Source organism: Rhinoderma darwinii, chromosome 7 (genome assembly GCF_050947455.1).
Source record: "Rhinoderma darwinii isolate aRhiDar2 chromosome 7, aRhiDar2.hap1, whole genome shotgun sequence".
NCBI lineage: Eukaryota > Metazoa > Chordata > Amphibia > Anura > Rhinodermatidae > Rhinoderma > Rhinoderma darwinii.
Genome location: NC_134693.1, coordinates 41,459,926 through 41,532,014, shown reverse-complemented (window position 1 = coordinate 41,532,014; position 72,089 = coordinate 41,459,926). Strand labels below are relative to the sequence as shown.

At 42.1% G+C, this 72,089-nt stretch overlaps 1 protein-coding gene across 1 annotated transcript; it reads left to right on the top strand.

Moving 5' to 3' along the window:
- Window positions 1-12,865: 12,865 nt before the first annotated feature.
- LRRC8D (leucine rich repeat containing 8 VRAC subunit D) lies at window positions 12,866-67,207 on the top strand. Its single transcript, XM_075833244.1, has 2 exons — window positions 12,866-13,240; window positions 64,192-67,207. The coding sequence occupies exon 2, from the start codon at window positions 64,194-64,196 to the stop codon at window positions 66,759-66,761; it is 2,568 nt and encodes an 855-aa protein (XP_075689359.1). The 5' UTR covers window positions 12,866-13,240; window positions 64,192-64,193; the 3' UTR covers window positions 66,762-67,207.
- The last annotated feature ends 4,882 nt before the right edge of the window (window positions 67,208-72,089 follow it).

The following is a 72,089-nucleotide window of genomic DNA, read 5'->3' as shown; positions in this document are numbered from 1 at the left end:
GATACAGGAACAGGCTATGGAACCATAGCAAACTAACACAAGGTTAACAACAACATTGCTCAGGAACTGTGGAAAGGGCCAGGGTCACTTATATGGGCCAGGGTGCGTAGGGATAGGCTGGGACAATATAACAGGTGCGCATGCTGGCCCTTTAATAATTGGCATAAGCGGGACAGACAGGGAGAGGAAGCAGAGGGCAGAGCGCGCCGGTGTCCCTGGGAAGGGAGACGCCGGCGAACAGACATAGTCCTACGGTTGTGGCTGCCGGTAAGAGGGAGATACCGGCAGTCCGCGGCATCTCACAATGTCTTATTACATGAGGGTTTAACAGTGAATCAATGTATTCAGCTAAATAATAAAAAGACATAGTATATGCTTCATATAGCAAGTGATGCCGTATTGTATCCTGGTTAGGAATGGGCACTGTAATAAATATGTAATACATATGTGATGTCATATAATGGTAAGTTACAAATATGTATTATTTATTATTTGCTAACTCTAACATCTAGTACAAATTAATACTATTCTGGACAATAAGTCAAATCTTGTATACTTGCCAACAATCAATAGGCTCTTTATTATAAACTGGGACAGACACTGCAATGAGTAAACAGTAAATGGGGCAAATATTGCAGTGAGAATGGCAATTGGGGTTTGCTGCAAAAGAGATGGGGTAGAAGACTATCTCAACTTTACATAAATTCACGCTGAGCAAATCTCACTGTGCATCTACTGGTGCCAATGCAAAAACAATGGCTATAGTCAAACTTGTTACAGGAGATGCTGGAAGTTGGCCAAAAGCGCTTCTAGACACATATTTACCAATTTAATTTTGTTGTCAAAAACATACAATAATTCAGAGAGATATTGTAGATGTAAGTTGTTATTGTTTGCTTTAATTCAAGGATAGCAGGAGGAGTGTGAACAGTGCCTTTCATAGTTCCCCACAGAAAATAATCGGATATGAAATTCCTTAATATACACTATAAATCAAGATTTACCAAAGTGTGAAATACAACAGATTTATACTATATACTCATGGTATTCATGACTGTTAAGGAGGAGTCAGAGCCGGTGACAATCCATCACAGGAGTAGGCGGTCCACTTATAATGTAAGAGAACTAGTTCCCACACACGCAGCCTTAGGGTAGGGGCACACATAGTGGACACTGTCCAGCCGTGGTGCAGGCGCATTGATGCTGAAAACCGTGCCATCATACTTTCAAACACCACTTACCAACTGATCTGACAACATTAGGGGTAAGTTCACACGTAGCGAAGTTACTGCGGATTTTCCGCAACGGATTTTGTAGCGTAAAATCTGCAGCAGAATGCAGTAGCAGCAGAATTGATGAGACTTGAACAAATCTCATCCACACGCGGCATAAATGATAAATGGAAAAAAACGCTCAGAAATTTACCTGCGTTTCCGCCTCAAACATCGAAACTCAGGAAAAAAAATAATCGTATACTTACCCAGAATTCTGTGCTTCTTCGTCCAGGCGGACCTCCTGTGATGATGTTTCATCCCATGTGACTGCTGCAGCAGTCACATGGGATGAAACGTCACCCCAGGGCTGCAGAACGTCAGGACGTCGGAGGGACGCGTCGCCATGGTTGATATATCAAAATTTTATTTTTATTGCAGGATTTCCCTAGCGGACATTTCGAGTGAAAAACTGCACCACAATTTGGTGCGGTTTTTTGGCCGGAATTCCCTGCAGGCAAAAGGGCGGATATGCTGTGTACCTTTACGCAGTATATCCGCCGTGTGTGAAATTACCCTAATAGGGAATTTATTAAGACTGGCGTTTTATACGACAGTCCTAATAGGAAGAAAGTTGGAGTAATACACAGTTTCAGCCTCACTCTAACGGCGGAGATTGGACCAACCTCTGATCTCTACCGTTAACCACTTGAATGCTGCAAACAAAGCTGATCGCGCCATTCAAAAAGAAAATGAGAAGGGGGCCTTCATTGCATCACAGGGAATCCCTGTAACGGGGACATACCATATATGGACAGACAGCCCAGGGTCCATTGAAGGACGCTTGGATTGTCAGATCGAAAGTCAGGAAAAAAAATCCCCCTATGGGATTAAAAAAATAATGTCATTAATTTAAAAAAGAAAATCTGTAGAAAATATACAACCAAATTTATTTATTTTTTTTACAATAAATAAACGTTATTACAATATAAGTCCAGAAACATAAAATAATATACACATATTTGGTATCGTAACAACCTGTACAACAAATTTATATGTGGGTATGAATTTAGTACCTCCATGTTCCTCAGATTATTAGTAATTAACCCCATCATGTAGCTCACACATTAACCTAATGTTGCCCATTATGACTGGGAGGTACTTGATGGTATCACTTACTATAATCATTACAGCAAGTGATATCATCAAGTACCCCACAGTCATAATGGGCAACATTGGGTTAGTGTGTGATGTACATGATGAGGTTAATTACTATTAATGTCGGGGCGCATGTTAAAATTTGTAAACACCATGTGCCTCACATCAGAAAATGCAAGGACTTTATATTTTTGTGGGTTTTTCATTGTTGGCAAAGTATCCTTTCAGTATGGAGAATTGCAATACTACACGAAGTATCGGTATTGAAGTCCAAATTATGAGTATCTTGACAACCCTAATTGAAAGCATATAAAGGAAACTCATGAGGACATATATATGTCTTAAGTAGTTTTACCCTGCCCATCCAGGAAAGATATGGCACTTAGCAGAGTTGTGACTTGAAGCTGTTTGGCCCAAATGAAAGGTTTGTAAAAGGGTCCTTAACTACCATGTGCCATTTTTAATACTGGTGACTTCTTATGAGGCAGATAGGCTTTTGGGTTCTTTCAGGAACCATGGTTCGGGTGCGACTGCTACTTCTGCACCCCCTATAGCTATGCCCCTGGCACATAGGAATTTAGGAGTGTTTACAATGTGGAAATTATTGGGAAGTACCGTAATTTAGATTCTAAAATTGTGTAAGATCTCTGACCAGAATAATCTCAGCCCATGTAAGCCATTTAAAAGCTCACCAGTTTATAAGTGCCCTATCTCCTACCTAATCTGAAAGGCGCTGTAATGTAGATAACAACAGTTATTTATTTATTTTTAAACTGAATAATAATGATTTTTCATTTTATGCTAATTTGTTCTAAATGCCCAACTGGGCGTTTTTTTTTACTTTTGACCAAGTGGGCGTTGTAAAGAGAAGTGTATGACGCTGACCAATCAGCGTCATACACTTCTCTTCACTCATGTCCAACTGTACTCACAGCACAGTGTGATCTTGCGAGATCACGCTGTGCTGTTGTCAGGGTTAACTTCCTGACACTGTCACTTACTCCCACAGTAACTTTACCCTTAGTGTTTGAAGAACGAAAAGACAACCCCTCCTGGCCAGACCTCACTCAGAACGTCACTCGCTACTTGGCTCCGTCCGCCCTACTCACTCACATTTAGGAGCAAGAGGAGGGTGGACGGAGCCAAGTATGTCGGCGGCGTTCTGAGTGAGGTTGGTGCGTTGAGTCCGGTCACCTGACCTGAGTCACCTGACCTCACATCAGTGACATGAGGTCAGGTGACTGGACAGGTCCACTCCCGTCACAGCACGCATTAACCTCACTCTGACCGCCGCCGAGTAATTTCCTGCTTGGCTCCATCCGCCATACTCACTCACATTTAGGAGCAGGGGGAGGGCAGACAGAGCCAAGTATGGCAGCGGTCTGACTGAGGCCAGTGTGTGCTGTCTCGGTAGTGGACAAGTCCAGTCACCTGACCTGAGTTCCGGGGGGGGGGGGGGCAGACTTGAAAAAGTGCCTGGGGCATATGTTACCCATAATCCACCCCTGAGTGTAGACATAGGACCTGTCCTAAACGCATGAAGTGAGGTCAGGTGACTTAAAGGGGTTTTCCCATCAAGGACATTTATGATACATCCACAGGATATGTCATAAATTTCAGATAGGTGCAGGTCCCAGATCTATCTCTAGAATGGGGCCCCCTAAACCCCGTTCTACCTCTTTATGTTGTGGCTGAAGCGTGTGATTTCAGACCATGAATAAGAAAACAGCGTAGCTCGCTGAGCTACGCTGTTTCCGTAAGTTCCATAGAACTGATTGGTGGTTACGGAAAGAGCGTAACTCGCATGCTACGCTGCTTCCGTAACTGCCATTCACTACTATGGGAGTTACGGAAACAGCATAGCTCAGCGCAGGGGCGTAGCTAGGGGGGGGGGGTGGTCAGGAGGGGCATGTACCCCAGGCGCAACTAAAAGGGAAGGTGGGGGGCTCCGGGGCCGCACCGTCCATGACTCTCTGAGGGGGCGGCGGTGCCACTGAAACCAGCCACCGCCACCCCCTTCTGCACTATAGGCGATGAATGGCTGGGTACGTTCCGTGCCCGGCCATTCAACGACTCAAGCGGTGCGATTACTTCTTTGTGCTGCTTGCGTCGTTGAAAGGCACTGATTGACAGGGCAAGTCATAGTGCCCTGCCAATTAGCACCTTTCATAGACACAAGCGTCGTCACGCCACTTGCGTCTATGAAAGGCGCTGATTGATAGGGCAGCATGACTTGCCCTGTCAATCAGCGCATTTAAATGATGCAAGCGGCGCGATGATGTGACATTATCTATAGGAGGAGCTCTATATACAGGGGTCAGCTCTATCTACAGGGGGCTATATACAGGGGTGGGCTATATGTGAGGCACTATATACAGGGGGCTATATACAGGGGTTGGCTATATGTGGAGCACTATAGGGGGAGCTATATGTGAGGCACTATATACAGGGGTGGGCTATATGTGGAGCACGATTTATAGAGGGAGATATATGCAGGGTACTATCTACAGGGGTGGGCTATATGTTGGACACTATATACAGGGGTTGGCTATATCTACAGGGGGGCTATATACAGAGGTGGGCTATATATGGAGCACTATAGGAGGAGCTATATGTGAGGCACTATATACAGGGGTGGGCTATATGTGGAGCACTATTTATAGGGGGAGATATATGATAGGCACTATCTACAGGGGTGGGCTATATGTGGGGCACTATATACAGGGGTTGGCTATATCTACAGGGGGGCTATATACAGGGGTGGGCTATATATGGAGCACTATAGGAGAAGCTATATGTGAGGCACTATATACAGGGGTGGGCTATATGTGGAGCACTATGGGGAGATATCAGGAAATCATGCCAGAATCATGCCTACGCGTTTCAGACGTTTCCTGCGTCCTTACTCATGGCTGGTAAAATTTACCAGCCATGAGTAAGGACGCAGGAAGCGTAGGCATGATTCTGGCATGATTTCCTGATCACCCCTTGTACGGAGGATAATACCCTGCTGTTTTTTACTTTTACTACTTTCATTAAAACTTGGAAAAAGTTTCCTTTTTATACCCATCAGCGCTGGATCCAACTTCTGTTTTTCTCTCTCTATCTATACCGTGTGCCAACACGAGGATCCGAGCGCTGCAAACAGCACAGGTCTACACCAAGGTGAGCTGGAGGATTCCTCCTATTTTTTCTTCATTGTCCTGTAATGTTGTCAAGGGTTGTCCAAACTAATCTACCCCTTAAATATCTGGTTATAGATTCAAAAATTTAATTCAGTTTACCTTTTCACTGTATACCAATTAGATATTATTATCTGACTGTCTGGATATACCTCGAGCACTATAAATTCATGGTGGTCAATAGGCATTTTAAAACCACTACGGTATGTATATGTATTTATATATACTAATTTGTTTCTGATGTCTTCACTTTGAGCTTTGAAAATTATGCCAGCTTAGTTTTTTCCAGGCTCCAACATGTATCTAAATAATACAACAGCAATAGTTCACTGATTTCCATTTTAAAATGCGTTTCCAAGAAATATGGCTATGCTTCACCACTTTGCTCTTCGAGAAAACATAGCCTATCAATGTTTGAGCTTTCAAGTTTTCAACAAAAAGTTTGACAGTGGCTTATTTATTAGCAACCTCCTAAAAATCACCCCATTTTAAAAATTGCACCCCTCAAAGTATTCAAAACAGCATTTAGGAAGTTTATTAACCCCATAGGTGTTTTAAAATGGAGGTGACATTTATAAATGTAAATTTTTTTTTTGTGAAGAATAATGTTTATGTTACAGCAAATAAAAACATTTTAGACAATTGCATAATTCCAACTTTATCCATTTATTTCTATTGAGGCACTTCGCTCATTACTGCCCCCTATATTTCACTTATAGTATTACACTTGCACACACACTATTCATTTATTATTTCTTACTACACATCCCATGCACCACACACACAACTCCCCTCAAGACTAGTGAGAGTGGCTATTATTATTTAAAGCACCTGCTCACTCCTTCAACAGCGTTTCTGACCTGGCTGTGTCCATTTGTAAGTATGGCCTTTTTCTGTGTTTTCGTCCCCTTGTTTTTATCGGTTCTGTTTGTGCATTCTGTTCCAGTTAAGGAGTTAGGGACTCGCAAGTCTGGGGATCCTTGTCGTGGATTGCGAGCTTGCGTCCTTTTGGCCAAAATGATCACTAATACCCCAGGTATTTTTCATTATTACGTATATTCGCTTCTCTTGGACACAGCCGGGTCTTTGATGCTGGGAGAGCATGGTGTGTTGTTGTTTGGCATAGCAAGCAGGGTAGCCCGCTCTATGAACTATCAAGGTGTCACAAATAGGCTTCTACCTGGCTATACACGTTGTGCCTCATGACGTACACACTATCCCTCCATGTTTCACTCACTTGCACCCCATTATCCATTTATTTCTATTGAGGCACTTTGCTCATTACTGCCCCCTATATTTCACGTATAGTATTACACTTGCACACACACTATTCATTTATTATTTCTTACTACACATCCCATGCACTACACACACCACTCCCCTCAAGACTAGTGGGAGTGGCTATTATTATTTAAAGCACCTGCTCACTCCTTCATCAGCGTTTCTGACCTGGCTGTGTCCATTTGTAAGTATGGCCTTTTTCGGTGTTTTTGATTCCAACTTTGTGGCAACGGCTTGGGGAAGGCGCTTTCCATTTCCAGCATGACTGTACCCTTGTACACAAAATAAGGTCCACAATTTCGCGAGTTAGGTGTGGAGGAATTCAAGTGGCCGGAACAGAGCCCTGACCTCAATAAACACCTTTGGGATAAATTGGAACATTGATTACAAGCCAGAACTTCTCGTACAACATCAGTGTCTGACCTCACAAATGCTCTTTTGACTGAATTGGCACAAAATCCTACAGACACACTTTCAAATCCAGTAGAAAGCCTTCCAAAATGAGTGGAGCCTGTTATACCGATAAAAGGCACACAAACTCCATATTAACTACCATGGTTTTGAAATGGGATGTCCAATAAGCTTGTGTGTGTGCGCGCGCGTGTGTGTGTGTGTGTGTGTGTGTGTGTGTGCGTGTGTGCGTGTGTGTGTGTGTGTCTTTATTAGTGGGTATGTAACTATACTCTTCTCTGAAGACCGTCTTTAATATTCAGCTGGACATCTGGAGACAATCTAGATGCAGACTCTCAATCTGCCCCTGACATTTTATTGCTGTTGCTTTTCCTGTCCACCATATGTAGAGGCTTTACTCTCTTCTCTGCAGAAAGTGGATGCAGATCTAGTATTAAACACAGCACCAATAGCCAGCAACTCATAATTGGGTTATCCTATAAATCACTTTCATAACAAAAGTCCTGAAATGCTGTTGAAAAAGTAATTAGCAATATTTCTAGCATGTAAAAATACCTTTCTCATCTATTTATATATATATATTTTTTTTGCTGCCCTTGGTACTGCTGCTAATATGTGCTGCTAAGGGTATGTTCACACGGGCACGTCCGTTACGGCTGAAATTACGGAGCTGTTTTCAGGAGAAAACAGCTCCTGAATTTCAGACGTAATGGCATGTGCAGGCGTTTTTCGCAGCGTCCATTACGGACATAATTGGAGCTGTTTTTCTATGGAGTTTAATGGAAAACGGCTCCAATTACGTCTCAAGAAGTGACATGCACTTCTTTGACGCGGGCGTCTTTTTACGCGCCGTCTTTTGACAGTGGCGCGTAAAAAAACAGCCGGCGTGCACAGAACATCGTAACCCCATTGATTTCAGTCGGCAGATGTTTGCCGGCGCATTGGAGCCGTATTTTCGGACGTAATTCGAAGTGTAAAACGCCTGAATTACGTTCGTATATAGGGTGTGTGAACCCAGCCTAAGGGAGAAGCTCTGAGCAGAATCAGTCTCCTCCCCCTCTGGCAGCTGACAATATAGTCAATATAAACCTGCAAACAGTTTCCCATTGATTTCAACGTGAAATATACTGTGCTGTTCACATGAGGCGTATTTTTACGCTGCTGAATTAAAAAAACGCCTTGTAAAAAAAAGCCTAGTAAAAGAAGTAGAATGTAACTTCTTCAGACATTTTTGGAGCTGTTTTTTTCACTTAGGGTATGTTCACACACTTAACAAAAAACGGCTGTAAAATACGGAGCTCTTTTCAAGGGAAAACCGCCTTTGATTTTCAGCTGTTTTTTATGCATTAAGCGTTTCTTGATGCGTTTTTTACGGCCGTTTTTGGAGCTGTTTTTCTATTGACCCAATAAAAAATGGCTCCAAAAACGGCTCAAGAAGTGCACTTTTTTTTATATGGGCCGTTTTTTTACGTGCCATTTTCAATGGGAACGGAATGCTGTTTTTCCCATTGAAATCAATGGGCAGATGTTTGGAGGCCTTCAGCCCCCATATTTTCAGCTGTTTTTCGGGGCGTTTATGGCCTTAAAAACGGCTGAAAATTGTCAGTTTGAACATACCCTTACACTACAAAAAAAAGCCTCAGAAACGGCTCAAAATAAGCCTCAAAATCAGCTTCAATTTAAGGCCGCGTTCCCACCGGTTGGATACGCTATGTAAAAACTGCGTGGCGTATCCAACCTGGAACCCGCTACACGTTCCGTCTGAAAAGTCGTGCGTTTTTTCGAACGGAATTCCGGCTGCGGAAAGCAGTGCAGGAAAAAAAAAAAGTCCATACTTACCCCCTCCCTCTTCTCTGCGGATAGTCTGGCCTCCTAAGATGACGTTGCAGGCCATGTGACGCGCAGCCTGTGATTCAGGTGTATTTTGCCTCGTAATAAGCCTTGAAATACACTTGTAATACGCCTAGAAACAGGTCCCATTTAATTTAATGGAAATTACACTGTGTACTTCAGACGTTGCGTATTTTTACGCCCCTGATTTCAAATACGCCATGTAAAAATACACCTCATATAAATAAGTGCACTTCTTGAGGCGTTTTTCAAAATGATTTTCTATTCCCACTACAAAAAAACGCTTCGAAAATTATTTCTTATTTTTCTGCCTCAAACATATGCCGTGTGAATATAGCCTTAGGCTACACACATTTTTTTTATGGTAGTACCGGTTGACTTTTATCTATGCTGCTGATATAAGTATTGCAGTATAAGGTACCAGCGATCAAAGAATTGCTTTTTCAAGTCACCTAGGGGGATAAAAAGAAAAAAAAGGAAAAAAAGGGTTAAAGGGAATGTGTCGCTAGAATTTTTTATTATTTTTTCAGTTAAACAATTAGTATTTGAGTGATTACACATTGTTTTAATTTTGTTTATTTTTCACAAGTCAGGAAATATTATAAATTCGATTCTAATTTATAACATTTCCATGTACTGGGCACTAAAGGGAGCAGTTCCCAAAATTGCAGCATGGTCACTGTGGTAAAGCAACCTCATTGATTTATGCTTCAAATTTGGGGTGGACACACTCTCCTCTAGTGTGCTCACACAATCCCCCTCCCTTCTTCTGGCTAGTGCCAGGAGAAGGAAGGGTTCGAATCTTCAAACCTCCTACACTGTGTGCCGCCATTTTCTGAGCGACTGTACAGTGTAGGAGGATTAGATACAGTCCTCAGCAGACAGTATCACACGAACATACACGAACATAATACACACATCACATACACGAACATAAATTACCTGCTCCTGCCGCCGCTCCTATTCCTTGCGCCTTCGCTTCCTTGAACATATGGCCAGAAGCCGCGGCCGGAAGTCGTCATCTTACTGTGTGGCAGCGGCTTCCGGTCCACATGAAAATGGCGCCGGATTTCGCTCTGCGAACGAGCTTCATTTTGGACTGTGTGGGAGCGGCGCATGCGCCGTTCCCACACAGACGGCGCACGCGGCAGTGTATGGAACGGCTCCCGTTCGCATTCTCTATGGGGTTGTATGTGCCGTATTCCATCTCTGTATGTGATGTTAATCGATACATACAGAGATGAAAAAAAAAATGCCAGCCCCCATAGAGAAGTAAAAGTAAAAACACAGTAAAAAGTAGAACATGAGAACACAAATAAATTTAATTTATGTTAATATCATATTAAAAGCAATATAATAATAAAAAAATAAAAATCATGACGCAATCCCTTTAAAGGAAACCTGTCACCAGCATTTCACCTATTGAACTCTACTCACCATTCGCTGGCCGCTGCTGTCAAAAGTTCATTGCCGTTATCCCCTCTCCTAAACTCCTCCTCCGCCCGTATATAATGTCCTGCAAACATTTTGGTAATAAGCTTATATGGTAATAATCTGGCAGTCTTGTTCGTTACTCTTCTTATGCCCGCCCACCGCCAAAAACTGGTCGGTCCTGAATGCTGTCAATCAAAAGTAAGCCGTCACTCAAAAGTAAGGAGGCGGAGTTAACTCAGAAAGGCTTGAGGAATGAAGATTTGATTCTTTTCGAATGAAGATATGACTCTTTTATGCTCATTATCATACGGTGTGGGAACACTAAAAAACTGAACACTAAAGTTACAGAGTCGACTAAGAAGACAATTATAGGTTACATAAACATGATTTTTCACCCACTTCCACCAGGTATTGCTGGTTTAGTAGGTGAAATGCTGGTGACAGGTTCCGACGCCAAGGTTGAAGGACCTGTGGGTGACGTCATGCTGTGTCTGCAGTGAAAGAAGCTGGGTGGGAACGATGAGGTCACCCACAGGTCCTTCAACCTTGGCGTCGGAAGAGAGAAGACACATCAGCTCCAGGCGTCAGAGAGTACAGTTGAATCTGCAGCAGCATCACCGTGTGCAGGTAAGCATAGTAAACTCCCTAGAGACGAGCATATTACACTCTCGGACGGCTGGAGCCCATGTATCTTCTCTGTCCGACGCCAAGGTTGAAGGACCTATGGGTGACGTCACGCTGTGTGTCTGCAGTGAAAGAAGCTGGGTGGGAACGATGAGAAGTGTATGACGCTGATTCGTCAGCGTCATACACTTCTATTCACAACGCCCAGTTGGTAAAAACACAATACACGCCCAGTTGGTAAAACGAGAAAACACGCCCAGTTGTCCATTGAAAAGCTCATTTGCATAAATATAAAATTGCTCATAACTTGGGCAAAAATGATCGTTTTTAAAAAAACAACAACTTTGCTGTTATCTACATTGCAGCGCCGATCATATTCAATAGGAGATAGGGATTTGATAATCTGGTGACAGAGCCTCTTTAAGTAAAGTTTTTTTATATAGAAAAAAAACATTTCCCACCTAAAATAACAGAATTTTTATTTTACATAATTAGTATCGCTGCGGCTGTAAAAGTCCAAACTATTCTAATATAACGTTATTTAACCCGCACTGTGAGCACTGTATGGTATTATAATTGGGACAGCGGTTGTTACTGTTACTTTCACTCTGTGTAGCTGTGCTATATATGCACTGTATGGTGTTATTATTGGGACAGCGGTTGTTACTGTTACTTTCGCACTCTGTAGCTGTGTTATATATGCACTGTATGGTATTATTATTGGGACAGTGGTTGGTACTGTTACTTTTGCACTGTGTAGCTGTGTTATATATGCACTGTATGGTATTATTATTGGGACATTGGTTGGTACTGTTACTTTCGCACTGTGTAGCTGTGTTATATATGCACTGTATGGTATTATTATTGGGACGTTGGTTGGTACTGTTACTTTCGCACTGTATAACTGTGTTATTGTAATGACAGGGTAGGGAGACAGACAGGTGAGCCCTAATCTACCCGCCACTCAGTCCCTGCCTACTTGCAACGACACGTCCTAAGCGACGGGGTACAACTGGGCGACGGGCCCTACGCTCAGTAAGTGCAAGACAGACAAAACAGACAGGGGTACACAGAAGCTAGGGAAACAGAGCAGCTGCCCACGGAACACTGTGAGCAACAAGAGAGGTGAACGAGCCGAGTTAAACCAGGAGAGAGCGAGGTACAAAACGCTGAGCAGGAGAGTGGTCAGAAAGCCAAGGTCAATAACAAGCAGAGGATCAGCAGTATAAGCAGCAGCAGCAAGCCAGGAAACAAGCATAGAAGAATCACAGGCAAAGGAGGAACAGGAAAGGCAGGTATAAATAGACATAGGGCGGGAGCTAGCTCCGTCTGGCCAGGCTGTGATAGGCTCTCCCACTCCTAAGCCTGCCATCCTGAATGGTGGAAGATGGAGTCAGTCTCACAGACATAGGAGCAGGTGCAGACTGATTGCCCATGGGCGTCGACACAGAACCTGTGTTTGGCAAATCCTTTACAGTTATATATGCACTGTATGGTATTATTATTGGGACATTGGCTGGTACTGTTACTTTTGCACTGTATAGCTGTGTTATATATGCCCTATATGGCCCTGTTAGCTGACAGCATTAAGTGGGCACAATATGGCAGGTTTATATTTATAATACAATACCAGTGTTGGCCATTACATCCATCATATGACAACAATGTCCCTGGATTTTTTTCAGATTATTGCCGCCTATGTTATCCCAATGACAGCAGTAACACGGCCGGTGTCAGGGATGGAGAGCAATCACCCAGGCTGCTATCTGACGTCCACCTGCCGGGCTGGAGGGTGACACTGGGCGGAAGGCCCCCAAGATGCTGATGACAAATGACGAGGAGGCTGTTATGCAATGTCTACTCTCCCCGCCTCCTCCCGTCCTGCGCGTGCAGCCTGGCCGGGCTCCTAGCTCACTCACAAGCTCCAGGAAGCAGCAGCAGCAGCTCAGCGCGCAGCCGGCCGTGTCTATGTGTGAGCGGCTTTCCTGTGCCCCTCATGCCGCCCTGTGCTCGGAGCGTGTACCTGTGACTGAGGGAAGGAGACACCTGCCCGCTGCGGTGGGGGAAGGGAGAGCGCCCTCATCTCAGGTGAGAAGGAACATGCTGCACATAATTACTCTTAACCCATTCGTAGCCTCAGGGGCCGTATTGTCACCTGTGCCGCCTGTGTACATGTAGCAGGGCGCAGAATGTTTACAATGCCAGGGTAGCTGGGCAGCATATATATTTCTGGGTGCCAGTGGGTGGATAATACAACCTTATGGCTCAGTAAATAGCATTAAAAAAATAACTGTAATCCTATTTAGCCCATTTAAGGTTGGACTTCAACCCAGCAGGCATGTGGCAATGGTTGCTGCTGGCAGGGAGGTGTGTGCTGGTATAGACCGGTTTGCTGTGGTTGCCACTTGTGTGCCATTGGGTTTTCAATATACAGGACTATATTAGTATCTATGGACTTCTGTAGGACACCATGTGACTGGTATCGGCTCCTCTTACATTATTGTTGTGTATTGTGTTGTTTTTGGGGCATTTTTCTTATTACATGCTGTGTATATTGGCAGGTAAAATGTTTAAAACCCAGATCTGATCCCATTGCCGTTCCTCAAGACTCAACTCTACATTGCCTGTCCCAAAATCCGCAGTCTGCACTCATCTGGATCCATACTCCTATATGAAATATGCAGTGTGCACCCGACATCCATCCTCAGTAATGATTTCACCGTGTAGTCCGGTTCGTCAACCCTGGGGACGTTTCTAAATGAAATGACGTGATGTCTGCTCAAGCCTATGGGTACCTTAATGGGCATGCACATAATGCCCTGCATACCAACCCCATCTACTGTAGTCCTGGGCCTGCCATCAAACCCCTATAAGGGGGTAATTATATTTCTGCAAAGGGTTAAATGAAGGAGCAGCCAAGTGCTTGGAAAACACGATCCTTTGAACCTGATATTGGGGTCCGCAGTCGAGGGGGTACACTTTGCTTATTTGTCCAAGTCCGTGTAGACAACAACGAGGATGAGATGCAATGTCTGTGATCCGCATACGCACATAGCCATGTAAACATGGGGGCTGATTTTTTTTATTTTTTTTTACAGAATTTACATAAGAAAACTTTGAGCGCTACAGGTCCCCGTTACTTATTGTAGAAAGTGAAATTCCCCTTTAAAATATGTCTTTGAGGAATTATTGTATGTTATTTTACATCTAGACTTTTTGTAGTTAGACTTTTCTCTATTCAGTAGAAGAGATTTTCATGTTACTCTATGGAGGAAAAAAGTAGTCAACAGTATTTCAAATCGTACTGAAATCCCAGCAATTAAAAAATAATAATTCTAGCAAATCGCTTGACTGGAATGTTTTTGAAGAGATTTTCGAGCTACTCAATGCATTTCGGAGCGATTTATTTTTTTACTTTTATATTTTTGTAGTGAGCCATAGCAAATCTAGGTGTAGCCGTCGCTTCAAGAGCAATTAGAAACCACGCGCTCCTCACATTTTCTGCGCTCGACCCTTCTGGTCAATGTATTTATTGTACGGGTATGTCCACACGCTAAACTAAAAACGGCTGTAAAATACGGCGCTGTTTTCAAGGAAAAACAGCCTTTGATTTTCAGCTGTTTTTAAAATTACAAATGTTTTTTGCTGCCGTTTTTGGAGCTATTTTTCTATTGACACAATGAAAAACGGCTCAAGAAGTGACGTGCACTTTTTACGGGGCTTTTTTTATGTGCCGTTTTTTCAAATGGCCGCGTAAATAAATGCCCCGTCTGAACTAATCACTTTTTCCCATTTAAATCAATGGGCAGATGTTTGGAGTCGTTCAGCTTCTGTATTTTTAGCCATTTTGAAAATACGTATGAAAATAAGCCGTGTGAACATACCCTAATACTTTATGTGTTATCTTCACACAGGGCGGATACGCTGCGTAAATTCCCGCAGGGAATTTGCGGGTGAAAAACCACACCTAACTCTGGTGCAGTTTTTCACCGGGAATGTCCGCTACCGAAAACTGCAGCACTTAGCCGGCCTGCTAGGATGAAGTTTCATCCCAGGAGACCGCTGCAGCCTTTGATTGGCTGCAGCGGCGGTCACATGGGATGAAGCATTATTCAGGGAGGCCATCCCTCTGATGTCATCCAGGCCGGCCTCCTGGGATGATGTTTCATCCCATGTGACCGCCGCTACAGCCTGTGATTGGCTGCAGCGGTCACATGGGATGAAACGTCATCCCAGGAGGCCGGCCTGGGGGAAGAAACACAGACTCCTCGGTAAGTATAAGATATTTTCCTGAGTTGCGTCTTTTGCAGCAGAAACGCTGCGAACCCACCGCAAAAAATGCAACAACTGCTATTTGTTGGGGGTTTTACCGCCCCATTGAATTAAACGGGGAAATCCTGCAACAAATAAGCAGCGTTTATGAAAATACAATTAACATGTTGCGGAATAAAATTCCGCAGCGCAGGTCAATTTCTGAGCGTTTTTTCCCCACACAGTATTTACGCAGCGTGTGGATGAAATTTGTTTTATCTCATCCACTTTGCTGCTACTGTATTTGCTGTGGATTTTCCGTAACGAATTTCATTGTGGAAAAGCCACAGTATTTATGCAACGTGTGAACTGACCCAGACACGAACGTGTCCATTTTGCGTCCGCAAAAAACGAGTTTTTCCTGCGTTTCAGTTCTGTGTCCCATCAGTTTTAATGTCCATGTGGGTTCAATTTTTATTTATTTTTTACAGCCTTTCTTTAGCAACTGTTGCGGGAAACACGGACAGCACACGGATGACTTCCGTGATTTTTACGTACCCATAGACTTCAATGCGCGCGGTGGACTAGAATAGGATATGCAGTGAGTTTCCTGCAGCGGAAACATGCTGGGTGAAAAATCACGTGTGTCTGAATGGCCCCATTGAATTGCATAGGTCCGTGTGCTGTCCGTTGTACTAACGGACAGCACAGGGACGTATACAACGTTCGTCTGAATAAGGCCTTACTCTTCTTTCCTTTAAGAGCTTTGACGTACTTGATATTGAGGAAGTGCACAGAGATCTGTTAACCCCTTCCCGACCACCCACTGTCTTTTGATGGCGGACGGTGCAGGTCCCGAGTCTCCAGCGACGTCTTTTGGCATCGCTGTAGAAAAGACATATGACCTCTCCAGTGAGCGCGCCCATTCTCCAAGTATGAACTGTTAGGGTATGTTCACATGTACAAAAAGAGGTAGCTGAAAATTACGAGCCTGTTTTCAAGGAAAAACAGTCTGATTTCAAGGCATTTTTTGATGCTGAAAATGAAGCTTTTCAGGCGTTTTTCATGAATGCGTATTTTATTAGGCACTATTGGGTCTGTGTGGGGGCAGCTATGGGGGCATTATACTGTGTGGGGGCAGCTGTGGGGCATTATACATGGTGGGGGCATGGACTTTATACTGTGTGAAGGGAAGCTATGGGAACCGTTATGGGGCATTATACTGTGTGGAGGGCAGTTATATGGACATTCTAATGTGTGGGGGCAGCTATGGGACATTATACTCTGTGGGAAGCACTGTGAGGCAATATACTGTGTAGGGGCGGTGTCAGGGGGTCTATTATATACAGTAGTTTACAGCAGGCTCAGGGGATAAATATTAATTCAATGTCGTTGCATGCAAATAGGGGGCATGGCATGCAAAAACGGGTGTGTTCTAAGTAATCGTTCATTAATCGTAATTGAGGTTACATGTTCAATTACTCATGATTTTGATTTAGGTCATAATTGCCCAGCCCTAGAACAGGAACATACCCGTACTAACAGCTCCTCTACATAGAGCAGCTTCCTGAGTACAGCTGGGATCAGGGGAAACTCAGATCCTGGCTGTTTAAACTCTTGAGAGCCACGGTCCGTGCCAGCGACATGATCAAAGGGAACTATCTCCTTTGATGGGGACTTGACAGCAGCACGCCCCTAGGACGCCTTGTCTTACAAATTGTACCATCAGAGTTGTCTAAACCTACACAACCACTATAGTAGACGACGCTATTGATTTCGTCAAAACGACGGAACCCTTGCACAACGGAGACAAACGGAAACCATTGGCACCGGATCAGTCACCATTGAAATCAACGGTGATGGAAACGGAAACCTTTGGTTTCAGTTTGTGTCAGCCAGGGTCCCGCTCCGACGGAACATCGGATCGGGACCCTGGCGCAGATGTGAACGAAGCCTTAGGAATCTACGCAACCTAATAACCTAAAGAATTTATAGAACAACTTATTTAGCGTGAAATGTGAACGGTATAAAAAATAATGCTGAAAATCTCTTCTTCTATTTTCATGCTGCAAAAATAAATCACATCAATTATGTAGTATATTATTTGTGCCGCCAAAATGTGCAGGAAAAAAAATACAAATAAAACAAGGACTCATAGCCACGTCAATGAAAAAATAAAAAACTTTATGGCTGCTGAAAGGCAGAGGGGCAAAAAAAAACGAAAAAATGTAGCTGTCATTAAGGGGTTAAAGCCATATTAGTGCATATTTGCAAATAATGAAAGCTTGCATGTACCTCTTGTCATTCTTTTTCTCTGGACATTATGCTACAAAGATTAATAATATAAATTAAAACTAGGAGAAATTCATTGGCTTTTGAAAAATAACTCTTTAAGGTAAATTCACATGCGGCAGATTTGTTGCCGAAATTACTGCGACTGTCCCGTTTATTTGAATTAGGCTGACTGAAATCCATGCACCTACTACAGAAAGTGACTACGTATGTGACTACCCTTAGTCACTAACATTGCATATTCTTTATGGATTTTGAGTGCGGATTACAAGTTTTCGCAACATAAATTGGCATCCTTCAGATTTTGCAGGTCAATTTCCGCACATTTATTCTGCAGATTTTTTTCGTAGAGTGTGGTTGAGATTTGTTCCCCATACTGTGCATAGTCTGATGACCAATCGGCTTTAAAAACCAAAAAAATTAACTTCTGTACTTATTTGAAATGGGGTGAGTGAAATGACAAATATGGGCTCTTGCCCTGCCCCTCTTGATATTTCTGCACTTCCGCATGTAAATAAGCAAGCCGGAAAATGCCAAAAAGCAACGTAACAGGTGTAAACAAAAGGCCAATATAGTGTTTTCTGGAAATGTAAATGACTATTTTTCTATCTCAATAGAAACTATGATTTCCTACAACGGGCTGCTAACAGTGGTACAAACGAGCGGTTGACAAAGTCTCCGTTAAAATGATGTATAGTTCAGGCCTGGACAAATCAGAGTTTCCTGGTATCCTAGAAATGAGCAAAAAAAGGGGGAAGGAGTAGGATCCAGCGCTGAGTCAAGTTTAAAATGGATTTTCTGTTCCAAGTTTATTGGCATGAATAATAAAAGGAAGTCCAGTTGTAGATCACTACAGCCAAGTTTAAGGACGCGGCAGTCGTCCGAAACGCGTAGGCCCCGAGGACATTACCTCCACTTCTTACTAACCCAGGACTATCTACAACTGGACTTCCTTTTATTATTCATGCCAATAAACTTGGAACAGAAAATCCATTTTAAACTTGACTCAGCGCTGGATCCTACTCCTTCCCCCTTTTTTTGCTCATTCACCGTGTGTCGACACGAGGACCCGAGTGCCATTCACAACACACTGGAGTGTGTCAGGTGAGCTGGAGGTCTCCTCCCCAGTTTCTATCCTAGAAATGAGTTATTAAGGCCCCATGCACACGACCGTAAAAATTGTCCATAATATGGTCCGCAATTAGCGACCCATTCAGTTCTATTGGCCGCGGACACCTTTCCGTATCGCTACGAATGGGTGTTCGTGCCGTAGAAATCTTCAGAAAATGATGGAACATGTCCGTTCTTTTGCATTTTATGGACTGTGCTCCGATACTTTCTATGGGAGCATGGCCAGAAAATACGGATAGCCGGCCGTGCCTGCCATCGCGGGCCGTGATTACGGGCACGGCCGTGTGCATGGGGCTTTAGTAACTAACTTCTTTGGGTTGTTTTCCAATGAATTCTATGGAAAGTTTTTTTTTACTGGCAATTCTCTCATTTGTCAATCTTTTACTACACCTCGCTGGGGCTACCAGTCCTGCTTCATGAGATAACGTGTCTCTATATTGTGTTGTTCTTCAATGATATTTGTTCTTGAAGTGAACGACCACTCTCATCACTGGCTTCAGCGGTCGTTTGATGGTGACCTAAAAAGTTGAAGCCCAAAATTGACCGGTTGTGACGGGTCCAATTAAATCACTTTTTGAGGTTTTATGTATATGAGTGTATCTGTGGTCTGTATTCCCTTGTTTTTATTTATCTGAAATACATGTGAACAGGTCCTTGGGGGTGGGAGATTGAGACAAATTATACTTAAGTGATTTTCCGTTTTGGATGGAACATCTTATTAATGTTATTTAACATGTCTCAGCAGTGTGAAGGCGTATGGAAAGAATTATGTAGTCACATGGCTAAAGGATTAAGATCCCGGCCCCATAAAATATACTTTAGTAATCTTTATTTAATCGTCCCCTCGAAAGGTTTTCCAAGGTCAGTAGATGTTTGACGGCCATAAATCTGCTGCATATATGTCTATATTCGTTTCAAGATAAAAACTCATATTTTGTGAAATAGTGAAAGGTTATTTAAGGACACATAATGCGTTCTCACTTCAAAAATGACCAACCAGAAGCCCACCACCGGATTACTAACCACAAAATACTATCGGAAGAATAGAGAATCGAAAGATTAAACGCAAAGCAACGGTTCCGTTAGAATTACCATAGATTTCAATGGTCATTTTTTGTTTCAGTTGCTTTCCGCTTGTGTCCGTTCGCTAGGTTTCCATTTTTTTTTCATAGAAACAAAAGTTCTGCAGACTGCACTTTTGCTTCCGTCCAAAAATAAGGAAATTTTTTTTCTTGCTCTGACCCAAAACTTGTCCCTTAAACAGCACAATAAATTCCCATCATTGTTTTTCCTACATCCTTTATAACATAACCAATACTTGTAACGCGCAATAACCAACAACAACAGCAGCTCGGCAAAGTATTTATTGTGTCTGCGTTCAGCTGATTTGTACAAGAGTCGATGTGAAGACTCGGGGACGGAACCTTGAATTATGTTCCACTAAAAGACGTGACCTTTCTGCATGGTAAACAGCTAAATGTTTTCTCTACTGTCTCCCTCCCCATATACCGGCTCACTGAATAAGTCGTAGTCAGCGTTTTATAACTTTTTTTTTTTTACCACATAGAGTGAGGGCTTCTGCTTAGGCTTCTTACAATACAAAGTTAATATTTAAATGACCTTTTTTGCTTTAACTTTTCACATAGGTTTACTGCCTGATGTGTTTCAGTTGACCACATTTTTTCTTACAGGTTTTTATATGGTATTACAGAAGCCATTGTTTAAAAGAGGCTCCACACCAATAGGCATATATAGATTGAGGACACCCTTTGTATACTTTTGGTTACTTGCCTCTTTTTTTATTGTTTATTTTTTTTATAAGATGTCGGCTCAGCATACTTCTGATTTCCCGCACAGAAAATCTGCAGTATTTCTGTCCCGTGTGTAGGAGGCGAAACACAGGAGTGGATCTAAAAAAGAGGAGAAGCATTAGTCTTTACTTTACACTCTTCCTTCTTTTTGCATCCACTCCTGGCTTCGGCACAAAAAACTGCATCGAAAACTGCATGTGTGATTTAGGGTATGTGCACACACACTAATTACGTCCGTAATTGACGGACGTATTTCAGCCGCAAGTACCGGACCGAACACAGTGCAGGGAGCCGGGCTCCTAGCATCATAGTTATGTACAATGCTAGGAGTCCCTGCCTCTCCGTGGAACTACTGTCCCATACTGAAAACATGATTACAGTACGGGACAGTTGTTCTGCAGAGAGGCAGGGACTCCTAGCATCGTACATAAGTATGATGCTAGGAGCCCGGCTCCCTGCACTGTGTTCGGTCCGGTACTTGCGGCCGAAATACGGAAGAGTGTAAAGTAAAGACTAATGCTTCTCCTCTTTTTTAGATCCACTCCTGTGCTTCGCCTCCTACACACGGGACAGAAATACTGCAGATTTTACGGACGTAATTAGTGTGTGTGCACATACCCTTAAAGGGAATCTGTTAGCAGATTTGATTCCACCAAACTGCTGACAGAGCTACATAGGTCGATATCAATAGCCAATTATAGTGCACTGGGAGAAGATAAAATAAAGTTTTAATACCTCATGCGCCGCATGCAAATTAGCAGGCAAGTGTTCGCTAGGTGTTCCTGAAACTCTAAAGTGCCAGCATTGTGAGCTGACGCCTGCCACGCCACTCAACAGGCGGTTCACGGCAAAAGAGTCAGGACACTTTAGGGTTTCAGGAACGCCCAGTGGACATTTGCCTGCCAATTTGCATACAGTATTAAAATGTAATTTTCTCCTTTTTTCAGTGCACTATGATCAGTGATATAGATACGTTTAAACTAGACACCACAGGACCTAGATAGTCTGTCAGCAGTTTGGTGGGCTCAAATCTGTTTACGGATTCCCTTTAAAACACAAGGTGAAGGCACTCCGAATGAGGTAGCGCAAATCCACCCTGGGAGCAAGCTATGCAAACCACTTTTCTGAGAATTTCCATTCATTTCAAAAGAGATGAAACCTGGTGTCACACAGCAATATATATATATATATATATATATATATATATATATATATATATATATATATTTAAAATAATTTAGCGTTTTAATGGTGCAGATTTTAATTTTAAACAAGTAACTACAAAAAATGCATGTCAATATCTCAAAGCTAAAAATGAAAGAATATTTGCAAACTTTTCAACATTTTTAATTTATGGCCTATCCTTATGATCGGTCATTAATATTACATTGTTGGGGGTCCTACTCCCGACACCCCCGCCTATCAGCTGACTAAAGGGGCTGCGGCGTTCATGACCGAGCCCTCTTCATTATTTACCAGGCACAGCGCCATACACATTAGTAGCGTCTGTGCCTGGGATTGCATTCACTTGAATGGGACCGGAAGTGCAAACCCAGGCACAGCCGATACGGATGTATACAGCGTTGTGCCTGTAAACTGTGAAAAGGTCGCGGCGACTAACGCTGTGGCCCCATCAATCAGCTGATCGGCGGGGGAGCTGGGAGTCGGCCCCCACCGATCTGATATTGATGACCTATTCTAAGGATAGGCCATCAATAATAAATGTCCAGACAACCCCTTTAAATCCTACAAAGGTCTTTTAGAAAGACAGCAGAAAAAAAAAATCTTGGACTTTGAGATCTGGAATACGATACATTAAGAGCAGGACATGAGATCGTTGTACAGTACAATTTGGCTATGTTTGCTGGATCTCTTTGCTGGTCTTCTTAGCGTTGGATATTATTCAGGATCGCTGTATGGTCTTGAACACGGCCTAGGAGTTTGGTAATCTGAATATAGATGAAAAAGAACAATTATTCGGGGTTTGGCAATTCCCACTTGGAATCTGTCTTCCAATTCCGCATAACCCCTTTGCTGCCCTGGTATAATTTGGCTTTTAATATGAGACCAGGTTCTAAGATTTAGCACTTATATTCTAGTAATGGCAAGCGGTTCAAGTTATTGGCAGTGAAAAAGTAATCACCAACAGCAGCAAGTGTTAATGTCGTGTGCAGTAATGAGATTGTACATAGACCACCTTGACATTAGACGGGGACGGCCACTGCACAGCTTCTCACTGATTCACCCTCCTATTTCTGTATACCTGGCATCTAAACTCAGACAGTTGCTAGAAACGTTTATATTGTGGCTGGTACTTTTGACTGTGACCGCTTAACCTGTTGATGTCATTGTAAGTTACTAATGCCAGTTTTACCCGCTTGTGACATTGTCATTGGATGAACTTTAGGATCTTTAGTTACCTGCAATTTAATGTGCTATGGGCATTATTGTTATGCCAATGTCTAATGGGGTTTACCAGTCCACTATATTTAGTCATCAGTTTTAAAGTATAAATTTTTTTAAATGGTTAATATAGTTTGTCACATTGTCTCTCTCTAATTTTGCTAGGGGCTGCTTTAACCCTGCTTCTTTGTAACCTTCTTGTTATTGGCATGTAATAATAAAATTTAGAATGAAAAAATTAAAAGCTATAGAGTGCGGGCAGACTGCATAAATGCAGAGAAGCTGTGGGGAATTTGATTTACCAGCTTTCAAGCTTTAGATTCACATTGTCCCTGCAGCATGGGACAATTGGCTAGCTAAAATATATTATATCAGTACTGAGGTCCTGTTCTCTGTTGCTCCGCTCCATAGAGCTCCTGCAGTGGTTACGTGCCGTACATCAGTCATGTGCCGCTGCAGCCACAGCCGTCACTTGCCTTTCATGACAGCATCACTGCTGAGCCCAGCGATTGGCTGCAGTGGCAAGTGACTGGTGAACGGCATGCAGGAGCTTCAAGGACCGGAGTGGTGGAGAACAGGACCTCCGCACTAAAGCAGGAGGGGGACTTCAGAGAATTAGCTGACTACTAAGTAGTTCGGACTCACACCAATCATATACTGATGACCTTTACTGTGGATAGGTCATCAGTTGTCCGTGCATGGACAACTCCTTTAAGGATTCAGGGATTGAAAATAATACAGTTCTCTGATATGCTAACCTATGCACCTTTTAAAGGGGTTATCCGGGACTTTTTAAAATTGGCAACAGGGCAAGGGATGGCATAACATAATGAACTACTTAGTAATCAGCTAATTCTCTGAAGTCCCCCCCCCCCCCTCCCAATAATCAGGAGCGGTTTTCCCTTGAAAACAGCTCTGTATTTTCAGACGTTTTTGAGTTTGCGTGTGAACATACCCTAATAGTCATGTGCTCCAAAACTTGCCAAGCCATGTGTGTGTATTTTGCAGAACAGCAGCATATATGAGTATATGAGTATGCCTTGAATAGATCATTAACCTGGGATGTCTCCTTCTGTTGGGAGTTGTGTTGTTTTATAGTCCGTTATCTACATTGAGTTCAAGGACAGAAAATTCACTTATAACGCAGCTCGCTTGTTGCAGGTATAATCTTTTCTTGACCCACCACCGCCTTGTTTTCTATCTCTATCCCTCTGACCAATTTCTTCTCTTCAGTAATGCTATTCCTGACCATTGCCTGTTTCTTGACTGTTGTTTGGTCTACTGATTTTTAGCTTTGTCATGGATGTAGTATGCACCTGCCCTTTGGGCTGTTTCTTCCCTCAGGTTCTTACTGATTTAGATTAAAAAAGAATGACAGCACTGTGTTGAACTTCAAATCTGTTTTTTTACATTTAAATGTATGCGCAACCATCATTATTAGGCTGAGTCCACACGGGGCGGATATGCTGCGAAAAAACATGCAGCATATCCGCCCTGTGCGCCACAGGGAATTCCGGGCGAAAAACTGCACCAAACTCTAGTGCAGTTTTTCACCCAGAATGTCCGCTGTGGAAAACTGCTAGCAGGCCGGCCTGCTGGTATGACGTTTCACGTCTGATTGAAAGCCTGTGATTGGCTGCAGCGGCGGTCACATGGGATGAAGCGTCATCCAGGCCGGCTTCTTGGGGTGACGTTTCCCTTTATGTTACTGCTGCTACAGCCTGTTATTGGCTGCAGCGGTCACATGCGATGAAATTTCATCCCAGGAGGCCGGTCTGGAGGAAGAAGCAAAGACTCCTGGGTAAGTATAAGTTGTTTTTTTTCTGAATTGCGTTTTTTTGCGCGGAGTCGCTGCCAACCCGCCACAAAAAAACCCAACAACTGCTATTTGTATTACCTCCACATTGAATTCAATGGGGAAAATCCGCAACAAATAAGCATCGTTTGCGCAAATACAATTGACATACTGCGGAATAAAATTCTGCACCGGAGGTCAATTTCTGAGCGTTTTTTCCTGCTCGGTATTTACGCAGCGTTTGGATGAGATTTGTTTTATCTCATCCAATTTACTGCTACTGTATTTTTTCCTCAATGAATTCCGTTGCTGAAAATCCCCAGTATTTACGCAACATGTGAACTGAACCTCGGTGTGTACAAATAGTTTGTGGTGGACTTTACATAATACCCACAGTCATTCGGATTTGCCTGCAAAATATGTTGAATGTCTTATTTTTTATTTACGTAAGTTAAAATGGTCTATCAAACACAATATTAGCAAAACTGGATATTATTAAAAACAATTTAAGTTAAGCCACTGTTCACATCACGTTTTTGCCCTTTGTTTATGGTGTACGTCGGAAAAGTATGGTATAGCGTAGTAGACAATGCTATTCCATCCCAGCAAATCCTGCAGAAAAACTTATACTCTGCAGTATACAATTTTTTTACTATAGGACAGGCATCCGTTTAGCGGATATGTCATGGGCTTTCCAATAGCTTTTTATGACCTATCCGTTAAACAAATAACCGTAGAGTCTAAGGGGGATGGATCCGTTAAAGCTCACCTAACTTTTTGGATGAAAAAGTTGAAAAGGTGAAAACTCCTCAACATTGAAATTGCATCACCAAGAAGGGCAAGCCGTAAGGTTATGCAAATCGAGCAGTAGCAGGTGTCGCTAAGATCTGCAAATAATCAAATTTTGAAGCACCCAGCTTCAATCTGTGGCATGTGGAAGGGGCATAAAAGCCAAATTGAAAGGAAAGTTTCTGTTAGCCACATGAAATCTCAAAAATCGGATCAAGTGGTGTGGGATGATTGTGCGATGCCTTCTATTCGCCGACGTGCCAGTTATCGCCAATTGTTGCAAACTGAGCGGGACAGAATCCTTGAACTGGGAGACCTTGGTTTATCACTCCGACAGATCGCTACGCGCCTAGGCCGAGATGTCCGCACTGTTCAACGTTGCGTGTCCCAGAGGTTGGCAGAATAACAACGGACGGGAATGACAGCAAAAGGTGCGCGAAGGCAAACCTTTTCACAGATGGATCGTCTGATTGAAAGAATGGCGCGTAGTGATCCCTTCAGTACTGCAAGTGAAATTGGATGTCACATCCCAAGCCTAGGGTGGCAACCAGTGTCTTACGCAAACCATCAGAAGGCGTTTGCACGACATTGGGCTACGAGCCAGACGTCCAGCTACAGGTGTTCCATTGACCACACGCCACCGTTCTCAAGGGCTATCATGATGCACAGCAAGGCGGCAATGGAGGCTGGAATGGAGGTCTATCCTCTTCAGCGATGAGTTCCACTTTTGTTTGGGATGTAATGATAGCCGGAGATTAGACTGGAGACCACGTGAGCAATGTCATGAAGAGGCATTTACAAGGGAATGTCTCACTGGTCCTACTCCTGGGATTATGGTATGGGGTGGCATAATGTACGGCAGTCAAACTCCTCTAGTCTTCATTACAGGTACACTAACAGCTCGGCCTTACATTGATTTGGTTGTGGAACCAGTGGTACAGCTATTTATCCAAAGTGTCCTAGAAGCCGATTTTCAACAGGAGAATGCCAGGCCACATGTTGCTCGGTCTACTATGAGCAGCCTGCGTGACCTTAACGTGCTACCATGGCCTGCAGCGTCTCCGGACTTGTCGCCCATCTAGAACATCTGGGACATCATTGGTCGGCAATTGCAAAGAGAGCTGCCAGCAGCCAATCTTGATAATTTGCTTGCCCAAGTGCATTTAATGTGGCATAGCATTCCACAGACAACTATTAATAACCTCATTGATAGCATGCCAAGGCTTGTATGTGCATGTGTTTCTGCGTGCGGCGCTCATACTCGATACTGAATACATCAAGATGTTTGGAATATTTTGTTTCCATTTTTTTTTTCATTTGCTTATCATTAACATGTTTATTAATCCTGTTTTTTTTTTGCAATTCCAAAACTTTTCCTTGTTGTTGCACTTTCAATCTTGAGGCGTGTATATAGAAGCTGCGGCAGCATAGAGGAGACTATACAGCAATAATGAGCAGTGTAGCTGAGAATCCAGCACTGGGGTGAGATATATCTTACCAGGAAGCTGCAGCAGCATCTGTATATGTCTTTCTCACTCTGCTCCTCCCCTTTCCATAGACTTGTAAGGGCAGTTTGTCTCTCTCTCTCTCGCTCTCTCTCTCTCTCTCTCATCCTCCTCCTGCTCCCCCTCTCCATAGACCTGTATTGACAGGCAGTGAAGACAGACACCCCCACTTTCTGCAGTCCTTCTGTAACTTGGGGCGGATTTTGTTTGACAACAAGGGGTAGACATCAGATTACAGGAAGGGAGACATCTAGTGTCAGTAACTTCACACAGAATTTTCATGGAATTAAATTTTACCAGTGAGTGAATTACAGGTTCGTCTATATCCGGTATACTATTAGATTAGCATAAGTTGTTTGAAAATGTTGTGTCAATTTAAACGAATGGCTAATAGTGGCATCTATCACCCATAGATTATAATGGTAACCGTTTAATGGATTCGTTATGAACATTCATGACCCCAGTTCACAACGTACCCAGCAACTAGTAGTCAGGTAACAGACTATAATCACAAACCATAGCACAACATACCCATTGAATGTACTGATGCTGAGTCAGGCATCCACCCCGATGCACGTTTCTGCTATTGAGCCTTCGTCGGAGTGGAGGGATCTGTAGGGATCTGCAGTGTGGGATCAGGGTGGTCGGTATATGGTGAGTGAGGCGGCTTCATCATGGTAATGTCCTGTCATCCCGACGTCGGCCATAGAGTGCCTTACCACTACTCCTAAAGCAGAGCCATAGGGACTCTACGTGGCGTCATACCTTCTCCGTGCACATGGCCTTAGTGTCTTAGGCCTCATTCACACGACAGGGTTTCCCGTCCGGGTGCCGGACGTTCATAAATCGGCCGGCACCCGGCTGCATTAGGAATAATAGACCCCTAATGGGGCTATTCACACGACCGATTTTTTTGACGGCCGGGAAAACCGTCCGTCAAAAAATAGGACATGCTCTATTTTCGGCCGGCCACCCGGCTCCCATAGAAGTCTATGGGGCCGGGTAATACACGGCCATCACCGGAATGTGTCCCGAGTGATGGCCGGGTTTTCCGTGGCTTGCGCTCTATCTCCTCCTCACAGCGCAGAGTGCATGTGAGGAGGAGGAGTTGATGCCATTCGGACGAATGGCTGTGCGCTGTACACTGTGTGGCAGGGCCGGGGTGTACAGCAGGTGGAGGGAGCGCTGCGCTGGCTCCCTTCCCCTGCTTGTTAAAAGCGCCCTGGCCCGGCGACACCTTCCATGGCGCCGCTAGCAGCTGCTGCTGCTGCTACTACTGTAGCGACGCCACTATAGCAGAGCGGGGAGGTATCTCCCCGCTCTGCTATGTGTTAGCTCCACTTTAGCTCCTTGAAGGAGCGGAATCCCCGTGTTTTCGGGGATTCCGCTCCTGGACAGAGCGCTTGATGTCTCTGTCCATATCTGGGCAGTGACATCAGGGGAAACTCCTGAAGCGGAATCCCCGAACACATGGGGATTCCCCTTCAGGAGTTGTCGCTGATGTCACTGTCCAGATCTGCCCGGCCCGGAACGGATGCAAAACTTTATGCAAACCGGCCGGGCAAAATGGGCGATTTCCGCAACAAATAGCAAATGCTGCAATTTTTGCAGTGGAAGAGCTGCAATTCTGTCACAAAAATCGCAAAACCCCCCCAAAAACTTGTTTTTTTGTTTAAAATTTATTTTAAAAAAGCCAACACATACCCTGGGTGTGGTCATAGTGACGCGTTCCTCTGTTCTCCATGCAGCCTGGCCTCCTAGGATGATGTTTCATCCAGTGTGACTTCTGCAGCCAATCACAGGCTGCAGCTGTCACATGGACTGCAGCGTCATCCCAGAAGGCCAGGCTGCACAGAAAAAAGTGGGATGCGTTGCTATGACAACGCCCGGATGTAAGTATTTTCTTTCTTTTTTTTTTTCCCAGCACTGTTTTCCGCAGCAGGTATTTTGCCTAAAAAACTGCACCACAATTTGGTGCGGTTTTTCGGCCAAAATTCCCTGCGGGTCCTAAGACGGATACGATGCATACTTTTACACAGCGTATCCTTTCCGTGTGAACTTACCGAATGTGTATATTTGTAATCATATTATCATGGTAGTACATTAGTGCCAGCCCGCAAAGACCACTATGAGCATTCATTATAAAGAGACAGTGTCACTTTACAGTCACTGCAGAGGAACGCCAAGCAGAAAGGTAATAAATTAATATGTAAAAATAATAGATCACGTATTAACGTTTCCTTTACCTTTTTATTACTATATTAACTTATTATAGCCTTAGGCCATAGAAATTGTTTCTTAACATGCTAAGTGGCCTACTTATAATCATTCTATTATCCCATATGCTGCTCTTCTGATCTCATATTATGTACAGTTGCGTAACTCACTAATACCGGTGGTATTTTAGGGCTTAGTGACCACACACAGTTTAGCTATGTCTAGAATGTGTGGGATTAATAGCTATAACTTTTTATTTGTTAGCTTAGTAGAGTATTTTTTGCCTTTTTTGTGATTGATGGTACTTTACATCCATATAATGTTTTGTTTTTTAATTTGATGCAGTTTAAGGTAACAGTTGTCTTTAAGTGTACTGCAGTGTCTTGACCTTATTTTATTATATGATTGTTATTGTTTACATTATTTTAGGTAGGGCCAGACTTTTTCTTTTGTAATTAATATATCCCATATAAGGTCAGAAAACAACTTTGGGAGCCATCTGCAGAAATCGAGCGGTCTGTGGGGCAGGATCGCCAATTTCTCTAGAAACTTGCTACTGAAAAAAGACTCAAAAACAACTGGCCACAACTGCCCAAAAGGATGGCGAAATACTGTACATGCAACTGCACAGTTTCAGAATAAGGGCTCAGGCACACAGCATTATGGATCCATGTTGTACAGATCTGTAATACGGCACCCACAGATATCCATGGGCCCATACTGTACCTCCTTTTCCCCTGAATTAATATGGAGGCACAAAGAGGTTTGTGGGGCTGAGCTGCTGTACCAGGCACATGCACGTAAACTCCGTTGTGCCTGGAATAACTTGAAAGTACCTTTCGTTCTACTTATTGGTTGGTTTCTTGAGGGTCGGAAACTCCACAATCACACATTGGTGGCCTAACCTCTGTCCTTGCATGAAATCGTCTGCTCATGGTGGATGTACAGTATGGGTCCATACATTTATATTAGTTGCTGTATTACAGATCCTTACCACACAAATCCGTAATCAGAGTGAGGAAAAATAAATCTTCAAATGATGGTTTTATTCTACAATAAGTAAAATGCCTTAAAGAGGCTCTGTCACCAGATTTTGCAACCCCTCTCTGCTATTGCAGCAGATAGGCGCTGCAATGTAGATTACAGTAACGTTTTTATTTTTAAAAAACAAGCATTTTTGGCCAAGTTATGACCATTTTTGTATTTATGCAAATGAGGCTTGCAAAAGTCCAACTGGGCGTGTAATATGTGCGTACATCGGGGCGTTTTTACTACTTTTACTAGCTGGACGTTCTGACGAGAAGTATCATCCACTTCTCTTCACAACGCCCAGCTTCTGGCAGTGCACAGACACACAGCGTGTTCTCGAGAGATCACGCTGTGACGTCACTTCCTGCCCCAGGTCCTGCATCGTGTCGGCCACTTACCTGCAAACGCCGATGCTGCTGCAGAATCCACTGTAGCCTCTGGTGCCGATGTGTCCTCGCTCGTCCGACACGATGCAGTACCTGGGGCAGGAAGTGAGTGACGTCACAGCGTGATCTCTCGAGAACACGCTGTGTGTCTGCACTGCCAGAAGCTGGGCGTTCTGAAGAGAAGTGGATGATACTTCTCATCAGAACGCCCAGCTAGTAAAAGTAGCAAAAACGCCCCGATGTACGCACATAATACACGCCCAGTTGGACTTTTGCAAGCCTCATTTGCATAAATACAAAAATGGTCATAACTTGGCCAAAAATGCTCGTTTTTTAAAAAATAAAAACGTTACTGTAATCTACATTGCAGCGCCGATCTGCTGCAATAGCAGATAGGGGTTGCAAAATCTGGTGACAGAGCCTCTTTAAGGCCCTGTTCACACGGAGTAAAACAAAACACTCAAAAACCGCGGCAAGAAACGCAGCAATAAACGCATGTGGTGCAAAACCACTTCAAAAAAACTAGAGCTGATTTATCCAGGCAGAATTTTCTGCCTGCAAAAAACTCTGTGTGTACTAGGCCTAAGAGCTTGTTCGGGTTTAGAAAAAAGGATCTGCTTTTTTTTCCTCCAGAAAAAACACCATTTCTGTCCATGTGCTATCTCTGGTATTGCAGTTCATCCCTACTCAAGTAAATGAAGCAGAACTGCAATACTAGAGATAGCACGTAGACAGATGTGATGCTCTTTCTGAAAAAAAAATAAAACTTTTTTCAAATCCTGTGATTACATGAGAGCCCTCTTCATCTGTCACTTCCTCCGACATGACCAAAGGTAGAATGTGTATGAATACATCCCAGACACTTAAATACCTTGAAGGACTCTTCCAGCAGAACAACGGAATAATGAAAGCAGATGTGAACATAGTCTATGCTTTATTTCATTTATTTTCTTTGTTTTGTTATAAAAAACAAAACCTTAAAAAAAAGAGAATACATCCAATACCCTTAGGGGAACACAATTAATATTGCTATTTTATATTTTTATGATGTTGTACAAAGTGTTAAAAAACACAAAAGCGCAATACAAGTGCCATTGTTAATGCAAAACTAGTTTCAGACATAAACGAAACAAAATACAGTGGGAAGGATCGCTGCTTACATTAAATTACATTCATAAAGAAAATTGGGGATAGCGGCGAGAGTTTTTACTAAAGAATTGCTACATTCCTCTATGTGAGGTATGTATGTATGTATGTATGTATGTATGTATGTATAAGATGTATCCTGGGACAATGAGATAATTTACTGGCTAGTGATCCAGTGGTAATAAAGCTGCATATAAGCAGTAAGATACTTCTTTAACACTGGCTACATACATATGGCAAGTATTGTGCTGTGCCATGGGTGTACGTTGAGCAAAGCATTTATTTTCCGAGCCCTCCAAAGAGCCGTGTGAACGTAGATTTTCCGATGTAGAGCTTGACATGCCACAGCAAATTTTTCACACTACTGAATCGAGTAGTCACAAAACCACCAGTTTATATACACCATTTTGCCTTAACATTAAAACCACTGACAGGTGAAGTGAATGCCATTAAATATCTTTTTACAATGGCACCTAACAAGGGGTGAGATATATTAGGCAGCAAGTGAACAGTCAGTTCTTAAAGTTGATGTGTTGGAAACAGGAAAAATAGGCAAGCGAAAGGATGTGAGGGCCAAATTGTTATGGCTAGACTGGGTCAGAGCATCTCCAAAACGGCACGACTTGGGTGTTAAACAAGTGAACCGGCGATAGGGACCTGGGGAGCGAAGTCTCATTGATGTATGTGGGGAACGAGGGCTAGCCCATCTGGTTTTATCCCACGGAAGAGCTACTGTAGCACTAATTGCTGAAAAAGTTAATGCTGACTATGAAAGAAAGATGTCCGAACACACAGCACATCGCCGCCTGCTGCGTTTGGGGTTGCGGAGCCACAGACCAGTAAGAGTGCTCATGCTGAACCCTATCCACCACTGATAGCACCTACAATGGACACATGAGCATTAGTACTGGACCATGCAGTAATTGAAGAAGGTGACCTAAATGTAATTTTCTTTTACATAATGTGGAAGACTGTGTGTGTGTGTGTGTGTGTGTGTGCGTGTGCGCGCGCGTTGCTTATCTGGGAAAGAGATGGCACCAGGATGCATTATGGAAAAAAGGCAAGTCAATGCTCTGGGCAATGTCCTGCTGGGAAAGCTTGGATCCTGGGATTCATTTGGATGTTACTTTGACACATACCATGCACGTACATATTGTTGCAGACCAAGTTCACCGCTTTATGCCAACGTTACTCTGTAATGGCGGTGGCCTCTTTCCGAGGGATAATCGCCCTTCCGCATTGCACAAATTGTTCATCAATGGTTTGAGAAATATGACAGAGTTCATGGTGTTGACTTGCCCTCCAATTCCCCAGATCTCAATCTGATCAAGCATCTGTGGAATGTGCTGGAAAACAAGTCCAATCCATGGATGCCCCATCTCGCAACTTATAGGGCTTAAAGGATATGCTGCTAATGTCTTGGTGTATACATAATAGGACACCTTCAGAGGTCTTGTGGAGTCTATGCCTCGACCAGCTAGAGTTGTTTATTATGCAAGGGGTTATTTTAATGTTATGGCTGAACAGTGTAGACTTCATAGCACTATGCAATGTTCATAAAGTGTGAACAGAAGGATATTCCTGACAAACCCCCACCCTCCATTAGGCATCTAGCAAGGGCAACCCATTCTTCATGGTGTAGACACAGCTGCTGTCTAGCAGCTGCAGGTACTGAAGCTCAATTTATAGGGCTGGTAATGCTCCACTGTGGCACCCCTTATGATATCAATGCTCACCACACTTCCACCTGTGATGTCACTACCTATTCTGTAAATGTTACAGGTGACTCCCTAATGATGTCAACATCGGTGATGTTGGCCCCTGTGATGGCGTGCCCAAATTTTTTTGGGGGCCTTAAAGGGGACATGTCAGATAATGTCACTGACATTGCTAAGGAGCTGAACAACTCTTGTGACGTCATCATGCGCAATGATTGTCCTACATGGGACCTAACCTTCTCCATCTGTTGACGTCATCAGCGGTGATATCACCAAGTTAGTAAATTCGGCTCATGTGTTGTCATGCCCATAGCATCATAACCCGATATGGAGTCTTAAAGGGGCCTAGTAGGTCCACGTACCCCTTAGCCGTGACACCTTTATATCAGGCACGGTACTGTCATGGGTGTACGAAAAATGTAAGCGCCTGTACCCTCAGCTGCCAGATAGTGTTGGTAATTGCACCAATGAGCAGGGATGGCCCACCCCAGTGGTCTGTGATTTGCAGCCACGGTCGTGTGCATGGGCGCATAGAAATGAATGGGTCCCCAATTCACCCGCAGATTTGCGGGTGAATTGCGGCCGCACGAACACGTTCGTATGCCTGAGGCCTTGTTCCTAAGTTCATGATATAGTCGTTAAACAGATACCATTATAGTCTATGGGTGACTTCTGCCACTGTTAGGGTATGTTCACACCGTGTTTTCAGGCGTAATTCGGGGAGTTTACGCCTTGAAAAACCCCTAAAAAACGGAAGCTGAATGCCTACAAACATCTGCCCATTGAAATCAATGGGAAAAGCAGCATTTAGTTCATACAAGGTGTCTTTTTACGCCGCTGTTTTAAAAAACGGAGCGAAACAAGACGCTCCGTAAAAAGAAGTAGCATGTCACTTCTTGAGGCGTTTTTTGGAGCTAATTTTCCATTGAACACTATGAAAAACGCCTCAAAAAACGCTTGAAAGGGAGCCTCAAAAGTAGCTCCAAATTAAAAGAAGCTTCATTTTCAGCTTCAAAAACGCCTGAAAATCAGAAGCTGTTTTCTCTGAAAACAACTACGTATTTTCAGACGTTTTTTGTTAAGCGTGTGAATTAGGCTATGTTCACACAGAGTTTTTTGACAAGTTTTTTGACGCGGAAACCGCGCCGCAAAGCTCGTAAAAAACGGCCCGAAAATGCCTCCCATTGATTTCAATGGGAGGCGGAGGCGTCTTTTTGCCGCGACCGGTAAAACCGTCTTGCAGGAGAAAGAAGGGACATGACTTCAATAGGAGGTAGAGAAAGCGTATTTCGCGCCGTTTTATGCCCGCGGCGCTTAATGGCCGCGGGCGAAAAATGCAGCGAAAATCGGCGTCAAACTTCCAAACGGAATTTTGAGGCCGAAATTCCGCCCGCAAAAAACTCTGTGAACATAGCCTAAGGCATCCATCGCTGCCACCGTTTAACTTATACCTTGAGTGCTTTTTCTGGCGTATACGTCAAACGGAGAGTATAAAACGCAGTATGAAAGGGGCCTAATGCAATGTGCTTACAAAAAAAATGTAGATTTAAATTTTGTGACCGGTCCTGAGAGCGGCATAAACTAAGGGTCAGTTCACACAGCGGATTTTGCGTGGTGGCCCCGCTGAAAAATCCGCTGCGGAATTATTCTTGCCGAAGACAGGAAGCTTCCTCCACCCCTTGACTTCAGTGGGAGGTTCGGGCAGAATCTGCCCAAAGATCGAGCAGGACGCTTCTTGTGTCAGACTCACATTAAAATTAATGGACGGCAGAATTTTGCGTCGGGTTTCGTTGTGTGAACAGGGCCTAAGATGTTTTTTGTTTTTTTTACAATGTTTTTCATTTGCTTATTATAATTCTCATTATGTTCACAAATGTTGAAGGCCACAAAAGTGAAGGCCACAATCAGGCTGTTGATGATGTATAAAAGTGTGTTTAGAAGTGGGCAGAACAAAAATAAACCTTGAAAAAATGCAATAGTGTACTACCAGAAAAGGCAAATATTAATTGCAAGAAAGGTTGTGTTTCATTTGTTTCTGGTATTCAAATTCTAAAGGATGTAATTGTCTAACGCAATGTAATCCTAGAGCGCTAATAATGTAGATGTATTTTATACAATGATTGGTTTCTGTCATTGTTATTATTCACAATAGACCACAATATCCGTTCTTGGTGAATAAATGTCATTGTTTGTGTTGCTGAGCCTCGGTGTACTCTCTGCCTTTCGCTGCCCTTCCAAATCTGAATGTGTAGAGGAGGTTGTTTGCATTCTAACGTCGCCACTGTTATGCAGCCTGCTACAGTAAATGCTGCATTGTCTGCAACAGCCAACATTAATTATATTGTAAAAAAATAAAAAACAATTTGTGTTGGATATATGCGTGCGTATACTTAATGAATATGTACATATATTGGTGAGTCATTTTGTGCCTTTCATGTGTAACTATTTTGCTGCCAGAGCACCCCATGGGTAAACCGGGGATGTGCTGCTGACAATGATGTAAAATGTATGCCAACAATTCGCCCCAATTCATCCCAATGATTGCTCCATGTAAATGGAGCTAAAAAAGCGTTGATCAACGTGCTATATCGTCGTTCTGCTCTTGTTAACCATCATAAACCGGTTGTGTAAAGCCACTTTTAGACACTTTTCTTTTCCTGTATACCACCTCTTGGTTGGTTTAGTTTGACGGTTTTTTGGGGGGTTTTTGCATCAAATTTTGGTTTTCAATAAGCCAAGCCCCCTTTTCGAGACACTCTTGGGAAAAGTATTTAAGTAACCAAGAACATCCGTTACTTGAAGACTTATGGTCTTATGTACTCTGTATATTCTCTACCTCCAAATTCACTCCCCATTTCTTTATATGAAGCCCCTGCTAGATTGACCCTATCGGTTGCTCTCCATAGAAATATACCACATATCCTACCCATAGAGGGTTGCCTTTATGGTTGTTTAATTTTAACTTCAACAAAATTGTACAAATTGTAACTTCCCCCAAAATTCAAGAATATCTGCAAGCAGTGTCCAAGCAAAATGCGCCATCTGCAGTGGGTGGTATTGCACCATCTTCACACTTCAGTGGATATCCAATGGACTCACTCACTATAGAGCAGAAGTATTGAGTAGTGTATTGCTAGCAGCATTTTCACCTCATTGCATTTCACAGGGGAACATAGTTCACCTGAGCTGGAATGTGGACTATCATGTAAGAATATAACATATACCAACAAATACAACAAACATATGTAGCAATATTTCTCTTTTACTTGCCTACATTTATAAGGCCTCGTTCACACGGCAGGGTTTCCCGGCCGGGTGCCGGCCGTTCATAAATTGGCCGGCACCCGGCTGCATTAGGAATAATAGACCCCTAATGGGGCTATTCACACGACCGATTTTTTGACGGCCGGGAAAACCGGCCGTCAAAAAATAGGACATGCTCTATTTTCGGCTGGGTACCCGGCCGCCCGGCTCCCATAGAAGTCTATGGGGCCGGGTAATACACGGCCATCACCGGGATGTGTCCCGAGTGATGGACGGGTTTTCCGGCACTTGCGCTCTATCTCCTCTTCCTCACAGCGCAGAGTGCATGTGAGGAGGAGGAGTTGATGCCATTCGGACGAATGGCTGTACACTGTGTGGCAGGGCCGGGGTGTACAGCAGGTGGAAGGGAACGCTGCGCTGGCTCCCTTCCCCTGCTTGTTTTAAAAGCGCCCTGGCCCGGCGACACTTTCGATGGCGCCGCTAGCAGCTGTTGCTGCTGCTACTACTGTAGCGACGCCACTATAGCAGAGCGGGGAGGTATCTCCCCGCTCTGCTATGTGCTAGCCGCACTTTAGCTCCTTGAAGGAGCGGAATCCCCGTGTTTTCGGGGATTCCGCTCCTGGACAGAGCGCTTGATGTCTCTGTCCATATCTGGGCAGTGACATCAGGAGAAAATCCTGAAGCGGAATCCCCGAACACATGGGGATTCCCCTTCAGGAGTTGCCGCTGATGTCACTGTCCAGATCTGCCCGGCCCGGAACGGATGCAAAACTTTATGCAAACCGGCCGGGCAAAATGGCCGATTTTACCGGCCGACACTCGGGCTCGGGCGGGACCCGGTCGTGTGAATCCCGCCTAGGGGTTTGTATTTTAACTCAGAATTTAGGAAGATCTTATTTTAAGATAAAATATAGTACAATTCTTTATTTAGTGCTATTTTAGAGCCTAAACATTCCACACGGCTTTGCTATATTTCAAAATTTGAAATGGATTTATGAATCTACAGACACGAGATTTCTTACATCTTTGTGTTATATTGATAGTTCTCTAGTTTTATTTGACTTTGTATGCCACAAAAAATAAATCACTATGTTCTCATAATTCTAGGTTCCCAGAAACCGTGTAACCAGTAGCAATGTACTACTTCTACTGTATTGTTATTTTTGATGTTTCTAAACTTTTTGAATGGTCTGCAATGTGCCAATTTCTTTCCATGTTGACTTAAAGGGGTATTCGAACCTTATAAAGTGATGGCATTTTACTAGTATATGTCATCACTTTATGATCAGTGGGTGTTATAGCCTGAGAATAAAAGGGCTGCAGTGCTGATTTAGCGCTCTGTCCCCTTCTAAGTTTTCCCTGCAGCCTGGTGCTCCCAGCCACAGCAGGCTGGCCCCATTCACTAATAGAAACTGTGAGGGGGATGCAGTGCTAAATCAGTACTGCTGCTAAATCAGTACTGCTGCTCCTTCATTCTCTGGATTGGTGGGAGTCCCAGAGGTCAGACCACCATCGATCATAAAGTGATGGCATAGACGGGACTGCCCCTTTTAAATAGGTTGTCTCATTACAGATAAACCCTTTTCATATGGGGTTCGACTCCCAACTCACAAACAGTTTGGGTTAAAAGTATAAAAGAGCTTATTACTAAAACCAATAAAGCTCCTTTAAAAAAATGTCTAATTTAAAAGTATAAAACAGCTAAAATGTTGCCAGGGAAAGCAGCAGCCAGCCAGCTATTTTCGCTGCAGGAGGAACTGTATTCTGTGGCATATTCCATGACTTGGACAGTTTTTTGCATCCATCCCCTGACTGGTACTTTTTAATAATCATGTGATTGAATAGTAAGGAGTTTTCCTGATGTCTTTATGATGGTGTAATTTGTGGCAAAAGTGGCATGGTTTTGGTAAAAATGCGGCAAAACCTGCTTTTGTAAACCTGCCACAATTTTGTGTATGTGCAGCATTTTTTGCCATAATTTTGCAATAATCATGTAAAAAAAAAGCGAAAGTGGTAGGGGTAGTATAGTTTTCTGTCACACAATAAAACCTATAAATCACAAGCTGGCCATACAAACCAGATAAAGCTCATTCAATCCAGATGTAGGGGGGAAGGGTCAAGCATTTTACATTTCGACATGGCCAACGCTTTGTTCTCATGGGAGCGGCTTATCTCCATCTCTATGCCGAGTTACTGGTGGAGTCTGGCGAGAAAGTCCTTGACCGAATGAGCATTTAGCCGACAGCTCTCATGTGTACGACCAGCATTAAAGAATCAACCAGCTTCGTAATAATTACTAAAACCAATAGAGCTCCTTTAAAAATCGTTTGAGTTAAAAGAGACTAATTGGTCTCATTCGCCTTATCTCTAACCATGTAATTGTTCTAGTAATCATGACTGGCTAAAATATGAGACTCTAATATTACACGGGAGGGAACAAGAAGAAGTACTGACATGTGAGATTCATTCCTGTACTGTACCATCTGCTGTGTGGGTGGTTCCTATAACCACACATAGGTTTTGCACAATGCCAGCTTGCCAGTGGATCTAAAATACGTCTGACACTTCTTTCTAGATGCACGGTCTTCACATCCAGGCAGGGCTCTGAAATACACTGTGACCAAAGAAGAGTTCTGCTGCCTCAGAGCACAGACGACCTCATATGCTCTCATCGACAGCACAGAATTGACATATGTATTATAAGTATAATTTTTGTTTGACTTTAGACTGGTTGAAAGCAGTATGACGCTACAGAGTCCTCTTTCCTGCAATGCTACATCTCCGTATCACACTGCAGTATATATTTACAGTAATAATGTCTTTTATATTTAGCTAATTACATTTGGTATGTCCTTATTTTTCGAACAGGTTGATGTAATCTGATTTCTGAATGTTGGCGGTCTTGCCCTGTTTTACTTGCATTCCTACTTCAGTGAAAAGCTGCCATTCATGTTGGCTGAAGGCTATCTCTCCTGACCCCCCTCTCAAAAAAACATACATCCAGGCTTGGCCAAGCATGTGTGTTTATTTCAGTGGAAAAAGGGGATAAGCCTTCTCTTCTTTCCCGGAGAGAATGGGTGGGGGGGGCGACAACGTCCAACACATCTGATGCGTTTTTCCACCACGTCTGCTGTCGGTGTAGTTTTCGGGTAACCCTCATACATATTGGATTGTCTGCCAATCCCGTCACAACTGGCAGGTTTGGCCAACTTTAAACTAATGTATATGGCCAGTTTAAGAGTGTTTTCTTCTTATGTACTAACTCAAGTAGGCAAAAAGGTTACAGAGGTGTGACTATAGGGGTAACATACACAAGATTGACAAACCTTTAGAGAGGAGGGAATGAGTGACTTAGTGACTAGAAGACTTGGCTTCATCACTCCAAAATGGCTGACTATGCTACCTTCTGTCCCAGACTACACTACAAAGAGCAGCTATGTGTCACAAACTTGCAGGCTAAGAGAATACCGTATATAAGCACATGTGAGATGTACTAATTGTTCAAAGATGCACTTTAAATTCCCCTTGTGCTTAGCCCGAAAAATTAAAATGACGGATCCTCAGATCCTGGAAAAACATTTGTCCTATAAAAATTATTTTATGATAAAATGTAGTACAAACACTCCAACCCCCACAAAAATAGACAAAACAATAAAGTTCTGAATATACTCACCTTAGTGTTTTCGCATTGTTCCTGTGACCTAAACAATTGTTGCCTCCCGCTGTTAGGTCAGTTTTCGTGCAGAAATTGTTTATAGCGTTGACACATATATAAAGAGCGGAAAAGGAATGAGCGAACTGGTGGTGTAGGAATGGTGCAGAGGGCGGCAACTTGCACAGGTCTGGTACTCCATGCTTTACTGCATATATTTTGTGTACCAACCGGAGTACTGACACATTTCCATTATAATTAACGGCAAGAGATGGTAATTAATAATTAATGCATATGTGTTCACCCACATTATTTTGTGTAGCCATTTGCTGCAATTACAGATAAAAGTTTCTTGGGGTAAGTCTCTAGTAGCTTAGCAAATCTATACTGCTTCTTTAAGTTAGATGGTTTGTGTCGGTGTACAGCAGTCTTCAATTCATGCCACAGATTCTCAACTGGATTAAGGTCTGGGCCTTGACTGGGCCATTCAATGACATTTTTAGGTTTCCTCTTAAACCACTTCAGTTTATCTTTAGCAGTATTTTAATGCCTCATGCACACGAGAGTGTGCGCCAGCCGAGTCCCATCAGTGATCCGTGGAAAGATAGGAAATGTCCTATCTTTCCACGGATCGGAGAATCGGGTCAGGTTTTCACAGACCCGATTCACCCGTTAAAGTGAATGGGTCCGTGAAGACTATCGTGTGCCACGCGGATGCCGCTAAAAACGGCCAGAGTGGCACATCATTCATGTGCAACTGGCATTAGGGTCATTGTCCTGCTTGAAGATGAACCTTCATCCCAGTCTGAAGTCTCTGACAGACTGAAACAGGTTTTCCTCAAAAATGCCTTGTATTTACTGCCATCCATCTTTCCTTCAATCCTGACATGTTTTCCAGTCCCTGCTGATAAAAAGCATCCCCACATCATGATGCTGCCACCACCATGCTTCACTGTTGGAATGGTGTTCTTTGGGGGAACGGCAAATGTTGGATTTGTGCCACAAGTAGCATTTCCCATAATGTCCGAAAAGTTAAATTGTAGTCTCATCTGACTGGAAAACCTTCGTCCATGTGTTTGTGGAGTGTGCCACATGCGGTTTGGCGAACTCAAAACATGTTTTCTTATCTTTCTTTAGGCAATGTATTTTTTTCTGGCCAATCTTCCATAAAGCCTCACTCTATGGAGTGGACGGCTTATAGTAGTCCTATGGACAAATACTTCCATCTCCACTGTGGATCTTTGGAAGTTCTTCTGTGTTATTGTTGGTGTTGAATCCCTGATTATTTGACATCATGTGACAGATCATGTGACACTTTGATTACACACAGGGAGACCTTATTCAACTAATTATGTGACTTCTGAAGTTGTGGCCAGTCCTGATTTAGGGGTTTCATAGCAAAGGGGGTCAACTTTTCAGTTTTTTTTCATTCCACTGTAACAATTTGGACTATTTTGTCAGGTCCATTACATAAAATTACATTTAAAATCTATTTTAATTCCAGGTTGTAATGCAACAAAATAGGAAAAATACCAAGTGTGGTAAAATACACTCCACTTTATTATTTTACTCTTTTAGGCCTATACACCCCCCCCCCTTAATTTCTTTACGCTAAGGAAAATATTTTTAATATGTAGCTGAAGATTTTCCATATTCTCTCATTTTCTATGTTTATATAACTCACTACAGAGGTTTTTTAACCTTTCTAGTGTCAAAAATGCAGTCTGTACTTCAGAGAAGATTTGCAGGTAGCAAGTAGAATGAGCAGCACAAATAGATTTTCACACTGATGATCTGACCTCTTCTAACGACACGTGAGCGTGCTAAACTTCTATATTGAATAATTCTATGACTTACTCATCTATTTCATGTACTAGAGATATAAATAGTTTATTTTCTAACTTTTAATATTGGCCACACACCAAATACAGACCTGTTAGGTTTCTGTTGTTTTCTAAGAGTTGTTCAAATTTAACCTGTGACCTCAGGATTTTAAACTCCTGCCTCCCATATTTCTTGACTTTGCCTGGTTAAAATAAGTTTTTTTGCTGCGAATCGCGGCAAAGATCCACTGTTTTTCCATGACTGTGCAAAGTCGAGGCTAAATGGCTCAGTTTTGCCGCGACGTGACAACCCAGCATAAAACACTTCATAACACTTATTCATAATGCAATAGTCAGCCATGTGTTCATTGCCCTAGTTTACAATGGTGGGGACCTCTCATTACAAGTATTGCAGTAAGGCGGTCAAAGGCACCTGTCTCCTGATTTTCAACGGCAATAATTATTCCGTCGGCAGCCGTCTGCCATAGATTACCATGCGTTCCAATGTTACATAGTTACATAGTTAGTACGGTTGAAAAAAGACACATGTCCATCAAGTTCAACCAAGGGACGGGAAAAGGGAAGGGAAAAATTTCTACACATAGGAGCTTATATTTTTTTGTTCTAGGAAATTATCTAAGCCTTTTTTAAAGCCATCTACTGTCCCTGCTGTGACGGCTCCTGTCATAGACTATTCCATAGATTCACAGTTCTCACAGTGAAGAAGTCTTGTCGCCTCTGCAATTTGAACCTTTTTTTTCCAAACGGAGGGAGTGCCCCCTTGTTTTTTGAGAGTGTTTTACATGGAACAGGATTTCACCATATTTTTTGTATGTGCCATTCATATATTTATATAAATTAATCATGCCCCCCCCCCCTTAGTTGTCTTTTTTTCAAGGCCAAATAGGTTTAATTCTTTTAATCTTTCCTCATAACTTAAATTCTCGATGCCCCTTATTAGCTTCGTTGCGCTTCTTTGTATTTTTTCTAACTCCAGGGCATCCTTTCTATGAACTGGAGCCCAGTTGTATCGTTTTGACAAAATCATCCACTGTTATGTATGAAATGTAGAGGCATAGTAGTAAAAGTATAGAGGTACCAACTAAATTATCAGCATTTATGATCAAGAAGCTACAGTAATTAGCAACTCTTGCCGAATGATGATTCTTGGCAGAAAATGTTGCTCAAAGTCATGTTGCGTAGACTTGTCTTGGGTCAATCTGTGTATACATCCAAACTCCTCTAAGAACGCGTGACACAACACTTTCAATTACATTTCCGCCATTTATTTTGGATTCTACTGGAGTGGAACCCAAAAAAAGGTCAAGGTAACTCTGTGTAAAAGTCCCATTGTGAGACTCGAGTTGTGCAGTTTATTGCATATGTCAGAAGTCAAAATGTAACCAAGATCTAACTAATGTATACAAATCCTTTTTATATTGAGCTCCGTAATACTAATATATACTAATAGTGCTGTGAGATGATTTGTTGAAACACTTTGTATTTTATTAAATCAAATAATGTATATTTCAAGAACACAATGTCTATCTTTGGAGCCCATGTAAGGGGTGTATTTAGTGAAGCTGCTCAAAAACCGCTGTTCAGATGTACAGTACAAAGTGGTTTCAATTTCCTTTGCATTATTTTTAACTCCGGCTGTGCTGCAGGAAGTCCTGGCTCGTGTATAGCTGATTGTTGCATTTTTAATTAAAAGAATAGCTGCTTTCATTTGAACTTGTACTTTTGGGAGGAGGCCATTCTCAATCCTACTCAATAAAAATAACCCTATTCTTGGTAGAAGATACTTCACGGTGTTCTAACTTTTTTGCTTCTTTACAAAGTTATATAGCAGACACTTCTGTGTAGAAACAACAAGTACGATGGCAGCACTCCCACCATTCACCCACTTAACAATTTTACCCGAGTCTTTCTAAAAAAAATGTGTAACAGGCATGACGTTTAAAAAAACAAAACATTATTTGAAGACCCAAGATGGTAATCAAAACCGGCAGGGTTGAGGGTCAGAATCATGGTTGACCATGCAGGAGAAGTATAGCAGACAAGACCTACAGCAAACTTGTCTTTCAAAATCAGAATAAGGGCTCATGTTACTTGCCATGTCATGGCCCTCTTTTGTACGTTACTGTAATAAGGCTTCAATAGAGGTGTGAGGGCCCTCTACTGTATCTCTGTATGCTTTGCTACAGAGTTTTTTTTGTTTTTTTCTATCAAATTCCGTATGAATCCGACACCAAAAAAAATCATAACCTCCTCCATCAGACTCCAACTGTACGGAAGTGTTCACCCCTAGAAGCAATGCTTCCAGAATATGTCCGTATACACAAAGTCCGACAGAGGCTTTACGGCAGTGCACGGAGGCTCTACTACTTCGTACTAAAGGTGCTGTACAGTCTCTGCACACTGCTGTGCAGGCTCCGTACCAGTGTGCATGGCCCCTAAGCCCTTCTCTACTATTTGCTGATGGCCCGGAAACCAATGAAGTCTAAGTACACCCCTTTAAAGTTCTTCGGAATCTAGTTAGAGATGTTTTTGAGTTACAACTCATGCACATTGTGAAAGGCCTTCCTTTATGTCAGCACAAATTGTGTACCTAAGGCCACACATCCACACGAGTATATTGGAATATTGTTCACTTATTTCTTCATCTGGGCATACATGAACACCGTGATGTGGGCACGGGCAGATTTGAATAACAAAAAATATTTGGCCCTTAAAGAGGCTCTGTCACCAGATTTTGCAACCCCTATCTGCTATTGCAGCAGATAGGCGCTGCAATGTAGATTACAGTAACGTTTTTATTTTTAAAAAACGAGCATTTTTGGCCAAGTTATGACCATTTTCGTATTTATGCAAATGAGGCTTGCAAAAGTACAACTGGGCGTGTTGAAAAGTAAAAGTACAACTGGGCGTGTATTATGTGCGTACATCGGGGCGTGTTTACTACTTTTACTAGCTGGGCGTTGTGTATAGAAGTATCATCCACTTCTCTTCACAACGCCCAGCTTCTGGCAGTGCAGACACAGCCGTGTTCACGAGAGATCACGCTGTGACGTCACTCACAGGTCCTGCATCGTGTCAGACGAGCGAGGACACATCGGCACCAGAGGCTACAGATGATTCTGCAGCAGCATCGGCGTTTGCAGGTAAGTCGATGTAGCTACTTACCTACAAATGCTGATGCTGCTGCAGAATCAACTGTAGCTTCTGGTGCCGACACGATGCAGGACCTGTGAGTGACGTCACAGATCTGCACTGCCAGAAGCTGGGCGTTCTGAAGAGAAGTGGATGATACTTCTCGTCAGAACGCCCAGCTAGTAAAAGTAGTAAACACGCCCCGATGTACGCACATAATACACGCCCAGTTGTACTTTTACTTTTCAACACGCCCAGTTGTACTTTTGCAAGCCTCATTTGCATAAATACGAAAATGGTCATAACTTGGCCAAAAATGCTCGTTTTTTAAAAATAAAACCGTTACTGTAATCTACATTGCAGCGCCTATCTGCTGCAATAGCAGATAGGGGTTGCAAAATCTGGTGACAGAGCCTCCTTAAGCACTAAACAGGTGCACATAGATATATATATGCTTGTGTGCTATATATATATATCATACAGTTGCAAGAAAAAGTAAGTGAACCCTTTGGAATTCCTTGGATTTCTGCATAGATTACTAATAAAATGTGTTCTGATTGTTATCTAATTCATAATTCTAGACAAACACAATCTAGCTAGACTAATAACACACAAAGTTGTACTGTTCATGTCTTTTATTCAGCACATTGACTGAACATCCACAGTGCAGGGAGGATGTTAAAGAATCTCTGTCACCAGATTATAAGTGTCCTTCACCGAAGCGATGGAAGAGTCAACAGACATCGCCTCCAGCCGTGCCAGGACATTTATCCGAATCTGCAGCGGCTGGAGGCGATGTCTTTTCAGTCTTCCATGGTTCCAATGAAGAACCTGTGGGAGGAAGTCCTGTCACAGCTGTGCAGTGAAAGAAGGTGGGCTGGAATGAAGAACAGTGTATGAGGCTGATTGGTCAGCGTCATACACTTCTCTCCACAACGCCCACTTGGTAAAAAGTAAAAAACGCCCAGTTGGTCATTGAGAACTAATTAGCATAAATATAAAATTGTTCATAACTTGCTAAAAATTATCGTTTTTCAAAATAAAAAACACTTATCTACATTACAGCGCCAATCAGATTATGTAGGAGATAGGGCACTTATAATGTGGTGACAGAGCCTCTTTAATAACCGGTAGAACTCCCTTTAGTAACAATCACCTTCACCAAACGTTTTCTGTAGCTGCATATAAAATTTGTACAACGTTGAGGAGGAATTCTGGACCATTCCCCCCTGCAAATGTGTTTTTATTCACTAATATGTCTGGGATGTCTTGCGCGCAGAGTCCTCTTCAGGTCACCGAGCATCTCGAAGTCTTTCACTGGCCATTCCAAAACACAAATCTTCTTTTTAAACCATTCTTTAGTTGATTTACTTGAGTGCTTAACCAGCACCTTAACCATTCTCAGCTTTCCACAATCACTCTTATTACTGTCCATACGCTGCGATTTGCCATTAAAATTCTGTCCGTTGCTCCTTAGCAACATATTTGGGACTTTTTAGCAACCGCACGCACTGACAGACTCCCATTTTGAAATATATTGCAAAGGAGAAACTATCAAAATCGTTAAATGCCATGTAGGAAATCCGTGAAATGAAAAAAGTAAATTGGAATGAATAGATTGACTCCTGCTGTAGCAGCCCTCTTACATACTTCAAACTGGTACCCAAAACTCTCCTATATAAAATGTAATTTTATTTCTCTGCACTGCGGTGCTCTGAAGTTACTGTAGATTTGGCACGGTAATACAATTACTAAGCGATTATTGAATACGACTTCATTTCCATTATGACTGATTGATTCCAATTTTATTCTGTCGTTTATTTCATTTTGAAATCACAGCGGTGGTGACTGTCTGTACAGATTGAACGTTTTCTATTGAGGAGACAACGTTTCATTTTTTACAGCTGTGTGAATAAATAAATCCGCTTTTTCCCATCTCAAACTATTTGTAGAATCTGCCGACATAATAATGCAATTAGTTACTCAAAGAATTGTTTTATTTGTAAAGATTTGAGAAGCATATTTGGGAAATTAAATCTTTTGCCCTCCAGCAGCAATGTTATAAGAGATGTTTTTTTTTCTTTGATCCATGACGGCCCCGTGAACATAATTTACAGCAAGGATTCAATTGAATTACAATGTAATTGCAGACTGAATACTCTAGGAATTACTATGCTAGTGGTCAAATATTTCCAGGGACCGTAACTTCTCGTGATCGCTCCTTCTCTGCAGTTACTGTTTGTTTTGACTTCCTGCTCTGATTCCTGTGTTTCCAATGCTGTTAATTTTTCTCCTATCCCGTTCATATAATTACAGAAGACTGTCTTCCATTTACATACACAACAGCCATTTATTTGTGTCAATAAATTTGCAATGATTCCATTCTTTAATCCCTTATGGTCGTCTTTTCACGACGCTGTGTTATAAGCTCAGCACGGGTGGACTACCTCCGATCCCGGACGTTTAGCCACTTAGATGCCGCAGTCACCTTATCGACATCCCCACGACGCCCTTGCAAGTTGATGATGGGTTTCATGGCATCCGGGAGCCTAACAAAAGCCCCCGAGTCTGTCATCAGTGAATGCCTATTAGACCCTGCCTGTTATATACAGTAAAAGCTGTCAATCACAGTGTGTGGGCAGGGGATGCAGGACTCACAGGCCACATTTAAACAGCTTTTTACATGAAAATACTGAATCAAATCATAGAAAACGATATACCCCAGAGCTCACCATCTCCCCCTCTAATATATGCTGCCCTCAGAAACTACTACTTTTACAAAATAAAACCAATTTATGAAAAAATAAATAATTTTGTGTTGGCATATTCTAGGGCTGATAACTTTTTCATTTTTATGTCGATTGAGCAGTTAGGTCTTTTTTATTGCGGGGCGAGCTGTATTTTTTTTGTAGCACATATGTACTGCAGTTTTGCCTTCTTCTGCGCCTCTGGAGGGGCTTAACAGTAGGACACAGTAGGTAGACCTTGAGGCCTTCACTAGGCCTCCGTCTGCCATGGCAACTGCTCGGCATCCCGTAATTTAATTGTGTGTGGGGGGGGGGGGTGATTGGGGCAGATAGAGCCATTCCCTCTTTCTAACCCCTCAGATTTCACGGTCTCTATTGACATCTGTATAAAACAGCCAGCACCCGCTGCATATGGTGCAGTCCCAACTCCTACGCTATTCTGTTATAAGGTACATCCGCGGTAGATGTATGGCAGATGTCGGTCAGGGGTCAAAGTGGATCTGTCGGCTGAATATGCTGCCCTATGTAAGGGTATCATATTACAATTAAAGGTTCATATCTTTTTTATCCAAATGGCATAACAATTTTTTTGTGCCGTTTGATCTAATAGGAGCGATACAAGAATACAGCGGACTCATAGTGACAGTGCTTACACAGCAGCCTATTAGTCCCCACATAGAGGAACGGGGAGAACACTCCCCTCATGAATACAGCGGACTCATAACTATGAGTCCGCTGTATACTTTCATCGCTCTTATTCCCCAAACGGCAAAAAAAAAAATGTGGACCATTTTGAATAATAGGAGTGCGTATCTAGCTCTAATATGCTGTGTAACAAACTCTGCCATGTGGTTCTGCTTTTTTGAGATTCTATTTCTCAAATTTTGCATAACCAGAACCCTACTCTGAGCTGATAAGGAGCAACTACTCTGAAATAGTGCTGTCTACAGATGGGTGTCTCTGGTTTGGCTAATAACCAATATCATGTTTTCAAGGCTCTACAAGGGGTTGTACATTGATTTACAGGGTAGTCGCCTATAGGTGGCACTAGAGAGACAGTTTTCTTCCTTCTAGAGGAGAGTTATTTTACATACTTTTTTACCAGTGAGCATTTCCCTAAAAACTCTCTACCAGCTAGATCTCTGTGAGGAGAAGCCATAACTTCTGAGAGTCCCTACATTTTGTTTGAAGAACAGAAACTACTCAGTTTGGCAACATTTTCATAATAGGAGACATCTGGCAAATACGTTTTCACTTCACTTTAATACAACCGAAATGGAGCTCTAATTTTAGCTTCTACATAGTTAAGAACTTCTAAACATCTTCAATACCTGTGTTAGTAACTATTGGTTTACTTGCTTAATTGAGGATTCTATGATTTTGTTTTGGTCGGCAGGCTGCTACTCTACTTATATCCTGATTTGGGACGTGTCCAAAAACAAGTTATTCTTGAGAAAGTAGAGAGTTTCCAAAAAGTTGAAGAGTTCTGTTTCCACAGGGGATTAGTCCGTCAGACTGTCTCTGCAGGAGTCATGCTATTGTCTTTCATGCAGGACTTGGACTTACTTAAGCTTTCTTCTTTTTCCTTCTTTTAAAGCAAAGCTGCATAATATAATGCATTTTGTAAGCACACGTTTTCATTTTATATTCTGCTTTTGATATTTCTTGAACTTTTATTCTCTACTGTATCAATTTGACAAATAAAATCAGGTCACAAATAGTATGCAAACCACTTTAAATGGTCACCAAACCACTAGGTTTAGGCCTCATTCACATGACAGGGTTTCCCGGCCAGGGTTCATAAATCGGCCGGCACCCGGCTGCATTAGGAATAATAGAGCCCTAATGGGGCTATTCACACGACCGATTTTTTGACGGCCGGGAAAACCGGCCGTCAAAAAGTAGGACATGCTCTATTGGCTCCCATATAAGTCTATGGGGCCGGGTAATACATGGCCATCACCGGAATGTGTCCCGAGTGATGGCCGGGTTTTCCGTGGCTTGCGCTCTATCTCCTCCTCCTCCTCACAGCGCAGAGTGCATGTGAGGAGGAGGAGTTGATGCCATTCGGACGAATGGCTACGCTGTACACTGTGTGGCAGGGCCGGGGTGTACAGCAGGTGGAAGGGAGCGCTGCGCTGGCTCCCTTCCCTGCTTGTTAAAAGCGCCCTGGCCCGGCGACACCTTCCATGGCACCGCTAGCAGCAGCTGCTGCTGCTACTACTGTAGCGACGCCACTATAGCAGAGTACGAAGGTATCTCCCCGCTCTGCTATGTGCTAGCCCCACTTTAGCTCCCTGAAGGAGCGGAATCCCCGTGTGTTCGGGGATTCCGCTCCTGGACAGAGCGCTTGATGTCTCTGTCCATATCTGGGCAGTGACATCAGGGGAAACTCCTGAAGCGGAATCCCCGAACACATGGGGATTCTTCTTCAGGAGTTGCCGCTGATGTCACTGTCAAGATCTGCCCGGAACGGATGCAAAACTTTATGCAAACCGGCCGGGCAAAATGGCCGATTTTACCGGCCGACACTCGGGCTCGGGCGGGACCCTGTCGTGTGAATCCCGCCTTAAGATTTGTTTTACTGGAATTTAATGGGGAAATAAATTGGAGAATCAATTCTACCTTTGTATTCTAAGAAATAGTGAATAAGGTTGAAACGGTTCACTAATCTTTAGAGGGGTATTCCCATTTCAGGCATTTATGTTACAATATATTTACAGGATATGCCGTAAATGTCTAATATATCGATCTCCCGAACATGGTCCCCCAACCGTCCTGCCTCGTGAGGCGGCTGCATCCATGCGGAGAATGGGATTTACAAAAAATGCCAAGCTCCGCAAATTCAGATGTTTCCGTAACTCCCATTTACTTCTATGGAAGTTCTAGAAACAGCTGAGCACAGCGTGTTTCTGTCATTCCTGGTCGCCTCTCCAGCTCTGGGACCGGCATCTGTGAGACATTTATGGCAAATGTCTAAGATGGGAATATCCATCTTCAGTAATTAAGAAAAGTCTGAGCTGGGAATTCTGATTCAAGCAAAAGGCAGTGGAGGAAGGCGTTTGTGCAAACTAGTGTGGTACGGAAATACATGTTCACACTACCATGGACAGCATTATGATCAAACACCGTAAATCCTTGACCAAATGAAGACCATTTTTCCACCTAGATTACAATTCACAACCAGACTCAAGTCCTCTTATTTTAGACATATTATTGAAAGATCCTAAACATTGGAACATTACGATTGGAAGAGTTGAAAGGAAAAAGAGTAGATGACTAGCAACAAAGTGACTTCCAATACAGAGATCATGAACATGTCCCTTATTAATGAAACCATGGCACTCCTAAGTATGCATAAGAAAATAAAGAAATCTATGTGCAGGATTACCGTCTTTTTTTTTTTTTTAAGCTAGTCATATACTTGAGATAGCTGTTGGCTGAATGCCGACTCCAACGGCATGCATTTTTAGTTCAATGTAAATAGGAGAATAATTGTCTGCCAGACCCCCCTGGCAGCGGCTTAGCTCCCGCAGGAACAAAGGATTAAAGGCTATGAAAGGGATATTTATTTATTTTTAATAAAAAGCTTAGTGTGATTGGTGCAACTTTATAACTAGTCTTTATTAAAAATTAGATTTACTTTTTGAGCTACAGCTGCTCTGTATTCTCTACACAGAGCAGCTGTATCGTTCCCTAAATGCTGCTCCCGTCAGGTCCGCGGGACTAACAGGTTCAGTGGAGACGGATCCTGCACCACATCTAAGTTCATAACTTAGATGTGATAGATTACAGGTGGATCCTGCGTGTTAGAGGCACGCAGGACCTGCGGACACTGAACCCGTCCGGTCTTTGGGACTGACTGATTCAGATCTTAACGAACGATACAGCTGCTCTATATAGAGAATATAGAGCAGCTGTATCTCCAAAAGTAAAACAATTGTTTAATAAAAACTATTATAAAGCTTCACCAAACGCACTGACATTTAATTTAAAAAAAATCAGTTTCAAAAGTTTTCATAGCCTTAAATCATGTTGACATCTAGCATTCACTGTTCTTCTTTCTCAAGACATCTGCAGTCTGGTGATAGTCGGGAGACCCCCATACACATTATATAGTCGGCCGAATTTGGCAGGTTTGGGTGACTTTTATCTAATGTTTTGTGGCAGATTTAAAGGAACAGTGTCACGAAAAAATTTTTTTTTACATCAGTTTGATTTTAGTGTTTTATTAAAAACTTTTATATTTATTTGTGTGTTTGTGTTTTACTTTTTTTTGATTTTTGAACTTTTTCTTCCCTATGGGGGCTGCCATTTTTTTTTCCATTTCTGTATGTGTCGATTAACGACACATACAGACATGGAATACGGCACATACAGTCCCATAGTGAATGCGAACGGGGCCCGTTCCATCCACTATGCTGTACGCCGTCTGTGTGGGAACGGCGCATGCGCCGCTCCCACACAGTCCAAGTTGAACTGTGCGACGTCCGGCGCCATTTTCCTGTGGACCGGAAGTCGCGGCCGGACAGTAAAATTACTACTTCCGGTCGCGGCTTCCGGACTTCTGCACTTGGAGCGGGAGGTAGCAGACGGAGCGGACGGACCGGAGGGAGCGGCGGCGGCTGGAGCAGGTAAGTTATTTCTATGTATGTTCGTGTTTCAGTGTGTGTTTACTACTGTATGTAAACCTACTACACTGTGTGTTAGCTCAAAAAATGGCGACACACAGTGTAGGAGATTTGACCGTTCAATCCCCTCGTTTTTCCCGGCACTAGCCAGGATAAAGGAGGGGGGGATTCTGAGAGCTCACTAGAGCGAGTGAGTTTTCTCAAATTTTGCAGCATAAAGCAATGTGGTTGCTTTACCACATGCAATGCTGCAATTTTGGGAATTGCTCCATCTAGTGACCAGCACTGGGAAATATTATAAATTTAGAATCTAATTTATAATATTTCCTGACTCGTGAAAAAAAATAAAAAAAATTAGAACAGTGTTTAATCACCTATACACTAATTGTTTAACTAAAAAAAAAATTTTTTCTAGCGTCACATTCCCTTTAAGACTGGAAAGTATTCAGAGTTGCACATATCGAGCAGTATTTCTAAAGCTATTGTGTTATACCTCACAGCTTCTAATATTTCTTTTAGCAGCACAAATGAAATGCACTTCATTGTTCCTCAGGTGGAATAAGAGGTTCAGTGGTGGGATCCTTACTCAATGCTTGGTTTTATCCAACTGGCCCAAACTGGGTAATTTCTTTATCTGAATTTTTACAGAATCTTTTTAAATGCTGCATAAACATCATGAAAAGCAGAACTGTCACATATGTTCTGCTTTATGAATATGAGGAACAACCTTGTCACAGTAGGGTAAGGGCCACGTCTGCATCACAAGAGAGATAGTGGCTGTGAATTACTTAGAGTTGTCAGCTCTATGATTATTTTTTCCAAGTCATCTTGAAATCTCATATTTTTACTGTTGATTGTGGATGTGCTTATATGTTTGCTCATTTGTATTCACTGTGTATGAATTTTGTAAAATTTGTTTGTTATATTTAGGTTCATTTTTGAAGGTTTTGGAGAGGCCTCGATCTTTCATTTAACAATGCAGTTATTATCACCTTGAGAAGTCCACCTTGGCATAAATCTGTTGGCGTTCCATTTTTCAGCTTTGATATATATATGATATAAATAACAGAGTAAATTGGGCAGTATTGCCTTGTTTCTGATCATTTAGCCTCATAACTCATTCTTGGTTTGTGTGTATATACACATTTATATAGCTTTTTAAATAGTACTGATTCTTCTTGCAGAGATCCAGCTAATAGGAAGTGTTTAGGGCAATGCCTCCTGGGAAAAAGTATGCAAAATAGCTCAACTCTATAATGAAGAAAACTCTCCTATAGGAGGGTACAATGTCAGACCATTCAAAGAATCTTGAAACATCACTCAGGTTATCAGCCAAACCAGAGACACCCATCTGTTGACAGTTTGAGGGCATGGGTTCTCCTTGTGGGGACCCAGCTAGTAGGAAGTCTCTAGCGCAATACTCGCTAGTCTATTATACTATTGTGTATAAATCACCCTTTGCTCTCTAAACTGTCGAACTCATAGCCAGAACACCATGCCTTTAATTTCTATTTGGACCTGGCCATATTTAGCAATACATAATTTTTTTCCCCTTGGTATAGTATTTTATGACCGCAGCCAGATAATCTGTATGTGTGAATTTGAGTTCTGTCATGATTGCCTTGGCATTGAGGGCCAGCTAATCTTGCTGCATATTTTGTGGCTTTTTCTCTACCATTTACAGCAGGTTTTGTTGTTTTGTGAAGTAATGGTGGCATTTTTAACCACTGTTGCCAAGTGTGAACCAGGACTTTAGGGGCTTATGGTTTGTTTTTGATGGTTCCATATTAGACGGCCATAATGGGGTGTTTGTTGCAGTTTCCAGATAGGGTTATGTGGCTAAAGAGGGTTTTACATTGGTCGATTATCGTGCAGACGAGCGTTCGTAAAACGCTCGTTGACGATAATTGGCTTGTGTAAACAGGGCAGCGATCAGCAGATGACCAAGCAAATGCTCGATCATCTTCTGATCGTATTGTTTTACAAAAGAGAAATATGATCGTTGGTGGCAGCGCGTCTCCCTGTGTGAACAGGGAGACGCGCTCTGGACATGATGATAATGTATGGGGATGAGCGATCGGAGTATCAACCGCTTGTCCCCATCCATAACTCCGTGTGACAGGAGCAAACGACTGCCAATCAACGATGTCTCGTTGATCAGCGTTCGCTGCATCGGCCGAATGTCGGCCGATGTAAAAGGCCCTTTACACCTTCATCATCAGTTAACTGAGGTTTTTTTTAATAACTAAATTAGACTTCGTTCACATCTGCGTTGGGGTCCCGTTCTGACGTTCCGTCGGAGCTTTCCGTCAGAACGGGACCCTGAGAAGACACAAACTGACACTGACGGAAACCAGAGGCAAAACGACTGATCCGGTGCGCAAAAGAGACAAATGGAAACCAGGGGCACCGGCTCCGTCACCATTGTCATCAATGGTAATGGAGACGGAAATCTTTGGTTTCCGTCTGTGTCAGTTTGTTTCTGTTCAGGGTCCCGTTCTGACGGAAACCTCAGACGGAACGTCAGAACGGGACCCCAACGCAGATGTGAACGAAGCCTTATTTCTGCTTTCTGTAATTAGGCTATGAGCCTAATGTACACACGTTTTGATAGCGTTGAGTAGCTTTTGTTTGATCTCTGTGGGAATTAGTATGAATTGTCTCCTCTGGCTTCGTCTCTAATTGTAAAATCGTTTCTTGACTTTGAGATGAGATTAAATCAAACATAATTCTGTACCTCGTATGCTGATAGTGCTATATCTGACTCTGGCAAGAATTTAAGTAATGAAGAGCAAGATATAGCATTACATCAGTCTAAGTGATTCTTGCAATTGGCACAAGGAAAGCATTAAAAATGAATATGCGATGCAGCCATAGGACATCTTCTTGCGTATAGTTGTTGAGGCGGCTACATGTAGGACAAAATTGAACCGTTGTAGAATAAGGCAATATCTGATGCTGGTATACATGTTTTTCAGTTCTACATGCTGTTTCATGAGAGATTGTTTCAGAGAACTTGAAATATATAATGTCATATTTGGGAGTTTAGGAGTAGGGCTCTTGGCAGATTCATGGCTTCCTTGTCCAAAGAGGTTGATTATAGCTATGATATCATTTTCTTTACGTTTTTATTTTCTTCACAATGGCATAAAGCTTTTTGTGTTTGACAGATCTATATTGGATCTGTTTTTAAAAGAATCAAGTAGCCGAACAGGTATTGATTTAATAGGATCTGTCAAGTTTCTCATTTGTGTGTGGTTTTAGATAGAATGGCATAGAAGACCAGGGGCGTAACTATTTGGGTTGCATAGGTAGCAGTCGTACCCAGGCCCTGGTGCCTGAAAGGGCCCAAAGCCTCAGCCAAATAGCAAGACACAGTATTCAAAATACCACATGGTAGGTGTTACGGATTTTGCATTGGGGCTAAGGAGCTTCAAGTTACTAATCTGTAGCGGACTATGGGATTCTGCTGGTCAAAAGCAATGGAAACCTGATGGAACTGAACGGATGCCAACTGATGGTATTTGCCATCAGAAAATCCTATTTGACCACAATGGTGATGTTGAAGTGGTATTCCCAACTCCCACATTAATGGCATATCCACAGTTTCTGTAACTCCCATAGAACTGAAGGGAGAGAGCCATGCCAGAGGTGGGACCCATCCTTATTACACATTTATGGCATATATTGTGTATATGTTATAAATGTGTTGGTTGGGAATACCCCGTTAACAGAAACAGTAGTCTACGTTTTTCTATAAAAATGTTGGTAAACATAGAGAGGAACACAAGTGTAGCACATGGAGTACGATGTTATATGAAAGAAACGCTATAGTGGCGAAATGGTCATCAATGGTGGTGCTGGTGGCAAGTATCCATAGACCGACAGCTCTGCTGTCCTATAGGAGAAAAAAACCTGAAGCCCCCTGGAGGCCTGGCAGAAGAAGGCTGGAGATGCCAAGCAGATCATAAAAATTATTACTTTATAGAACTTAAACAGTTTTTCTTTAACCCTTTACATTGCATCTCAGAGGTCTGCAGATTTGTATTTTTTTAATAAAACTTTTACAAGACAAAAATCCCTTTTAATACGCAGGAAACCTATGACTAGGGTAGACTTGTCCCACTATAAACAAATATGGCTAGTCTCCTCACCAGGTAGAACGGGAATCAAAAGACCACTATTCTTTAGATACGTGGGGGTTCCAGAGGTGGGGTCTACATCCATGAGACATTTATGGAAACCAAAACCTAGACCCTTTGCAGCTCTCCAGAACGAACAGAGATCATCATAAAACCCTATGGGGATCTAAGTTTGGTTCAGTAGAACTGGTAGGAGTGGGGTCTGGGTTTAGCAGTTTTTCTTTGACGCACAACTTTTCTTGGTATTTTTCAGGATTCATTTACACAAAATGAACAGAAATGTCAATGTTCCTGTAAGGTGATGGTGTCTTTTCCTCAAGTGGTGGATATCCTGGAGTAATTTGGTGTCTGTATGTTATTTTGCCTGTAGGAATATAGAAAACTATTAGCGGATTCTTTTTATGGTTTAATGCATTACACTAATCTCAGCTTAGCACAAGAAGATTACTGCATCTGTGCTCCGTTCAAGATCTCTTGTATTTTATATGTGACCTGTGGTGGTCCGCTAATTTAAGTCCATTACAAGCTGGGATTAATACTGCGGTTCAGCCATCCTGCATATTGCTGCAAAAATGATTAAGAAACTTTTATAAATACGAAGACTGCTCAGGTTTTGGTACATTTTAATGATATAAGTGGACTGTGTTGGGTGAGAAATGGGCAAATTCTGGTTGCATAGCAACAAAAGGTTAATTTACACAAAATAATTTGCCCCATGATGAAAAGAACGTTCCGATAATTCACTTACATGGGAAGATATTTTGCATACACATTGAAGCTATAATATAACTTGTATACAATCACATCACAATAAGTGGCTGGTCATTTTTACTGGCATTGTTGGAAAAATTGTGTGTTGTAAATAGGTTCTCTACCGTAACCCCATAATGACTCGGCATGTTTGGGCCTTCATGACCAGCTACGTTTTTTCATTTTTGCCTCTCTGCATTTCAGCAGCCATAACTTTTTTTGTTTGTTTGTGGTACGTATAAATTACTGTGTAATTTTGTTTTTACGGCGTGAATATAGAAAAAAATTGATGGTCACCATTCATGTCTCTCTTTCCCGTGTCTCTCTTTTCTATGGATTTAATTACCTAATAAGTGTAGATTTTCTGTTTTTATGTAATGTATAGGCAAGAAAATGTACCGTATTTTATTTCTAAATAACCCCTTATTAATTTTTTTATTTTTTTAAAATCCCATGAAGGGATTACTATTTGACATGTGTATTTTAAACTTCTAATGTACCATACCACCCAACTTTGAAAAATCACAAAGAGGTAGATCACAAAGAAGCATTTTTTTTCCTTTAAATACACGCCTCTAATCTCTCCCATTCCCCGCCCATACACACCCGGTTCAGCCCACACAGTATCATGATCCCATAGTGCCTCCCACACAGTATAATACCAAATATCTGCCCCACCACAGTATAATGCCATCTAGCTCACACCATACAGTGCAATGCTCCCATAGCTGCCACCATACAGTATAATGCACCCATAGCTGCCACCATACAGTATAATGCGCCCATAGCTGCCACCATATAGTATAATGCACCCATAGCTGCCACCATACAGTATAATGCACCCATAGACACACCCATGCAGTATAAAGACAACACAGATGCCCCCATACAGTATAACGCCCACACAGATGCTCCCATGCAGTATAATGCCCACACAGATGCTTCCATGCAGTATAATGCCCAAATTCCCCCATACCGCATAATGCCCGATAGCTGCCTCATACAGCATAAAGCCCCTATAGCTGCCCTTATACAGTATAATGCCCCTATACAGTATAATGCCCCCATAGCTGCCCCATACAGTATAATGCCCCCATACAGCATATTGCCCCCATAGCTGCCCCATACAGTAGAATGCCCCATACAGTATAATGCCCCCTTAGCTGCCTCACAGTATAATGCCCCCCCACAGCTGCCCATACAGTATAATTCCCCCCACAGCTGCCCATACAGTATAATGCCACCTTAGCTGCCACATACATTATAATACCCCCTTAGCTGCCACCATACAGTACAATGCCGCCTTAGCTGCCACATACATTATAATGCCCCCTTAGCTGCCACCATACAGTATAATGCCCGCACAGCTGCCCGATACAGTATAATGCCCCCACAATTGCCCCATACAGTATAATGCCCCTATATCTTCCCCATACAGTATAATGCCCCCTTAGCTGCCACCATACAGTATAATGACCCCACAGCTGCACCATACAGTAATTCCTCCCTCTGCTCCTCCGCTCTGAACAAATGCTTAAGAAGGGAGCTGACGGTTCCCTGCTTCAGCATTGGGTTCAAATGTATCTGCGTCCTGAGGATGCAGATACAGTTGACAGCGGGACATACCACCGGACAGAGGGACACAGCCGGTAATCCGGGACTATCCCGCTGAATCCGGGACAGTTTGGAGGTACGATGTACTAATATACTACTATATCCTAATACATTGTCGACATAGCCTTTTTGAAATCAATCACTTTTCCATACCAGTGCTTCTTTAGATATTTCAATTTTCCCTATAAATGAGATACGTAGATGAGCCCTTTTTCTCTGAAGTGGGTGATGCAACAGAGGATACAGTAGGCGATTTTTACACGCTGTGCCTTTACACAATTTATAATGTTTTCCAGAGGTCTATTCTTAACCATTTATTTGTCACAGTCAGAGCTAATCTGGTGCCTGGTGCTGTATCCGTTGATCATGTGGTCAGTTACATAATCACCATACAGGGTATGACACTTCTGTATACAGAGATTGTTGAATGTAGTGTATGATGCAATTCAGAGCGCAGAGGTTAAAAATATTGCTTCTGCTTGCTTTCTTGGGTCTCCAGCTGTCACAGATTCACTAGTATAGAAGAACGAGTGTGTGATTCAAGATCCTGTATTCTAAACCAAATTGACTAAATTGACTAAACTATAAATATTTCACAGCATCTAAACAGTAATTCTGGGCAATCTGTGGTCAGGCAGACCCCTTTAAGAAGGAGCATCTATCACATACACACTACCCACCCTTTTGAGGGAACCATTTCAAAGCGTGCATGGTATTCAATGAAGGACCTTGTGATCTTCTTTCGGAACTCTGCTGTGGCCACACAATAATGCGCCTTCCTATGTATGCAGTGCACCCTTCTGATGGTAGTTTGGATCAGCAATCAGCAATAACATATAATATACAATATATGTACGTACCCATTAAACAGTTAACGGTTATAGACTCAATCCTCTAAATCTTTAAAGCACTTAGGATTTTATGACTAGGGGAGGGATATTAAAGAGGTTCTGTCACCAGATTATAAGTGCCCTATCTCCTACATAATCTGATTGGCGCTGTAATGTAGAGAACAGCAGTGGTTTTTATTTTGAAAAACGATCATTTTTGAGCAAGTTATGAGCTAGTTTAGATTTATGCTAATGAGTTTCTCAATGGACAACTGGGCTTGTTTTTACTTTTTACCAACTGGGTGTTGTACAGAGGAGTGTATGACGATGACCAATCAGTGACCAATCAGTGACCAATCAGTGTCATACACTTCTCATTGTTCCAGCCCAGCATGATCCACAGCACAGTGTGATTGTGCAGTGAAAGGAAACACAATACACGCCCAGTTGGAAATACACGAAAAAATACGCCCAGTTGTCAATTGAAAAGCTCAATATAAAATTGCTCATAACTTGGGCAAAAATGATCGTTTTTAAAAAAAAACAAAAAACTTTGCTGTTATCTACAATGCAGCGCCCATCACATTCAATAGGAGATGGGTATTTGATAATCTGGTGACAGAGCACCTTTAAGTGACAGACATGGAGTACAGTGAGATAGGCAGGACTAAGTACCCTCCATTAGTCATGTCCCACTCACTGTTCTCTGTGTCTGTATGGCATCCGGCAAAGCCTGCGTTTAACGTATACGTCGGGAGATTTTCCCAACCAACACATTAAAACGGAGACCATAACGCGGGATGAACAGGGCCTTACTCATACATGATGTTGTATACTTTATAAGTTCAACTTACTCTGCTACCAAAAAACCTATTAAGAAGGAACCAATATTTATTAAACTAATATTTATGTACATAGTCCCAACATATTCCCCAACGCTATACAATCAGAGAATACAAAGTACATAATAATGGCATTATAAACAATTTATGCCAGAAATCTTCTACAACCACTGAGAGAAAAAGAGATAGGGCCCTGCTACTTAGCCTAAGGCCCCATGCACACGACCGTATATTTCATCCGTAATTATGGACCCATTCATTTCTATTGGCCACGGATACCTTTCAGTATTTTTACTGATGGGTGTCTGTGCAGAAAAAATGATCGAACCTGTCCTATTCTTGTCAGTAATTACGGCACAGGCTCTCCCATAGAACCCTATAGGCGCTTCCGTAAATACGGACGGCTACGGATGTGCATCCGTAAACCGTCCGTATTTACGGAAATGTCGGTGACATCGTTTGCAACCTTCCGTTTTTTTTACGGATCCGTATATATGGGTCAAATACGGGTGCAATACGAACCGTATTTATTCACACGCATAAATACGCATGACTACGGACAGTATTTACGGATAGATGAAAATACGGTCTTGTGCATGGGGCCTTATGTAGGATGAAAGGGAGTTGTGGTACAGTAGATAGAAGCACTTGCCTATTACTGTAGATCAGTCACATGGGGTTTCCGCCGCTGTACATCCCATGGTGTCGGTTGTACCAATCAGATGAACAGAGGTTGTCCAAACGGAACTGCCCCTTTACCTGTATACATATAGTCATTTATAATACTTGTGTAGCATGTGTCAGCAACCATATATATTATTATTAGAACATGTAAAAATGATGGAAATCCATTCTATTATTTTGTTTTACAGATTCTGTATTTTGGTAGATGAGTTCATTATCATAACTTGTGTGGTGTAATGATAATCATTTGAGAATTTCCTATGCCCGATAATGTAACGTGCACTGTGGTTGTTCCACGTCATACACTTCTCATTGTTCCAGCCCAGCTTCTTTCACTGCACAATCACACTGTAACAATGGGCAGGAACAATGAGAAGTGTATGACGCTGATTGGTCAACGTCATACACTTCTCTTTACAACGCCCACTTGGTCAAAAGTTAAAAACTGCCCAGTTGGGCATTAAGAAACTAATTTGCATAAATCTAAAATAGGTCATAACTTTGTCAAAAATGATCATTTTTCAATATAAAAACCACTGTTCTCTACATTACAGCACCGATCATATTATGTAGGAGATAGGGCACTTATAATGTGGCGACAGAGCCTCTCTAAAAGGATTGCTAGTATAAATCTGTAGGGTAATATTTTAGGCATATGGTCTTGCAGCTGAATTATATTATTGCACCTCTCTGTGAAGAATTTTCTGCTGTGCTTTGGGTAGTTGCCCTTTGCAATTGGCATCTCTTTATTATAAACAAAACCTGGGCATTAGCATTAAAAAAGCTTTCTATAGCATGTGGAGGGAATTATGAGAAATAGCTGTGTGAAACATATATTTCCACTGGTAATTCTGGAGAGAGAGAGATTTCCTTTGTCCATAGCTTTGTAGGTCACTTTCGTCCATTCATATTTAAATCCAAACAAAGACGGGCTGTGGACGTTTTCTGTATGGACCACACCTCTCATTCCACAGAGAAGAACAGTAAGGCTTTTATTGGCGCTCACACACTGTGTTTTGTTCTCTCAGGGGTCAAAATCTATTACCATCCAATGCATTAACATTTTAAAAGTGCTGAACATAACAATTAATCTGAATGCAATCCCACGTGAAAAATCTCTTATTTTTCGCATGAAAATGTGTCTGTGTTTTATTGATGGTTTCAAGGGAAATTAACAAATTCATGCAGAGAAAAGGCGTCTTTCACCTATGTAGGTATAATATATGTTTGCCATAGACGACACAAGTTTAGTGCCTGATCTAATGATTGCGCCATTTCAGGGGGATTACCAGCATGTCTGACAACCAGCATGTCTGACAACCATTGCTCAAATGCCAATAACAACATTTTGTAAAAAATCGGAGTGACTGAGCAATCCTTCCCCTTTCTGATGAAAAAGAGAAGGATGGCACCGGCAGTTGAGGTTCCAAGATTAGGCAGATGTCTCCTCAAGACTTGCACTGCAGAGACATCTGACATCTTCGCTTTCATGTAACGTCTGGCAAAACAACCATAAAATGCCATTGCACTGCCAAGTGTAAACCTGTCCGGACACGGAGCATATCTCTCTAATTATTGCTGTACAATACTGGCATTACTCTTCTCGTAGTGCACGTTTGAGACTTTGAGTGTTAACTGTATTTTTATAGCCTATATAAATTAATATGTAGAACAGTGTTGTTTTGTGGTGATATACTTTTAGTTTGATCATGACCATCAGATTATTTTAAAGGGCTTATTCCCCCACAGACATTTATTACCTATCCACAGGATAGGTGATCAATGTATGATTGCTAGAGGCCCCACTGCTGAGACTGCCACCGATTGCTAGAACGGGGATCCCGAGCCCCCCTACCGAAGGAGTTTGAATGGATCGGTAGTGCGCATGCATAATTACCGTTACACTCAAAGGAACTGACAGAGGTGGCCAAGTGGGGGGGTTCCCCCGTAATCACAAGTAGATAGAAAAACCGCAGCACACAGGTGTTCACCTTTTCAGAAGTTGCATCACTTAATGACATACAGCCCCTTTAAAGGGGTTATCCCACGACAAATATTTTTCACATATCCTGATAAATGTATGATTACGGGGAGCCAAAGAGAAATCAGCAGCACGTCACAGTCCCAGAAAAATCCATGAGGGGCATTAAACAGGAAAAGGTTTCAGTCGGTGCAAGCAGTGTCAAGTTGTAGCCAGTCCAACTCCACATAGACACAAGTAGATAGAAAAACCGGAGCACACACAGGTATCAAAGTACCAAAAAGAGTGTCTTTATTCCACCATAAATAGCGACGTTTCGACCCAAGTGAGGGTGTTTCTCAATGCTTACTTTGGTACTTATTTCCACATATTACTGAAATAAAGTCTCCATTGTCTGAAAGTAATAATACATGTAGAACATTTGCTAACTTGGCTTTGTGTTTTCTATTTTAGGAATGTTCACCCTTTCAGAAGTTGCATCACTTAATGACATACAGCCCACTTATCGGATTCTGAAGCCATGGTGGGACGTGTTCATGGATTATTTGGCGGTGGTTATGCTCATGGTAGCCATCTTTGCTGGCACCATGCAACTAACCAAAGATCAGGTTGTGTGTTTACCAAAGTTAGAATCCGCGGTATGTTCAACAGCTCCAGCAAGCATAGAAGGACAGATCAATCCACAAGGGTCTTCTAAATTTGAAGAAACTACAACAACATCGGCGAGTAAACAATGGCTAAGTACCTCACCTGAAGTTAAACTTGAGACACATTCGAGAGTACAGACAGACTCTTTGATTAATCCAACTCCTTCTATTCAGAGTCTTAATAAAGTGGCAAATAGCCCCGGAGGAAGAAAAACAAATCTGGATTATCAACAGTATATATTTATCAACCAAATGTGCTATCATGTGGCACTTCCATGGTACTCCAAATATTTCCCATACCTTGCACTTATACATACGATTATATTAATGGTCAGCAGCAATTTCTGGTTTAAATATCCAAAGACCTGCTCAAAAATTGAACATTTTGTCTCCATACTTGGCAAGTGCTTTGAATCTCCTTGGACAACAAAAGCTCTGTCCGAGACGGCATGTGAGGACTCGGAAGAGAATAAACAGAGGCTAACTGGTGCTCAATCACTCCGTAAGCATTTCTCAAATAGTAGTGAGGAGGGAAGTCCAAGCCCCAGTACTCCAATGATCAGTAAATCTGGGTTAAAGTTCTCAGCAGACAAGCCAGTAGGGGAGGTGCCTGGAATGACCATCTTAGACAAAAAAGATGGCGAGCAAGCAAAAGCTCTTTTTGAAAAAGTTCGGAAATTTCGTGCTCATGTTGAAGACAGTGATTTAATTTATAAACTTTATGTTGTTCAAACTGTCGTTAAAACGGTGAAGTTTATTTTTATTCTTTGTTACACCTTGACTTTTGTAACTGCAATTAGTTTCAAACATGTCTGCACCCCTAATGTGGAGCACCTCACGGGATATACAGCATTTGAGTGCACACATAACATGGCTTTTATGCTGAAGAAGCTTCTCATCAGCTACATTGCCCTTATTTGTGTTTATGGCCTTGTCTGTATATACACTTTGTTTTGGCTTTTCAGACGACCTCTGAAGGAATATTCTTTCGAAAAAGTGAGAGAGGAAAGTAGTTTTAGTGACATTCCTGATGTTAAAAATGATTTTGCATTTCTTTTACATATGGTGGACCAATATGACCAGTTATACTCCAAGCGCTTTGGTGTCTTCTTATCGGAGGTTAGTGAAAATAAACTGCGTGAGATTAGTTTGAACCATGAGTGGACCTTCGAAAAACTTAGGCAGCACATTTCTCGAAATGCGCAGGACAAACAGGAGCTACATCTGTTCATGCTTTCCGGAGTTCCAGATGCTGTGTTTGAGCTGACTGATCTTGAAGTTCTAAGACTTGAACTTATTCCAGAGGCTAAAATTCCTGCAAAAATTTCTCAAATGACTGCTCTTCAAGAGCTGCATCTTTACCACTGCCCCGCGAAGGTGGAACAGACGGCATTTAGCTTTCTAAGAGACAATTTGAAGTGCCTGCATGTGAAATTTACCGATGTGGCTGAAATACCTGCCTGGGTCTATTTGTTGAAAAATCTTCGGGAGTTATACTTGATGGGCAATTTAAACTCGGAGAACAATAAAATGATTGGACTTGAGTCTTTAAGAGAGTTACGACATCTAAAGGTTCTTTATGTTAAGAGCAATTTGACCAAAATGCCATCAAATATCACCGATGTGGCTCCTCATCTAACCAAGCTTGTGATTCATAATGATGGCACCAAGCTGGTTGTTCTAAATAGCCTTAAAAAGATGATGAATGTAGCCGAGTTGGAACTCCACAATTGTGAATTGGAGAGAATACCACATGCTATATTCAGTCTGAGCAACCTGCAAGAGCTGGATCTTAAGCTTAATAGCATCCGTACTATAGAAGAGGTGATAAGTTTTCAGCACTTAAAAAGACTGACTTGTTTGAAACTGTGGCACAATAAAATAGTCAGCATTTCCCAGTCTATTTCACAAGTGAAAAATTTGGAGTCTCTGTATTTATCAAACAACAAACTTGAGACGCTGCCCGTAGCGCTGTTCCACCTGCAGAAACTGCGGCATCTGGATGTGAGCTACAATTGCATTTCGATCATTCCGTTGGAGATTGGCTTACTTCAGAATCTTCAGTACTTGTATGTTACCAGGAATAAAGTGGACATCTTGCCAAAGACACTGTTTAAATGCATCAAACTCAGAACTTTATGCTTGGGCCAGAACTGTATCACATCTTTACCGGAGAAGATAGGACATCTAGTACAACTCACGCATCTAGAATTAAAGGGAAATTGCCTCGATCGCTTGCCTTCTCAAATCGTTCAGTGTCGCCTTCTCAAGAAAAGTGGGCTGGTGGTTGAAGACCATCTTTTTGATGCTTTACCATCGGAGGTGAAGGAAGCATTAAACCTGGATATAAATGCACCTTTTGCTAATGGGATATAAACAAATAGGCTATTTACGGAACAAATATTTTGACAGATATTTTTATTTCTCAGAGTATACAAGTATTATGTGGGAAAAAAAGGCGCAATCTACTTTGCAGAATACAAGCAACTTTTTGTTGGACGGTCTGTTTACTTAGAGTTTCCATCGTTCAGTAGACGAGCAAATAATTGTCTTTAATTAATGCAGGTTTATTCACGTAACTCAATCAATTTATACATTTTGCAGAGATTCGCGAATAAAAAAAATTCTGTTTTCTTATGTGATTTGAAGATATTCCTATCTGGATGTTTACAAATTACCTGTATGCCCACATGTTTATAGATCAGATGCGTATTAAATTTTTGGTTATAATGGTTTGATTTATTTTGAAAAAAAAAAGATTGTATACATTTATCTTTTATACATTCATACATGACTGAAGCACATAAAGTACTATTCCCAGACTGTTTTTGGTTTATTTTTATTTCTTTTGACGTCAGGCGGTGCGGGTGCTTAGTCTACAGAGACGTCTTTTGGCGTCGCTGCAGATCAGGCTGATGAGCGCTCGTGTGAGCGCTCATCCTCCTAAGCAGGAGCTGTTACTAACAGCTCCTGATCTTAGAGCAGCCTCCTGAACACAGCTGGGGTCGGCAAACATTCGGACCCCAGCTGTTCAACCCTTTGATTACCGCGGTCCGTGACCGCGGCATGATCAAAGGGAATTCCCCTCTTTGATCGCATCACCGGGATTCCAGTGATGCGATGAAACACTGGGGAATCCCTCTGCAGTCAGCCCTGGGGACCTACAAAGGACCCCAGGGCTGTCTGTTCCGTGTGCCTGCTGTTCGGGCACACTATGTGCTGCCCGATCAGCAGCCTGTGACACAGAAGTATGCTAATACATTGCAAGTAAAAAATAAAGTTCCAAATAAAGTTATCCCTTGATGGGATTAAAAAAAAAAAAAGTAACAAAACAAATAAATAAATAAAAAAAGTTCCAAAAAGAGTATTTATGTTGCATTAAATACATTTTATTGCCCCTACACTAAATAAAAACAAAAAACCTACGCATATTAGATATCTACACGACCGTAATAACCTGAAGAATTAATCTAATGGGTTATTTAGCGTGAAACGTGAACGGGATAAAAAAATAAACCAAAAAAACTATTCCGAGAATCGCTTTTTCCTCTATTCACGCCGTAAAAAATTTTTTTTTTACCCCCAAACTGTGGAGAAAAAAAAATACTATTTCTCTCGCATAAAACAAGGCCTCATACAGCCACGTCAATGAAAAAATAAAAAAGTTATGGCTGCTGAAACGCAGAGAGGCAAAAACAGAAAAATTGAGCTGGTCATTAACCCCTTAGCGCACCAGGACGCACCAGTACGTCCTGCATTGAAGTGCTTTAAAGCACATGGACGTACTGGTGCGTCCTGGCTAATTTCTGTCACCCTGTCAAAAGACAAGGTGACAGAAATGTGCCGACAACTGTTTATGACAGTTGATCGACACAGTAACACGGCAGGGGACCAATAATAGCGGTCCCCTGACGACGATCGCTGTAATTGGTCAGTCTTCTGTGACTGACCAATTACAGCGCATGACAACAGCAACTGGGCTGTCAGCGTCTGTCAGCGTCTGATCTCTTCAGTCCGAGAGTGAGAAGTGAAGAGATCAGACGTGCCCAGCGACAGTGTGAATTCACCTGTCGATCCAGCAAATTTAACCCCACATTAACCCCTCCACTGCCGCTGTTTACCTGCTCCCTGCTCCCTTCTTGTGCTTCTACTTGTGGGAGCTTCTTTTTAAAAAAAAAAATAATAATTATAATAATAGAGAGAGAGAGAGAGAGAGAGAGACAGGGATAGAATAGAGAGGAGAGATAGGAGAGAGAGAGAGGGAGAGACAGAGAGAGAGAGAGAGAGACAGAGAGAGAGAGAAAGAGAGAGACAGAGAGATAGAAATTTTACTGATAGTGAATTTAGGGATCACATACAGGTTTAGATTATTAGGGGTTAGTCTGATATAATTGTATAGGTAGATAGGGATAGTTGGCTAGGAATAGTTAGGGAGGTTTTCTAAAAAAAAAAAATAATAAAAAAAAAAATATAAATAAATATATATATATATATATAAAAAGTTAAAAAAAAATTGTTTCAAATTATATAGTTCACTGTTACAATACAGTTTATTGTAACAGATTAATTTTACTATAGAGAGATACAAACACTCTTTGCTGTATCAGTTTTACACGTGTAAAAATATATATAAAGGGCAGTATGGCAAAGCGATCATATACAGCGGAAGAGGCATACGAAATGCTGTGCTCTGATACTGAATCCGCTAGTGACGGATCTGAATTTATTCTTTCATCTTCCAGCGATGATGAGGAAATTCCTCAGAGTCACGAAGTGGGCCGCCATCAAGTCTACCCTGATAATAGCGAACATTTCTGGGTTCCCCCCGTTAATTATACCCCCCAAGTTCTAGAATTTAACGCTACTTCAGGGATTCATGTAGACACAGCGGGTCTTGATGATCTAAGTTTTTTCAAACTCTTTTTTTCAAATGAGTTTGTAAATCTTATTGTTACGCAAACAAATTTATATGCGGAGCAATTTATTGCCGCTAATCCGCAGTCATTTTTTGCCAAGCCAAACAGGTGGCATCCTGTTAATGCAGTGGAAATGCATAAATTCTGGGGGTTGCTGTTAAATATGGGCATCACAAAAAAACCCTCTGTGAGATCATATTGGTCAAAAGACGTGTTGCACCATACACCCATGTACCGCAATACTATGTCCAGGGGAAGGTTTGATGCAATAATAAAATTTCTGCACTATAACGATAACCTGCAGTGCCCACCCCCAAGTGACCCCAATTTTGACCGCCTTTATAAAATCCGGCCTGTGATCACACATTTTACTAACAAATTCAGTGAAATATACACCCCTGGAAAAGAGATCGCAATTGATGAATCCCTCGTTCATTTTAAGGGCCGGCTAAAATTCAAGCAGTACCTCCCCAATAAAAGAGCCAGATACGGCATCAAGATTTACAAATTATGTGAGTCTGCAACTGGCTACACATATACATTCAGGATTTATGAGGGCAAAGACACAAAGATTCAGCCCCCAGACTGCCCTCCTGTCCTAGGTACAAGTGGTAAAATTGTTTGGGATCTCTTGCACCCCCTGCTAGACCACGGCTACCACTTGTACCTTGACAATTTTTACACCAGCGTTTCACTACTTAAATGCCTGATTGTAAAAAAAACCGTAGCCTGTGGAACAGTACGGAAAAATCAGAGAGGCCTCTCAAAGACACTCCTAGGCCAAAGACTACAAATTGGCGAAAGCAGGGCAATGTGCAGTGATGGGGTGCTCTTCTTAAAATATAGGGACAAGAAATATGTCCATATGCTCACAAGTATACATAATGACTCAAGCACTCTCGTCCCTGTGCGAGGCAGATCTGATGAGACCCCAAAGCCTATTTGTATACAGGCGTATAATAAATATATGGGGGGGGTCGATCTCGCCGACCAAATGATTAAGCCCTATGATGCGATGAGGAAATCCAGGACCTGGTACAAAAAAATTGTCATGCATCTTGTCCAGGTAGCGATGTACAACTCGTACATTTTGTACAGATCTGCCGGCCATGGCGAAAAATACCTGGAATACCAGGAAAACATTATCCGAAAATTTATTTTTGAAGGCAGTGAGGAGGAAGGAGAACCTTCAACATCAGCCAGTGAAGCCTCAAGAATAGTTCGAGGGCAACATTTTCCTTCAGAGGTGCCTCCCACAGAAAAAAAGTTACGGCCACAAAAAAAATGTCGTGTGTGCTACAAGCGAGGAATCCGAAAAGATTCTCGCTATCAATGCGAAACATGCCCCTCCAAACCTGGCCTTTGTATAGTAGATTGCTTTAAAACCTTCCACTCCTCTTTAGATTATTAATTTTGTTAATTTTATTTCCATCTTTCACATTTATTCACTGCCACTTTTGCCCCTTTTAATTTAATAAATGTATCCTTATGCCACTTGCTTTATTGCCCATTACAAACTTGAACACAAACTAACCAAACAAAACTAAAAATTCTCATTACACCCCTAGATGAATAAAACATACAGAATATTTCTGTACTGCAGAAAAAAAGCAGAACAGACATTTGTTTCTCTATTGTTACCAACTGCAAAAAAATGTAACTAACTGACACATCTGAAAAAAATAACAATTGTTACTCTCTACAACCTCATACATTTCTGACAACCCCTTGTGCTTTAAAAATTCTTATTACACCACTAGATGAATACCTTGAGAAGTGAATAATTATAATATCTTTTGAAAAACCTGAGGTTTTTATATTTTTGCTTGTCTTTGCCTGTTATTATGACCATATTCTGCCATATTCAGCTGTTATATTTATTCTCATAACTGGTGATATGGGCATCTTGCATTTTTTTTTTTTGGAGGATATCAAGCTGTTCATGATCAATACAGTATGGACTCTAGATAGTTCTATTCTGTTTATTCACTGACCTCTTAAAACCGACAAAACTTCTAGTAAAGCTGACAATACTTTGGGGACTGGTGGTCCTTTACTATCCATATATACGGAGTTGGACACTGCCCCTTAAATATTCTGCAGGTGACAGGTTGTTTTGCGCACATTTCAGTTCCTACCTTGCCGGGCAGGGACCTGTTATGGTGTGCCAACGTCACTTGGCACGTCCGTTTCTCATATAGTGATTGATGGTGCTAAAGAGGTGTTGTACAACCAGTCCCTTTGAAAAAAGATGATGAATATATTTCCCTGCAACTGTTCTTTCATCCTGTGAACACGCTTTAGTTTCAACACGGTTGTATCTATTTTTTTCCTCCAATTTTTAGATAGATTGCCCCCTTCACTACAGGACAATTTTTCCTTGCTTGCTAACTTACTATATATCAAACCAGGACTATGTTTGATGGTCAACAGCTTTGTTGGCATTATATGGTCATGCAGTAACTACAGGCAAAAATTCACTGTTAGGGACAAGCCCTTTTTACCAGTAAAAATTGGCGCTCCTCTATTGTCTGATCCCCCAGGAACGCAGCATATTTCTAAACATAGGAGTAACAGAGTAAAGGAATAAATTGTGAGAATACATGCCATTTATATATGCTGTACCAGAATGGCACATTTCCATATTTTTTTTTACACCTAACCCCAATTATTTTCCGCTTTAAAAACTTTTATCACTACATCCTTAGATAAATAGTTTAGGGGGTGTACTTTCCAAAACCTTTGGGGGCTACCCCTATTCTGGTACCTCAGGACCTCTGCAAATGCG

Bases quoted from the DNA above. Each gene is read 5' to 3' on its own strand.
- LRRC8D (XM_075833244.1), top strand. From the start codon at position 64,194: ATGTTCACCCTTTCAGAAGTTGCATCACTTAATGACATACAGCCCACT.